This window comes from Anomaloglossus baeobatrachus, chromosome 1, assembly GCF_048569485.1.
Source record: "Anomaloglossus baeobatrachus isolate aAnoBae1 chromosome 1, aAnoBae1.hap1, whole genome shotgun sequence".
NCBI classification, from domain to species: Eukaryota; Metazoa; Chordata; class Amphibia; order Anura; family Aromobatidae; genus Anomaloglossus; species Anomaloglossus baeobatrachus.
Genome location: NC_134353.1, coordinates 496,451,554 through 496,523,642, shown reverse-complemented (window position 1 = coordinate 496,523,642; position 72,089 = coordinate 496,451,554).

The window sequence follows — 72,089 nt, the reverse complement described above, 5'->3', positions numbered from 1 at the left end:
TAGAATGAGTTGTAGTGTGCAACGCAGGCAGACGCGCTCTGCAAATGTCTTTGCACTAGTGGGACTATAGCAAAGTCCAATAGCCACGTATAGGATGCCACTAGGTACACTGAGTGTTTGCTAGTATAATGGCTTGGTTAGAATGAGTTGTAGTGTGCAACGCAGGCAGACGCGCTCTGCAAATGTCTTTGCACTAGTGGGACTATAGCAAAGTCCAATAGCCACGTATAGGATGCCACTAGGTACACTGAGTGTTTGCTAGTATAATGGCTTGGTTAGAATGAGTTGTAGTGTGCAACGCAGGCAGACGCGCTCTGCAAATGTCTTTGCACTAGTGGGACTATAGCAAAGTCCAATAGCCACGTATAGGATGCCACTAGGTACACTGAGTGTTTGCTAGTATAATGGCTTGGTTAGAATGAGTTGTAGTGTGCAACGCAGGCAGACGCGCTCTGCAAATGTCTTTGCACTAGTGGGACTATAGCAAAGTCCAATAGCCACGTATAGGATGCCACTAGGTACACTGAGTGTTTGCTAGTATAATGGCTTGGTTAGAATGAGTTGTAGTGTGCAACGCAGGCAGACGCGCTCTGCAAATGTCTTTGCACTAGTGGGACTATAGCAAAGTCCAATAGCCACGTATAGGATGCCACTAGGTACACTGAGTGTTTGCTAGTATAATGGCTTGGTTAGAATGAGTTGTAGTGTGCAACGCAGGCAGACGCGCTCTGCAAATGTCTTTGCACTAGTGGGACTATAGCAAAGTCCAATAGCCACGTATAGGATGCCACTAGGTACACTGAGTGTTTGCTAGTATAATGGCTTGGTTAGAATGAGTTGTAGTGTGCAACGCAGGCAGACGCGCTCTGCAAATGTCTTTGCACTAGTGGGACTATAGCAAAGTCCAATAGCCACGTATAGGATGCCACTAGGTACACTGAGTGTTTGCTAGTATAATGGCTTGGTTAGAATGAGTTGTAGTGTGCAACGCAGGCAGACGCGCTCTGCAAATGTCTTTGCACTAGTGGGACTATAGCAAAGTCCAATAGCCACGTATAGGATGCCACTAGGTACACTGAGTGTTTGCTAGTATAATGGCTTGGTTAGAATGAGTTGTAGTGTGCAACGCAGGCAGACGCGCTCTGCAAATGTCTTTGCACTAGTGGGACTATAGCAAAGTCCAATAGCCACGTATAGGATGCCACTAGGTACACTGAGTGTTTGCTAGTATAATGGCTTGGTTAGAATGAGTTGTAGTGTGCAACGCAGGCAGACGCGCTCTGCAAATGTCTTTGCACTAGTGGGACTATAGCAAAGTCCAATAGCCACGTATAGGATGCCACTAGGTACACTGAGTGTTTGCTAGTATAATGGCTTGGTTAGAATGAGTTGTAGTGTGCAACGCAGGCAGACGCGCTCTGCAAATGTCTTTGCACTAGTGGGACTATAGCAAAGTCCAATAGCCACGTATAGGATGCCACTAGGTACACTGAGTGTTTGCTAGTATAATGGCTTGGTTAGAATGAGTTGTAGTGTGCAACGCAGGCAGACGCGCTCTGCAAATGTCTTTGCACTAGTGGGACTATAGCAAAGTCCAATAGCCACGTATAGGATGCCACTAGGTACACTGAGTGTTTGCTAGTATAATGGCTTGGTTAGAATGAGTTGTAGTGTGCAACGCAGGCAGACGCGCTCTGCAAATGTCTTTGCACTAGTGGGACTATAGCAAAGTCCAATAGCCACGTATAGGATGCCACTAGGTACACTGAGTGTTTGCTAGTATAATGGCTTGGTTAGAATGAGTTGTAGTGTGCAACGCAGGCAGACGCGCTCTGCAAATGTCTTTGCACTAGTGGGACTATAGCAAAGTCCAATAGCCACGTATAGGATGCCACTAGGTACACTGAGTGTTTGCTAGTATAATGGCTTGGTTAGAATGAGTTGTAGTGTGCAACGCAGGCAGACGCGCTCTGCAAATGTCTTTGCACTAGTGGGACTATAGCAAAGTCCAATAGCCACGTATAGGATGCCACTAGGTACACTGAGTGTTTGCTAGTATAATGGCTTGGTTAGAATGAGTTGTAGTGTGCAACGCAGGCAGACGCGCTCTGCAAATGTCTTTGCACTAGTGGGACTATAGCAAAGTCCAATAGCCACGTATAGGATGCCACTAGGTACACTGAGTGTTTGCTAGTATAATGGCTTGGTTAGAATGAGTTGTAGTGTGCAACGCAGGCAGACGCGCTCTGCAAATGTCTTTGCACTAGTGGGACTATAGCAAAGTCCAATAGCCACGTATAGGATGCCACTAGGTACACTGAGTGTTTGCTAGTATAATGGCTTGGTTAGAATGAGTTGTAGTGTGCAACGCAGGCAGACGCGCTCTGCAAATGTCTTTGCACTAGTGGGACTATAGCAAAGTCCAATAGCCACGTATAGGATGCCACTAGGTACACTGAGTGTTTGCTAGTATAATGGCTTGGTTAGAATGAGTTGTAGTGTGCAACGCAGGCAGACGCGCTCTGCAAATGTCTTTGCACTAGTGGGACTATAGCAAAGTCCAATAGCCACGTATAGGATGCCACTAGGTACACTGAGTGTTTGCTAGTATAATGGCTTGGTTAGAATGAGTTGTAGTGTGCAACGCAGGCAGACGCGCTCTGCAAATGTCTTTGCACTAGTGGGACTATAGCAAAGTCCAATAGCCACGTATAGGATGCCACTAGGTACACTGAGTGTTTGCTAGTATAATGGCTTGGTTAGAATGAGTTGTAGTGTGCAACGCAGGCAGACGCGCTCTGCAAATGTCTTTGCACTAGTGGGACTATAGCAAAGTCCAATAGCCACGTATAGGATGCCACTAGGTACACTGAGTGTTTGCTAGTATAATGGCTTGGTTAGAATGAGTTGTAGTGTGCAACGCAGGCAGACGCGCTCTGCAAATGTCTTTGCACTAGTGGGACTATAGCAAAGTCCAATAGCCACGTATAGGATGCCACTAGGTACACTGAGTGTTTGCTAGTATAATGGCTTGGTTAGAATGAGTTGTAGTGTGCAACGCAGGCAGACGCGCTCTGCAAATGTCTTTGCACTAGTGGGACTATAGCAAAGTCCAATAGCCACGTATAGGATGCCACTAGGTACACTGAGTGTTTGCTAGTATAATGGCTTGGTTAGAATGAGTTGTAGTGTGCAACGCAGGCAGACGCGCTCTGCAAATGTCTTTGCACTAGTGGGACTATAGCAAAGTCCAATAGCCACGTATAGGATGCCACTAGGTACACTGAGTGTTTGCTAGTATAATGGCTTGGTTAGAATGAGTTGTAGTGTGCAACGCAGGCAGACGCGCTCTGCAAATGTCTTTGCACTAGTGGGACTATAGCAAAGTCCAATAGCCACGTATAGGATGCCACTAGGTACACTGAGTGTTTGCTAGTATAATGGCTTGGTTAGAATGAGTTGTAGTGTGCAACGCAGGCAGACGCGCTCTGCAAATGTCTTTGCACTAGTGGGACTATAGCAAAGTCCAATAGCCACGTATAGGATGCCACTAGGTACACTGAGTGTTTGCTAGTATAATGGCTTGGTTAGAATGAGTTGTAGTGTGCAACGCAGGCAGACGCGCTCTGCAAATGTCTTTGCACTAGTGGGACTATAGCAAAGTCCAATAGCCACGTATAGGATGCCACTAGGTACACTGAGTGTTTGCTAGTATAATGGCTTGGTTAGAATGAGTTGTAGTGTGCAACGCAGGCAGACGCGCTCTGCAAATGTCTTTGCACTAGTGGGACTATAGCAAAGTCCAATAGCCACGTATAGGATGCCACTAGGTACACTGAGTGTTTGCTAGTATAATGGCTTGGTTAGAATGAGTTGTAGTGTGCAACGCAGGCAGACGCGCTCTGCAAATGTCTTTGCACTAGTGGGACTATAGCAAAGTCCAATAGCCACGTATAGGATGCCACTAGGTACACTGAGTGTTTGCTAGTATAATGGCTTGGTTAGAATGAGTTGTAGTGTGCAATGCAGGCAGACGCGCTCTGCAAATGTCTTTGCACTAGTGGGACTATAGCAAAGTCCAATAGCCACGTATAGGATGCCACTAGGTACACTGAGTGTTTGCTAGTATAATGGCTTAGTTATCAGTTGGAGTGTGCAGAGGACAAGAGGGTACAGTGGCAGGATTGTGGTGCTCTGGGTAGAGGAATGGAAGACTGCCTTTCTATTCCCTCCTAATGGTGAAATGCAGGTAGGAAATCCCTGACCTGGGCTACACAGACGCTGTTGCTGTTTGCAGGACCTGTCACCTATGGCTCTCTGACCCTGCCGGTTGGAGCCCTTAAAAGGACTGCTATAAAGTGCTCTCCCTAAGCTGTCTAACGCTGTGTATGCAGCGCATACAGCTGTATCGGCTATAGGACTCAGGAAGACGGAGCTGCGACAGTGATGTCTGACACCAAAGACGCAGAAGGCAGATAATGGCGTCCGTGAAGAAAATGTCCGGTTTTATAATGCAGGGACATGTGACATGCAGATCCTATCACACATGCCGTTGCTTCTCTGGCTCAAAGTCCACTTAGCTGTGTGTGTGTCTGGGATTGGCTGACATGCTGGCCCGCCCCACAAGACGCGCGCGCTTAGGGAAGGAAGACAAGAAAAAAAAAAAAAAAAAATGGCGATCGCCATTATAGAAACAGCAGTGATCTGAAGGCGCTGTTCACGCACACTATACACTGAAATGTGATAATAGTTTGATTCACAGAGTGACTTACACTATTACAGCAGAAACCAAGCTATGATTTAGCTGTTTTTTGGCTGCTAGAACCGTTCTCGAACGTTTCTAGAACTACCGAGCTTTTGCAAAAAGCTCGAGTTCTAGTTCGATCTAGAACATGCCCCAAAATCACTCGAGCCGCGAACTGGAGAACCACGAACCACGAACCGCGCTCAACTCTAACAGGGATACCACATTGGTGGTCATAAATGCTTGTTTGGGCACACGGCAGGACTAAAAAGTGAAGGAGCTTTATTTGATTTTTGGAGTGTAAAATTGTTTGGAATTGATGTTGCTAGCGATCGCACCTGCCCCTTCGTTTGTGCGTCACGGGCAAATCGCTGCCCATGGTGAACAATATCGGAGGTATGCGTCACACGAACTTACCTGCCTAACGACGTCGCTGTGGCCGGCGAACAGCCTCTTTTTTTAACCCCTTAACGACCGCGGGCCGTAAAATTACGTCCTTGCGGTCATAATGTTACTGCCCGCAGTCTGCTGGCGGCAGCATGCCGCGATCGGCACACATCTCAGCTGATTTTCACAGCTGAGATGTGTGCCTGCTAGGCACGAGCAGAATCGTTATCTGCTCTTGCCGTTTAACTCCTTATATGGCGCTTTCAATATGTGACAGCGCCATTATAAGCGCGATCGCGGTAAACATTTACTTACCGCCCGATACCGGAAGTCACGTGACGCGATCACGTGACTCCCGATAGTTGTCATGGTAGCACAGGGTCATGTGATGACTCCTGTACTACACCTGACTTGCTTTCACTTTCGCTGTGCCAGCGGCACAGCAAAAGAGAAAGAGAGCGTATCTGCTGTTTACAGCCTTCTAGCTGTGATCAGCAGATACTGCAGAGCGATCGGAATACTGATCGCAATAGCCCCCTAGGGGGACTAGTAAAATAAAAAAAAAAAGTTAAAAAAAGTTTTAAAAAATTAAAAAAAAACAAAAAAACCTAAAAGTTCACATCACCCCCCATTCGCCCTATTGAAAATTAAAGGGTTAAAAAAAGAAAAAATATATACACATTTGGTATCGCCGCGTTCAGAAACGCCCGATCTATCAAAATATAAAATCAATTAATCTGATCAGTATACGGCGTAGCGGCAAAAAAATTCCAAACGCCAAAACGATGTTTTTTTGTCGCCACAACTTTTGCGCAAAATGCAATAAGAGGCGATAAAAACGTAGCATCTGTGCAAAAATGGTACAGTTAAAAACGTCAGCTCGAGACGCAAAAAAAAAGCCATCATTGAGCCATAGATCCTGAAAAATGAGAACGCTACGGGTCACGGAATATGGCGTAAAACGTGCGCCACTTTTTTCGGACAAACTTCCGATTGTTTTTAACCCCTTATATAAAAGTAAACCTACACATGTTTGGTGTCTACGAACTCGCACTGACCTGAGGCATCACACTCATACATCAGTTTTACCATATAGTGAACACAGTGAATAAAATATCTCAAAAACCATAGTGCTATCGCACTTTTTTTGCATTTTTTCTGCATTTGGAATTTTTTTGCCGTTTTCTAGTACACTATATGGTAAAACTGATGGTTTCATTTAAAAGTACAACTCGTTCCGCAAAAAATGAGCCCTCACATAACCATATTGACTGAAAAATAAAACAGTTACGTCTCACAGAAAAAGAATGGCGAAAAAAAAAAAGGAAAGCGAAAAATCGGCCGGTCGTGAAGGGGTTAAGGGGGCGGTTCGTGCGGCATCACAGCGAGTCACACAACAAGCCACCAATAGAAGTGGAGGGGCGGAGAGCAGCCGCATGAAGGTCACTCCCACCTCATTGCCGGAGGACGCAGGAACGCTGTTGTTTGTCGTTCCCGGGGTGTCACACGTAGCGATGTGTGCTGTCTCAGGAACAACGAACAACCCGCGTCCAGAACGAGCAACGATATTTTGAAAATGAACGACGTGTCAACAATCAACGATGTGGTGAGTATTTTGGATCATTAGCGGTCGCTCGTACGTGTCACATGCAACGACGTCGCTAACAAGAACGGATGTGCGTCATGAATTCCGTGACCCCAGCAACATCTCGTCAGCGATGTCATTGCGTGTAACTGGGCCTTTAGTTTCATTAGGAGAGCCACTGAAGATCCATAACAGCAGAACCCCCCAAAAGTGACACCATTTTGAAAACAAGATCCCTCATGGAATTTATCTAGTGGTGTGGTGAGTATCTTGAACCAATTGCTGCTTTATAGAGTTTTAAAGTATTGGGCTGTGGAAATGAAAAAATCTTTTATTTTTTAACAAAAATAATGCTGAAGGCCCAAATTTTTAATTTTCACAAGGGTAAAAGGATAAAATGGACCAGAACATTTTTTACACAATCTCTCCTGAGTTCGCTAATACCCCATATGTGGTTGGAAAATACTTTTCAGGCACAATGTAAAGCTCTGACATTGTGGATTACAAGTAGGAAAGTTGTTATGTGCCCCCCTATAGAAAGTGCATGAACCACAAGATTGCACACCCACTTGCTGACCAGTTATTTAACCTGTTTTTAGGGAGTGTACACACAATAAAGACTTTCCTGCTTGTATTCTGCAGTGTTGGTTGTGAACAAGTCACACAAAGCCAAGAGCAAGGCTTCACAGAAACGCATTGGTTTTAATACTTTTTGTTGCTATCCGATCTGGTCATGTGACTATACGAATTTTTAATGGGACAATAAAATTAATGTTTACTTGAAAGGCACAGAAACACTTTGTCCATTGCTTTAGTTTTGATCTTTATATTACTTGAATGTCTCTGCCCTGCTCGGGAATCTTCATGCTGATTTGGGATCTGATCCCTCCATCTTAGGAGTTGGTGAGTTGACCACATATTTTGTGTTTATCAACTTGGACATTACACCCCTCTGCCAATTTATCTAATGGTGTATTGATTACTGTGACCTTACTTTTTATTATTTTCCAATAACAAGCAGCAATGGATGTTGCAGAGTGAAAAGAAAAATCTTCCACTGTAGTGCTCAGTACATTGTAGTGCCTGTACATTGTGTCCAGCTTGAGCTTCATGAGACCTGCACCCCATAAATTATGTGAGTTCTCCTTGTTACAGAAATGACAAACATGTGGATGCTAACTGTTGTTTAGGCACCCTGTGAGGCTTGGGGGGGGAATTGGATTTGGGATCTCAGAATTTGCTGGTTTTCTTTTGGAAGGATGAGGAGCCATATTGCTTTTCCAGAGCATTTGTGCTACCAGTATTGTTGAAATCCCTTATATTTCTGTTAATAGATGATGAACCTTAATGGGGACTTGTTTTTAATTGGTGACATTTTGGAGCACCGAACATTTTGGATCAGTTTACATTTATCCTGTGTTCTATGCTGAGCACTTACATTGGGGTTTTCATCTAAATCTTTAAAATACGTGATTCAAGTGAAACCGCAGATGGATCCATTCACTAATGAGGCAGCAGCGATAACATGGACGCTGTGTGGCTTCTTTTCTGGGGTATTCGGCTTTTAAGATGTGCACAAAAGAGGTGATCAACCTAACTTTTATGCACGCTTAAAAAGACGAGCACAGTCAGATCATAGACCAGAAAATCAGCTGCAATGACTCCTGTAAGCATATAGCTGTTAAAGTCTCCTCATGACCTGCTATGTACATCATTGGTTGTTAAGGGGTTAAAAGACATAAGAAAAACAACAATCTCAAAGTTTAAGTGCAACTATTTACACCAGAAAGTGTGCATGTTTGAAAAATGTTTAAAATAGTTTTTTGCACACTTGTGCACTGGGTAGCTTTTATTGGCATCTTTTGTTTTCTTTTTTTTTTCGTGATTTTTTTATCTTTTTTTAAAAAAGGACACAATTTTATTTTTTCATACCTGTGTTACTGGTCCAATTTAAAAACTGTTTGCTCCTCAACAATATTGCTGACTCTTGACACGTCTTCCTTTCTTTGAAAATGTAAGGAAGTGGACTTGTGGTCTCATTCCTCCCCTGAAGAAACCAATTGCATTGTTGTAATGTGAATTATGTCTTGCGTCATTATGGAAGTAATGTGAAATGTGATGTAATGTATAATGTGTAGTAAAGCTTTATGTATGAGACTGAGGGCTGGGTCAGAAGTAGCTAATAGTCGAGACTAGCCATACAGGAGTGACTAGGATGTAGGGTAAGTGACGGTTTACTGTGGCAGATCAAACAGAGCCCAACAAGTGACCGATACAGACCTATTGTCTCAATGGTCATTAAGGCCTATTGTGGGAAGGACAAAGGAGACCAGGACAAAGATATCCTGATGGATAAAATTAAGACACAAGAAGAGTGGTAGAGACCCAGCATAAGGGTAGGTTCCACTTGCGTTTTACACAGACGAGTGCAATTCAATAAAACATCGGACTGCTCTAACTCCAGGGTAAAACTATGGGGCAGTGGGGAATGAATTGCAGCATGCTACGTTTGGCAGCAATTCTCGGCTCTCGCACTCCCATACAAGTCTTTGGGAGCATGTGAAATATCACACTGCACTCGCATGTCATCCGTAATGGTGTGACAGTTTGGGTCCAGGGGCTGTAAAGAAAGCACATTATTAAAATACATTATTATTATACTTACCACTCCTGCGACGCGTCCTGCGGGCTCTGTCTACCGGCCACTTCTGCTTCCAGGTCCGATTATTAACTTTCGGGGATATTCACTGCACTGCTTATCACTCGGCAGTCTTCGGCTGTTTTCTGCCGTGTTCGCGGTGACATCAGGGTTCACCTGAGTCCATGAGCCATGAACTCAATTGAACTTTGACTATCACTGTGCGAGTCTTGCATCGGTATCACCCAACACGGCGCACACTCTCCTGACAGGAGCAGGTTGGCTGTATTTATTTCCATGCAGCTGAGTCGCTTCTGTCAGGATAGTGTGCGCTGTGTTGAGTGATAACGATGCGAGACTCGCGGGAGTCATACACAAGTGGAATCATACCCTCACGGTCAACCTGCTTCTTGCTCTGTACAGAGCGATGAAGCAGAGCTAACATAGCTCTCCCTGCTTCTCGCTCTGTATAGACGCTTGTCTGCACAGAGCAATGAAGCAGAGCTGACATGGCTCTCCCTGTGGAAAACGTCGGACTAAGGAGTTTTTTTTATAATAAAGATAGAGTCCCTAAATGTTTTTTGGTTTATTTCTAATAAAAAAAAAATGCTTCTATGAGTTGTGTTTTTTTTTTACTGTTGACTAGAAATTCATGGTGGCCATGTCTAATTTGGTGTGACGCCATGAATTTCAGGCTTAGTACTAGCTGAGAGAACAAAGCTAGTATTAACCCCTTTATTACCCAGTGTGCCACTGCCATCACGGCTGCTGGATGAGCTGGGTAAAGCGACTGGAAATGGTGCTAAGAAACAATGCACCATTTCCAGTAGCAGCTGCGGACTGCGGGAAATCAAAGCCCCCAGCTGTCTGGTTTTACCTGACTGGCGATCAAAATACGGCAGGAGCCCAAGCATTTTTTTAATTATTTTTTTTAAATAATTTAAAAGAACAATAATGGACTTCCCTGTATTTTGATTGCCAGCCATGGTAAAGCCAGGCAGATGGGGGTGGCAGTCCATAGCCGTCCGCTTTATCTGTGCTGAGAATCAAAAATACTGCGGAGTGCTACATCATTTTTTTTAATGATTTATTTATTTTTACAGTACTGGGATGTCAGGCAATCACAGACCCGACAGGGTGATATATCCTGCTGGAAATCACCTTACCTCAAGTTAATTTTGGCTGCACACCCTTTGGAATAAATAACTGCATTTAATAGCTTCCTATAACCATCAACAAGCTTCTTACCCCTCTTAACTAAAATTAGAGACTGTTATTTTGCAAACTGCTCCAGGTCTCTCATTTTTGAAGGGTGCCTTCTCCCAACAGCAATTTGAGATCTCTCCTCAGGTGTGGGATTTAGATCCGGACTCATTGCTGGCCACTTCAGAACTCTCCAGTGCTTTGTTTCCATCCATTTCTGGGTGCTTGTTGAAATATTTTTGGGGTCATTGTCCTGCTGGAAGTCCCATTACCTTGGACGTGTGACACTCCTGGACTGTGGGGTACTCAGTCCCGGGCTTGTGGTGCGCAGTGGGGTCAGTCGTGGTCATGGCCCGGTACCGTGTCCCTTGGGGTGCCGTCCCCAAGAAAAGAAATGGGGTTTTTGGTAAAATAAAAGAAAAGGGAAAAATGAAAGAAAATAATAAAATAGTTCTCGACACTTGCAGTGTGCGACCAGGTTATTTGGGACCGCCACTCAGGTTTCTGCTGGGGCTGGTGGAGTGATGCAGCTTGGATGTTTGGAGCCCTCCGCAAGTAGGAACAGGCACCAGCAGTGAATGATGGGGATAGTAGTGGGGAACCATCTGTGTGAGTGCACGGGATGATCAAGAACACAGTCCACACCAGTGTTGCAGTTTCCACTTGCCTCTACTTTACTGTGGTACTTGAACCCATGGGTGCCGGTTCCAGGTGTACCCGCTCCCCTTGTTCTTCATGCCAGCTGTGACCTGGGTTGGCTGTCCTCCGTGCACACTGGTTGAGATGTGACTCCCATGGCCTGGAGCTGCTTGGAAGTCCCTTTTCTTTAGTCTTGGCCCTAAAGCAGGCAGCCTGGACTATTCAAGGGGTTCAGTCCCCGGTCCCCTCTTTGATGCTTGTGCTTTGGGCTTGTTTGGTTGGTGATGGACCCTGGAAATCTTCTCGCCCGGCAGAGTTAACAGCTGACCATAAAGTGTCCCACTGTCCTAGGGTCTGCACCCGGCCTTGTGCTGAGTCCTGTGAGCCTTGGTTCCAGACCTCCAAAGGCCGCCCATGGTCCCTGGAGTTTTGCACTTCCACAGGTAATCCACAGTGCCTGGAGTCCTGGTTCCATACTCCACAGTCCCTCACTCCTTTTACAGCACTCCGGTGGTTCTTCAGGTCAGTTTCTGTACCTTCCACTTTCAACTACTTCACTCCTCTCCTTCTTGATTGCTTCTCTTCTCCTCTCCAACTCTCAACTCTTTCCCGCCCGCTTCCAACTGACCACTCGCCTCTCCCCCTCGCTGGGTCTCTCCCTACAGGTTGGGTGGCTATCATCCAGTCAGTGCCCTCCCCTTTTACCTGTTACTAGGCAGTCTCCCAGTCTGGTGTTGGAGTTTGTATGTGGCCTGAGGGTGCTGGTGTACTTGCTGGCACAGGTATTCCAGGGTTTGGGTTTTCAATGGTTTACATTTGTGGCACCTGGTACCGCAGGGGTACTACAGACTCAAACTCTGCTTTCTGACACTGGGCACTACATTGAGACCCACAATCCTCTAATAATATTCAGATTTCATAATGCCTTGCACATAGTCAAGCCACCCAGTACCAAAGGCAGCAAAATAACCCTAAGAACATCTTTGAGCCTCCACCATATTTGACTGTAGGTACTATGTTCTTTCCTTTGCAGGCCTTATTCTATTTTCAGTAAAGAGTAGACTGAAGCGCTTTACCAAAAAGCTCTATCTTGGTCTCATCTGTCCACAAGACGCTTTCCCAGAATCATATTAACTTACTCCTGTACATTTTGGCAAGCTTGAATCTAACTTTATGTCTCTGTGTAAGCAGTGGGGTCCTCATGAGTCTCCTGCATTAGAGTTCCATTTCATTCAAATGTTGATGGATAGTTAACACTAACACTGGTGTACCCTCATCCTTCAGATCAGCTTTAACTTCCTTGGAACTTGATTGGGGCTGTTTAGCCACCATCCGGACTCTCCTGCATTGCAACCTTTCATCAAGTTTTCTCTGTCATCCACGTCCAGGGAGATTAGCTACAGTGCCATGGGTTGTAAACCTCTTCATTATGTTGTGCATCGTGGCCAAAGGAACATCAAGATCTTTGGAGATAGACTTGTAGCCTTGAGATTGCTGATATTTTGAAACAATTTTGGTTCACCAGTCCTAAGACAGTTCTCTTCTCCTCTTTCTGTTCTCCATAATTAGTGTGGCATACACAGACATACAATGCAAAGATTAAATCAACTTCTTCCCTTTTTATATGGTTTCAGGTGTGATTTTCATATTGCCAACACTTATTACTTGGCCCCGGTGATTTTCAAAGAGCATCACGTACTTGAAAAAAAAGGTTTTTTACCCACATTTTTGAAAAGGGGCCAGCAATTTTGTCTGGCCCATTTTTGGGGTCATGTGTGAAATTATGTCCAATTTGTCTTTTTTTCTCTGTTTATTTTTGTCTTGTTCCAGTACCCAAAAAAGGAAATAAAACATGTGTATGACAAAATATTTGTAATTACAATAATTTTCTGGGAGAAATATTTCAAGTTCTTGAACAATTTTAAGGGTGCCAACACTTTCGGCCAAGACTGTATGAATATGTTATCCTATTTTTTTATATCTACTTTTACCATGTGTACCTGTACTGTTGCAACTTGTGCATACACTTTGTGCACATGCATATATTTATAGTGTCTCTTCTTTTACTCTAATTATCTGTGAATATATTCTATGACTTGTACATATTTCTTTTTCTACTCCCCCAGCAATGGTTTGAAGAATATTTTGCTAAATCCAAATGTCACAACAGTCGCAACCAAGCAGCACTCATCATTTCTTTATTTTGTTTGTTCAATTTGAACAAACTTTAAACTTCTGCATGAATTGAGTGTGCAGTGAATACAGTCTACTGTACCCTGGGACTCTACCTACTGTGTCACTAGCACCTCATCTACATTAAGTGTGCACTCCAAATTTCACTATATCCTCAAGTAGTACCTGCAGGGGTGGGATTCAGCCGGTTCTGTCCGTTTCTGGAGAAATGGTTGTTAAAATAGCAGCCAGTTCCCAGAACCGGCAAGAAACAGCTACAGCGATCCGGTTCCCTGTATTCATTTGTTTTAGTGTCTCTTTAAGATACTAGCACAAATGAATCTCCGTACCTCCGCGCCGCACTTCCGGGTTCAGTGAAGCCTGTCGGCTCCCTGACCTGTCGTGCAGCAATGTGCTGACGCTACAGAGGTCACATCAGTGTGAGGAGGTAGCTCCTCCTCCTGCCGTCTGTCAGCGTCACTATGACTGCAGAGAGCCGCGGAGGAGGACGGAAGACAGAGAAGCAGCCGCCGGTGTTTGGAGCAAGGTAAGCGCTCATAGAGCCATAGATGCAGGGAGAGGGGCTGCATAAGATGGCAGCTATATGGGGAGACTAGCGGCATAAAGATGGCAGCTATATGGGGAGACAAGCTGCATAAAGATGGCAGCTATATGGGGAGATGAGCTGCATATAGATGGCAGCTATATGGGGAGACGAGCTGCATAAAGATGGCAGCTATATGGGGAGACAAGCTGCATATAGATAGCAGCTATATGGGGAGACGAGCTGCATAAAGATGGCAGCTATATGGGGAGACAAGCTGCATAAAGATCGCCGCTATATGGGGAGAGGGGCTCCAGAAGATGGTAGCTATATGGGGAGACGAGCTGCATAAAGATGGTAGCTATATGGGGAGACTAGCTGCATAAAGATGGCAGCTATATGGGGAGACGAGCTGCATAAAGATGGTAGCTATATGGGGAGACTAGCTGCATAAAGATGGCCGCTATACAGGGAGAGGGGCTGCATAATATGGCAGCTATATGGTGAGACGAGCTACATAAAGATGGCAGCTATATGGGGAGACGAGCTGCATAAAGATGGCAGCTATATGGGGAGACGAGCTGCATAAAGATGGCAGCTATATGGGTAGATGAGCTGCATAAAGATGGCAGCTATATGGGGAGACGAGCTGTATAAAGATGGCAGCTATACAGGGAGAGGGGCTGCATAAGAGGGCAGCTATATGGGGAAAGGAGGCCGAGGGGCTGCATAAGATGGCAGCTATATGGGGAAAGGAGGCCACAAAAGATGGCAGCTGTATGGGGAGAGGGGCCGCAAAAGATGGCAGCTATATGGGGAGAGGAGCCGCATAAAGATGGGAGCTATATGGGCGAGGAGGCTGCATAGATGGGAACTATATGGGGAGAGAAGGCCACATAAGATGGCAGCTATATGGGGAGAGGAGGCTGCATACATGGGAGCTATATGGGGAGAGGCGGCCACATAAGATTGCAGCTATAAGGGGAGAGGAGGATGCATAGATGGGAGCTATATGGGGAGAGGAGGCCACATAAGATGGCAGCTATATGGGGAGAGGAGGCTGCATAGATGGGAGCTATATGGGAAAAGGAGCACATGGGATAATATCTGCTGGGAAAAGAAGCCATGATGGGATGGGATTTGTAGGGGGAAAGGAGCCACATGGGATGGCATCTGTAGGGGGAAAGGAGCCACATAGGATGAAATCTGTAGGGGAAAGGTGCCATAATGGGATGGGATATGCAGAGGGAAAGGGGCCACATGGGATGGGATCTGTATGGGGAAGGTCGTCCGTTCCAATTTTAGCAGGGCTCCTTTAGTAATAATTTTTAAAAATTGTAGAAAAAAAACGTTTAATACAATACGACTGACAGTGACTGGAACAACTGGTGCTGGACAGGAGAGTGAAGGCAGAGGAGGGGAAGAAGGGGAAAGATTTTACTTTAAATTACTTGTATTTTTTGGCTGAGGAAAGTGCATGAAAATGGGTGTGGCTAACAAAATGGGTGTGGTTACAGAATGGGTGTGGTTTTCAACTGGGTGCAGTTTACAGAGAACCTGTTGTTAAAAATTTGAATCGCACCCCTGAGTACCTGGTTAGTGTCATCATCTCCATCATTGACATTCACAACTGCTGCTTGTTGTACTCTAATCACTCTTTCTTCTTCTTTGTCATACTGCCAGATATACATCCGTGATTGTGTGTGGAGGAAACATATTCTATCAGTCATCCACTTGTGTGCCAGCTAAGCTCTCACTTGGTCAAGTTATTGGAGGTGTAGTCACTGCCATGTAAACTTGTGGTGTTTGCTGCCTTTCAACAATTTATGGCATTCAATCAGTCACACTGGAAGATACAGAAAATGGTGCCTGTATTATTCCTTAATGTTCAGGAGAAAATGGCTGCTCTCTCGATAGGCATTAACTTCACATATCTCCCTCTAGCTTTTCTTTTATGTAATGTAAAGTGCTGCCAAGGGTTTACAGCTTAGAAGCATCAGGATTCAGGAACAAAAGCGATGCAGCAGAGGAGTATCCCTTGTGCATCCACTGGCAAGTCTCATGTTGTATGGCTCCCTGTCAACTGAAGCTAGAAATTGTTGTGAGAGACAATGCACTAAATATTCTGGCTGCCTTACAGGTGGGCAAAGTAACTTATGTTCCTATACAGCACACAGCCTGAATTTAATTGTGGAACATTTCCTTAAGAGATATACCCGCTTGAAAAAAGTAGTGGCTATGGACAGAAAAATGTCAGCCTATTTAAACTTAAAATAAATAGTGGTGTACTCTGTATTGTTTTTGAGCAATAATTGACACTCCATCCCCTATTATGAACTATGGCCAATATGCCGTCCAATCCAAAGTGATACTGCATTGTAAGCTATAGCTTCCCTACTTTGCCCACCACTTCACACTGACCCCATTTTTGGAGCCCCACCTACACTGCTCCTTCTCCAGACTGTGCCTCCTTTTCATACTGCCTTCTCACATCCCACACCTCTCTAAACACCACCCTCGCTTTACACTGACACCTCAATGCGCCTCCTCATGACAATGCTCTCCCACTATTTATTCTTCTTTACACTGCCCAGAAATAAATGTCTCTCCTTCTGTATAATGACCTAAATATTCTAACACTGTGCCATCTTCTGTATACTGTCCCCATACTGTGTACTGACACTCTCCCTGCTATTGTATAGTGCCCTCACATTATCCTTCTCTCACTATACCACCTCTTCACATACTAACGATCAAAACCTTGCTCTCAAAGAATGTTAATATAAAGGCATGTGCCAATATTAGAATGTATTCTGCGTCAGCGTAAGATAAGCATAAATCCTAAAACAAAAATGGCGTTCAAGCCATTGAACAAATTTAAAATACAAATTTTATTACAATTATTAAAATATAGGTGGACCTGATAACAGAGAAATGAGAGAGGAAGCACAGAATACTGGGACAGGTAAATAGAACGACAGTTGAGTATATAAAATACGTGATAAATACTGACATCTCCTGAAAATAAATAATCACTGAGTACAAGATCTTTCAATCACTCTACTAGACAAAAATTAGGCTGAATATAACCTTAGAACCGAGGTAAAAAAATAGTACTAACGTATAACCAATAGTAACCTGGAGGTTTAAAGGTTAAATGACAGAACCCAAGAGAAAGATGTAAAAGTGTGGAGCATATAGTATTTAACAAAGACTGATTGAATAAAATAATAGAGGCAATGAACCTAGCATATATAAACATATAGTGTATGATTGCCGAACACAATTCCCTCGTAAAACCCAGGATAGAAAACAATGCTGAACTGGTCCAAAGAGAATGAAATTGATAAAACAGTGGTTAATACCTGACAATGATGTGCCGTGCCCTTCGCTCCCGATGCGCGTTTCGACGTGTCATCTTTTCCCCAGCTTACTACAAGAAATGGGAATCCTGGAAAAATAATTTCCCTTAATCCTGAACTGATTTTACTATTAGGCCCTACTTTCATCCCCCTCCCCTTATATCCTCTTGTTTTTTTTATCCTCTATTTCTTTCTTTCTTTTTTTTCTTTCCTTCTTACTTTCCTTCCTTCTTTTGTCACACCCTGACTTCTAATGTTTTATTTCGCTATATAACTGTTACATTCAATTAATTGTTTGTATGTAACTTTTCCTTTGTATTTTATAAATGTGCAATTTACATTATATTTTAACAGCTATATATTTGCAATTTATATAAATGTTCTGCCTCCTCCTTCCTTTTTCCTCCACTTCTTCCCTTGTTTTCCCAATGTAAGTTTACTTTTCAATTTCTCCCCTCCATTTCCTATACCCATTACCTATGTTGTTTTACTATATATGTTTACAATGTATTCCTGAATTATTGTAATGTATTCACCTTATTCTTCCCATTACCCAGTTGTAATTCCTCTTTTAAAATAAACATTTTGGAAATGAAAGTAGTGAAGGACCTTTGTAATTGCCACACTTAAATAATGCAGTAAAACCACTGATAGGACCTTGACCATGTGATTCTAAGCCACACGTCACTTCCTGTCAGCGCATAGCAACGCCGATGTGTCCACTGTCATTGCCGGTGAGGGTGTCTCTATAGAGCAGAGAGACGTGCCAGAAAAACCCAGCTATGCCATCTCTAGCCATGGTATAGATGTCATCAAAAGCATGAAAAGAGGACACATCAACGCACATGCACACCAGTGTTGTCTGTGAAGTTACCGTATTAAACAGAAAATAAGGGCAGTTCTACCATATACAATAGAGTAAGGGAGAAAGATAGAATAGATGAGCATACTGCTGGTACATAGCAATGTAAACACATTATATACCACTTACAGGTTTTATATAAAGGAGAAATTAATTAAAAAAAATTAAAATCAAATATACAGTATAATATACATATGTGTAACTGTGCCGCCCCTGTGCCGCTCGGATCTGCGATTGCTGTGGCTTGAGGGTCTCCGGACCTGGGGGTTGCGGCAACTCAAATGAAAAGGGGGCTATTTACAGGGGATAATAGTTTGTGACGCCAACCGTGGTGTGCGGTAATGGGGAGTACCGCCACTGCTGTTGGGAGTCCCCGTGGTGATGGATTGGGGGCAGCTAGATGGCGTTTCCCCTCCACGGGTAGGGAAGGCTCCGGGACTCTGGATGGTGGGGTGCAGGGGAGTGCAGGCTTGCTGGAAGCAGGGGATGACCATGTACTTACTCAGGCCAGTTATCGTGGTGCTGGATGATGTTTTGTAAAGTCATTACACACACATGCTGCAGGTGAAAAAAAAGTCCCAGTGCACCACTGCTGCTTGGGAAGGAGAGCACGTCCAGGTATCCGGGCCCAATAGTATTGCTTTTGCTGTGTCCCAATTTAGTCCGACCTCTTGGGAGCTTTGACTCCTCGGCCCCTCACACTATGAGGGCCACTACTTCATATTTCCTGGGGGCTCCAACCCCCGGTTCCCTCTTCCTCTCCCTTTGCTTCCCTAGAGCTCACTGACTTTGCACCTCCCACCAGTCTGCTTAACCCTTCGGTGGGCAGCCCTTTCCTCTCTAGACCTACCCACAGGTTTGTCTGTCCAGTCCTTGTGTGTGTGTGTGGATTGGGATTTGAATGCAGTTGTTAGCAATACCATAGGGTGGAACTTGGAACTAAGGGAGGGTAGACCCTGCATCCCTTGGAGGGGGTGTAGTTCCCTGGGGCACCCTGACATGCTCAGGGGTGCCACATAACACCCAATTAGATATAAAATTACATCTAAGTTTAAACATTCTGTTGTCTGAACAGTGTAAAAAGATAAATATTAAAGTCACATGTGCAAATGTATATGTGCAAAAAAATAAGTGTAAACATTCCATGGCATATGTTATGTGAAAGTATGAAAACTACATTGCAGTATAATATCAAAGGTGAATAATGAAAACAGCAATGCCATAGAGACGTGTAAAGTGCAACAGTGCTAATATTTAAGGTACATATTAATAAATATAAAACACATACAGTATAACATACCGTTAGTGTGGTAATGAAGTAAGGGAAAAAAAATAAAAAACAAAAAAACTTGCATTTATAAATATATACTGTGCATTCACACTATCTCTCATTCTGTATAATTACCCCTACGCCTTGCCCTAATTCTATCCATTAATCTGAATTTTGCACCCCTTCAATGCTGTGTCCTCACATTGTGCCTCCATGTGTATATTATCTTACTACACTGTGCTCTCACACTATCCCATCTTCTGTATACTGACCTGCATAATATGTACTCACAGTATCCCTATTTCTGTATATTGCCTCCTTCCAAAAACATGTGCTTACACTATCCTTCCTATACTGTACTCTCACACTATTATTTCTTCTGCATACTTCCCCTTTGCATACTGTATCCTCACACCATCCCTCCTTCTCTATACTGACCCACATACTGTGCGCTCATACTATCCCTCTTTCTGTTTACTAACACCCCTCACACGGTCCCTCACTCACTTCAACAGCAAAAATATTTTATATCTTCAGTGCCATTATGGAGTGCTAACATTCTATTGCATATTTGTGCCTCTTTGGTGCTGAAATGACATCAGCAGCATGTTGTAGTGACCTCATCATGCTGAAGCCACTTTGGGAATATGATCACGCCACTACATATAGGTGCAAGGAGCTGATTTGTTCCCCTCTGCTTCCGCAGTGCTGGCATGCTTGCATCTTCTTGTACAGTATATTCATGTCTGAAATAAAAATGAATGCAGGGAACCACCAATCTTTCACCCTTCTCCCCTCTGCAAACTGGGGTTTTGCTATTTAGTTGGCACAACTTGGCAGATGGGGAAAGGCAGTCTTTGCTGGCCCTATACTGCAAATCATCTCATTTTCTGCCCAGTCATATATTTGTACGGTGTGGCTTTGCCACTGCCACTGCGCACTCACTTCAGTCACACATCTTCTGGCTACTAGAGATGAGTGGGCCCATGGAAATTCGAGTTTGTCAGGTTTGGCCAGACTTTAGTTAAAAGCTCAATTCGGGACCCAGACTTTACCCCAAACCCCATACAAGTCAAAAGGGACCCAAACCAAATGGCTGTAAATTGGTCATGATAAGGGCTGGGAGGTTTCAAAAAGAAGTAAAATGGGGGCAATTGACCTGCAAAAAATGTGGATAGGGAGAAAATAAAAAAAATATGTTATAGGGTCCTGCTTATTTTAAAAACCAGTACAGGTAAAACAGGCAACTGTGGGCTGCAACTCTAAGCTGTCAGCTTTACAATGGCTGGTTATCAAAAATAAAGAGGATCCCAAGCTGTGTTTTAAACTTATTTCAATAACAATGTGGGTTCCTCCCTATTGTTTGATAACCAGTCAAGATAAAACATACACCTGGGAGTTAATATTATCAGGCTGGTTATTCTCATGGTTATTTGGCCCCTCTCATCCTAAAAATTGCAGCCAGCTGCCACCTCAGAAGTGGCGTTTCCATAATAAGTGCACATTTTGGCACTTTGCCAGGTTCTTTCCATTTGCCATGGTGCAGTGCCAATTGAGGTAATACTTTTGAGGTTGGTGTCAGATGTGTAATGTTAGCTGGCATCAAGCACAGGGGTTATTAATGGAGAGGTGTCTATTAGACACCCCCAATACATAGCAGTGGCACATTTTTAAGATTATCTCAGCACAGGCACATTTTTTTATACAGCCAATTATGGAAATTATGTTTTTTACAAGATCTATTGATTTAAAAGTACTTTGTTGAACAACCCCCTTTAAATAGTCTGTTGGCTACCACTGGTGGTTACTATACATTTTCCTCTTGCTACTGTAGATAGGTTGATGTTACTTTAACTTTATATGGCTGTGTTTGCATTAAAGAGCTAGACAGGAGTTCAATACAGTACTACTAGACCACAGAGGGTTATGTTTCTTTTTTGGGGAAATATAGGCTGAGCAGTACATGAGATTTGCAGTGAATAATATTTTTGGGGAAAAATTTGAAGAATACGGTGAATTTGAATTTTAAAACATTTGCTCACTTTTATTCATGATGCATTAAATTTAGCTACTGTACTTTTATCTTAATGTTTTTAGTGGATATTACCCACACAAAGGTCTGGACAAGGCTTACAACTCTGCTGTCATCAACACATTTATACCTAGAGCCCATGTTATACAAGTGCTGTTGAACCTTTTTCCATGTAGAAGATAATGCTGAACCCATTTGGTCCTCTTTGGGCACCCTAGACAAATGACCTGTAAGAAAAGTACAGAACTCGGTATGGTGGACATAAACACAAAACAAAGGAGAAATACCAGAGGACTCATGTTGGCAATTATTGATAGCAAATTCTGCAAGAGGAAGGAACAAGAACTACTCCTCCTGATTATTTGAGACAAAACATGGCAAATACTTCTCCAATTTCTGATTCATGTGCTTTGTTTGCTCATTAGACTGTGGATGGAATGCCAACAAGTGAGACAGTTTAATTCGTAAGTGAGAGCAGAAATCCAATCCAAAAATTGGCAATATATTGAGTACCTCTATCAAAAACAATATCAGGCAGGACTCCATGGAGTCTGATAATTTCATGTATAAATACCTAAGCTAAAGTTTTAGCATTGGGTAAAGATGGTAAAGCAATAAAATGTGTAATTTTGGAAAACCCATCCACCACAGCAAAAATAACCAGCAGAGGGAGGAAGAGCTGTAATAAAATGCATGGAAATATCCATCCAAAGTTTGTTAGAGACACTCAATGACAGCAGACAACCTGATGGACAAGAGTGCAATGTCTTAGAATGCTCCCAAGTGGCAAAAGCAGACATACAGGACACAACATTGCTTCGAATTTTTCGCTGCTAAAAATAACGCAATAAGAGATTCAGAGTACCATTCATCCCAGGGTGACCAGCAAGGGCAGAATCATGATGCTCCCCCAGAACCTTAAGGTGAAGATTCAGGGGGAAAAAATGACTTGTTAGCTTGGACCACAGATGGTGCCATATCCTGGGCCTCAACAATGTCAGATTCAAACCAACGTACTGTACGCTGACATTACCACTCCTTTTTGCAGGATGAGCACAGATTCCTCACACGGAAAACTCCTGGACAATGCATTAGCCTTCATGTTTTTAGACCCTGGACAATAAGATATGAAAACAATCAAACCTATAAAAAAATAATGACTGCCAAACTTGTCTCAGTATAAGACGTTTTGCCTACACGAGATAAAAAAGATTTTTATTGCTTATAATTACAGTAACCGGATGAAAAAGCTTCCTCCAGAAAATGATGCCACTCCTCAAATACTCCTCAAATAGTAATTTGATAGAGAGTAGTTGCCAATTACCAATTTCGGAATTACGTTTGGCAGGAAACAACTTTTTGGAAAACAAGGCACATGGATGCAGTTTACCACCAGATGGACCCAAACCAATACAGCTCCCATCCACACTTCTGATGCATCAAATTCCACCATGAAGGGAGAAGAAATTAATACAAGTTCTGACAAAGCATTTTTTAAGACAGTCAAAAGCATGTAAAGCACCTTCAGACCAATTAGAAAAGTCCATAACTTTTTTCATCATGTCCTTAAGAGGTTTTGCTATGGCAGAAAGATTTTTAATAAGCTTTCTGTGATAATTTGCAAACCCCAATATGCTTGCAGCACTTTAAAGTTCTCAGAATGGTCCCATTTTAATATAGCTTGTAACTTAGAGGGATGCATCCTAAAACCAGATGCGGAAATTATGTAACCCAGAGACAGAAGTTCCAGAATGGCGAATACACACTTCTCTAATTTTGCATGCAATTTGTTCTCTCTGAGTATCTGTAAACCTGGTTGAAATGTTTCAAATGTGACTCATGTTGATATGTCGCCAACATTGGGTGATTAATGCCTTTCATATTCCACAGTTAAGAACTGGGGTGCCAAATTTAAAACGGGCAACTTTAGCATCAATGATGAGAAACATCCTGGATGACCGAGAGTAGTTGTTGTTCCAGAGATTGCTGATGCTGTGCACAACCTCATACTGGAGAATTGATGAATTTCAGCTAAAGCAATAGCAGACATCATGGGGATTTCCTGTGAACGTGTTTGTGTCATCATTATCTATGAACATTTGGACATGAGGAGGCTATCTGCAAAGTGGGTCCCCAAATGTTTGAGAACAGATCAGAGAAGCATGCGAGTGAACACTTCCGGTTCCATTTGTCAGCGTTTCTGGACTGATAAGAACTTCATCGATCGACTGGTCACTATGGATTAGGCCTGGATTTATTTGTGTGACCCTGAAAATAAGGAGCAGTCAAAAGAGTGGAGGCACAGTGTTTCTCCTTGTCCAAAGAAGCTCATGGTGCAAAAATCAGCCACTAAGGTGATGGCATCTGTGTTCTGGGATAAGGAGGGTGTACTGCTAGTGGACTACCTTCAAAAGGGTTCCACCATCAATGCAAGATATTACATTGCACTTTTGGACCACTTAAAGGCAGCTCTGAAGGCCAAAAGGAGCGGCAAGCTGTCCAAAGAATCTTGTTCCTGCAAGACAACGCCTCTGCTCACACTGCACAAGCAACCACGGTAAAACTGGCAGAGCTGGGTTTCAAGCTAGTTGATCACCCACCTTATTTACCAGATCTAACTCCCTCCGACTATCATCTGTTTCCAAACCTGAAGAAACACCTCAATGGTACCAAATTTCCCACCATTTCTCATACAATGGCTCTTAAGGATGCCTGGTTTGAGGCACAACTGAAATCTTTCTTTTTGCTAGGCTTACATCGGTATTCCAAGTTCTGTAAGAAGTGTGTTGACATCAGTAGAGAAAATGTGGAATAAATGCAAAGTTTCAGCATCCTATCTCATTTCTTTCTGGGTAAAGCCAAAGACTTATCAGCAGTCCCTCATAGGCCACCCTGAAATTGAGTTTTGAGAATCATTTAGCACTAGTAAGCTGGTTGAATAAGTCTGGAATGAGTGGCATTGGATGCAGATCACAATCTGTAATCTGGTTAAGCTCATGGAAATCCAGAAATGTGTCAAACTTTCCATTATTTACTCATTGAGAGCTTGTGTCTCAGGACCTGGCAGATTATAAAGTCTGCAGTTGGGCAACTTGGCCCCTGGTTTTAACCTTATTGTGTGGTCATAAGGTCTGTGTGGCAGCAGCTGCTAACAACCATTTTCAGAGAAAACATCACAAAATTTAGAGAAAGGATCCAGGATACTAGTGGTTATTGCCAAGATACAGGTTCCTAGTCAGGGTTCATTTAGTAGGAGCTCCATTAAATTATGTCCTGGGTCTTCCAGTCAACAACAGGGTTTTGTAATATAAATCAAGGGATGCCTAACACAATTTGTGCCCGAAGGTCTTAGAGCACATAGTATGTAATGTGCTCTTAATAGACTACCCCAATGCAGAGTTCCAACCTCTGTACACACTCCATAAAGACCCCTTGGGGGAGAGGTGATGAGTCAATGGCAAAAATCCGGACAGGGCTAGACAACTCGATCACCATTACCCCGAAGGAGCTGTTCATCGATTATGTTGGCCCCAGAACCACTATCTACAAATTCCTTAATAGGGACATCCTGGCCCCTTAATTCAACCCTGGCAGGTAATTAACACTGAGACACCATGGTGAAGATAATATGTAGACCTAGATTGGAATTCCCCAATCCCTTGGGTCAAATACTTTTCTGACTGCCGATCTCTCATGTGCACCATAGCACAGGTACTAATAAAGTGACCCTTATTTCCACAATAAACGCAAACACCTCCCCTTTTAGGAGTAGAAGGATTTCTCCTCACATGGAATGTGTCTCCAAGCTGCATGGGCTCATGAGAACCCTCAGGAAGCAATGCGGGCAGTGCATCCGTGTCCCAGATAGTCTTGGTATTATGAGATCTCTGATGGAACAGACAATCATTATGGAGTACAAGAGACACTCAAGAGATTCCATCACCAGCAGGACTGGGATACAATAGCACATGGACTGGTTTATCAAAAGCTATAGTCGATCTGGGAAGACAGGCTGCACCATGTTAAAAAGATGGGAGTGACTGTGATAGGTCTCCCACAACATGTGATCCAAGAGGTAATCAACAGGTTAGCAGAAATTAATTCCTGCAAGCCCAATCACTAATGAGAACACAGCTGGTTGATACCCCAGCTTGTCTGTGTAACTCAGAAGTATCAAGCATTACATTGTGAGGGGTATCAAATTTTGCAGTGTGAATCGTGTCATGACATTCAGCAAATTCAGAGCCAAACACCATGTGATAAAATGGTGCTTATTTTGACAAACTACTGACATCGCCACTGGACCAAAGTCCTGTCAACCTTTTTAGATAGATAGATAGATAGATAGATAGATTGAAGGAAATAATTATTTGATCCCTTCTTGATTTTGTAAGTTTGCCCACTGACAAAGACATGTAAAGTCTATAAATTTAAGGGTAGGTTAACTTTAACAGTGAGAGATAGAATATCAAAAATAAAATCACATCACATTGTATAAATTATAAAAATACATTTGTGTGCCAACTCTGCAGCGGTCGAACCGCTCGGATCCGGGGTTGCTGCTGTGGCTCGAGGGTCTCCGGACCCGGGGGCTTGCGGCCACACAAATGTAAAGGGGACTATTTACAGGGGATGAGAGTTTGTGACGCCACCTGTGGTTCGCGGTAAGGGGAGTACCGCCGCTCTATTGTTCAGTACAATGTAAAGGGCACACAAACAAACAAGAAAACATATAAAAGGGTATTATTTATTGAATATTATATCGTTTATTTAAGTTATCCACTCTAAACATTTTTTGAGAACATTTATGTCAGTTTATATGTTTTTAACAGCGAAGTGTTTTGTGGCACAACCCCTAACTTTTATAATATTTCTGTCCTTTGCTAATAATATGTCCTCTGAGATACCCTCATTACCTGTGGTAATTTTAATGAGACATGCCTTGTATTGCGAATTTAAGCTCAGTGATCAGAATGTACAATGTAGCATTTTATGTTTTTAATAATGTGATGTTAAAAACATGTTCATGCCGAGGGTGCAGAGTGAGCAGGTGTCAGCCTTATACTACAGTGAACACCCTTCTATATTTGGCCTATCTTCATTGATGTCCCATCCATTTAGATATGCATAAAAGTGTGGTCAACCATAGTTTTGTGTATGCCAAAAATATAGTACACTGCTTGAACAAAAATAAAAATAAAATAAAATATACGGATGAGATATTTTATTTTTATTATTATTTTTTATTTAATATTTTTTATATTTATTTTTACATTTATTTTATTTTATTTTTATTTATCTTTTTTTGCCGCAATATAACACTTTATCACTGCCCAATTTACCACATCACACGGGCTTCATTAATCTCCCTACATTTACCAAACCTTATGCCAATAATCCAAATAGATCAATGTATCACTATCTAAAAACACTAGAGCCACACAATATCAGTAAAACACCCGTTTGTGTCTTTAAGTACATGCAAAAATCCAACCTTCCCCCAAACATTTAAATCCTGTTACATTTTCCCCATGCCAACAATCAACAATTAATTGATCCTAATAATTCCCCTATGAACAATACTATTTAAACAGCTAAGGCTAAGCATAGGCTATCTCTGATGCCCTTCGAAACGCATCAGAATTGAGCCACAGCACCCCAGTGACTTCACACACCGGCTTCTTCACTTTCACAAGTGGCAATACAGGCGCTCAACTGAGTCAACGCCTCCGGCTGGAGCATCCTCAGCCTCTACAGCATCCAGGCAGAGAACAGACGCAGGATCCCCCCTCCCCCATTCTCCACCGCATCCCACTGGAACCCAGAAAGCACGACCATGAGACGCTTCCACTATGCAGGACCAGGCACTAGCAAGTACTAAACACCCCCTCTACTTCCCAAAGTGCGTTTATTTGCATAAAATTTCCAGAATAGAAAGTCGATGTACAGTTAGGTCCAGAAATATTTGGACAGTGACACAATTTTCGCGAGTTGGGCTCTGCATGCCACCACATTGGATTTGAAAAGAAACCTCTACAACAGAATTCAAGTGCAGATTGTAACATTTAATTTGAAGGTTTGAACAAAAATATCTGATAGAAATTGTAGGAATTGTACACATTTCTTTACTAACACTCCACATTTTAGGAGGTCAAAAGTAATTGGACAAATACACCAAACCCAAACAAAATATTTTTATTTTCAATATTTTGTTGCGAATCCTTTGGAGGCAATCACTGCCTTAAGTCTGGAACCCATGGACATCACCAAACGCTGGGTTTCCTCCTTCTTAATGCTTTGACTTGGCCATTGCAGAATGTTCCACTTTTTTGCACTCATGAACTCTTTGGTAGCTTTGGCTGTATGCTTGGGCTCATTGTCCATCTGTACTATGAAGCGCCGTCCGATCAACTTTGCGGCATTTGGCTGAATCTGGGCTGAAAGTATATCCCGGTACACTTCAGAATTCATCCGGCTACTCTTGTCTGCTGTTATGTCATCAATAAACACAAGTGACCCAGTGCCATTGAAAGCCATGCATGCCCATGCCATCACGTTGCCTCCACCATGTTTTACAGAGGATGTGGTGTGCCTTGGATCATGTGCCGTTCCCTTTCTTCTCCAAACTTTTTTCTTCCCATCATTCTGGTACAGGTTGATCTTTGTCTCATCTGTCCATAGAATACTTTTCCAGAACTGAGCTGGCTTCATGAGGTGTTTTTCAGCAAATTTAACTCTGGCCTGTCTATTTTTGGAATTGATGAATGGTTTGCATCTAGATGTGAACCCTTTGTATTTACTTTCATGGAGTCTTCTCTTTACTGTTGACTTAGAGACAAATACACCTTCTTCACTGAGAGTGTTCTGGACTTCAGTTGATGTTGTGAACGGGTTCTTCTTCACCAAAGAAAGTATGCGGCGATCATCCACCACTGTTATCATCTGTGGATGCCCAGGCCTTTTTGAGTTCCCAAGCTCACTGTTACGGTTGCTGCGAGCACTGGAGACTATGTCCAGATTTCTTGCTACTGCACATGTGCGAGCGCTGGAGACTAAGTCCAGATTTCTTGCTACTGCACATGTGCGAGCGCTGGAGACTAAGTCCAGATTTCTTGCTACTGCACATGTGCGAGCGCCGGAGACTAAGTCCAATCTTGGAGCCATTGCACATGTGCGGGTGACATCATCGCTGACACGAGGTCACATGTGTCTGACACCTTCTATGCCGATTGGTCGCTGGTCATGTGCTTGTGACGTCTCGCTCGGTGATAGGCCAGCATGACGTCACTCCTGTCGTTCTGGCAGCGGATTGGCTCTGGTGTCCTCCATCTTGGATGAGGCACAGAGTCTATATAAGACCCTGACACACGCCGCATGGTGCTCAGTCCTCTTGGTTCATGCATATGAGTAGACGCTCTGTGCGCGTTCCTCTAGGTATTCCTCTGTCTATGCTAGGTGAGCGCTACCGGCAGGGTAGCGTTCTTATACCTTACAGCTTCGGCTGCTGTCCGTATCCTTACCTCTTAGGGGAGCGGACATAGGCAGGTGCCTGAGGCACATGGTCTGGCTGGGCCTTGTGATTCTACTCGTAGGTGGACGTTGCCGCTAGGGTAACGTTCCTTATACTGCGTCTGGCAGTTGTTCGTATCCTCGCACACTAGGGGAGCGAACAGAGGTAGGAGCTTTGTGCGGCTTACGCTGCTGTTCGTCTCTTTTGCACCACTAGAAGAGCGGACCTAGGCAGGTGCCATATCTAGTGGTTCGTGTCCTCGCACACTAGTGGAGCGAACGCAGGTAGGAGCTTTGTGCGGCTTATGCTGCTGTTCGTCTCTTTTGCACCACTAGAAGAGCGGACCTAGGTAGGTGCCATTTCGCACACATTGCCTTTGTCTCTGTGATTATTAACAGAGATCATTCCACACACCCTCCAAGTAAGGGAGGAATTGCTTTACTTACTTATTATATCCTTCTGTGAGTTAACAGAGGTATTGCACTCTGCCATAGTCTGCAGCAAAGTCTTTGCACGGTGGACCCTGACTGTCTGATACTCCTTTCGGTTATTATCAGACAGCCCCCCGTAACACTCACCAGTCAATTCCTTTTTTCTCAGAATGTACCCAACTGTTGATTTTGCTACTCCAAGCATGTCTGCTATCTCTCTGATGGATTTTTTCTTTTTTTCAGCCTCAGGATGTTCTGCTTCACCTCAATTGAGAGTTCCTTAGACCGCATGTTGTCTGGTCACAGCAACAGCTTCAAAATGCAAAACCACACACCTGTAATCAACCCCAGACCTTTTAACTACTTCATTGATTACAGGTTAACGAGGGAGACGCCTTCAGAGTTAATTGCAGCCCTTAGAGTCCCTTGTCCAATTACTTTTGGTCCCTTGAAAAAGAGGAGGCTATGCATTACAGAGCTATGATTCCTAAACCCTTTCTCCGATTTGGATGTGAAAACTCTCATATTGCAGCTGGGAGTGTGCACTTTCAGCCCATATTATATATATAATTGTATTTCTGAACATGTTTTTGTAAACAGCTAAAATAACAAAACTTGTGTCACTGTCCAAATATTTCTGTACCTAACTGTATATTCCAATGAAATACCTTAAAGCTAACAGTACACTGAAAATGAACTATTTGCATTCATGGCTTTTATAGTGGTAGCTTTAATATGGCGTATTACTAGTCCCACAATCATCTGGAGCGGTGCTTATGTATATGTCCATTGGGTCTATTGAAATGACAACTTCTGATGAAGAAGGTTGATATCTTTGAAACATGTTGAATGAATAACTCCTATTTGATCAACTGATCTCATTGTAGCTGATGACTTCACACCATTTGAGCAGTTCACTCATTTTTTATTGCAGTCAGTTTGTTTCAGTGCTTCAAGAGGAACCACAGATGCCTAAGTGTTCACAGACAGAAAAGTGAACACGTGGAGTCCATCTTTACTGACACATTGCTAATCATACTGCATATAAGGATCTATGAGGGCTATCGTAATGCATTTAGGGAGTTTGGGGGCTTTCATTCTGCATTTTAGGGCTGTGGGGGCTATCACACTGCATATAGGGATCTGCGGCTACAATCACACTATACATCAAAAGCTAATTGTCTCCATCAAAGTATATAAGGAGGCTATGTAGACCATACTACTGCACGTAAAGTGCTGTTGTGGCCTCACATTGTTTATAGAGACATACGGAGGCCATCCTACTATATATAGAGGGCTTTGGAAGCTCTGCACGGTACATAGGGAAGCTGTTGGGGCTGTCATATTGAAGAAAAGCTCTGAGGGCCATCATACTGTATATAGGGGAGCTGTGGGGCCATTTTACTATGTATGAGGGCTGTGGGAGCTGTTATACTGTATAAAAGGGGCTTTGGGGCCCATTATACTGTGTTTGCGGGCTATGGGGGATATCATACTGTGTACATTGGATTGTGGTGGAGATCATACAGTGTATTGAGGCTGTTATGCATGTAACTTACTCATACACGGTTAAGAGAATCGTTAAAGCCTACAACACAGTGAAGCACAATTTACTGGTTGCTGTACAGACTAGAAAACCCCTAGCTGAATAACTAAAAACACCACCTCGGACATGGCTCCCTAAAAGGCTGTCAAGAAGTTTTCATACATCATGAGAGACCAGCTATGCACATACGGGGACCCAAGGTGAGAAAACTTAAAGCACATGCACAAAGGGGGAAAAGTAAATTAATAAATGAAACAAGAATTATCTCCCACCAACCTAACTGAGGATAAAAGAAAAATGTTGGGAAGGCAGACAAATAAACACACATCAGGAATAAAAACAATTTTTGACTAGGAGGGAAAATCCCTTTCTTGAAAGGCTGAAGCTCCTCAGTAGAGACGATCGAACCTGTTCGATAAAGGTTTGCCAATTTCAAATTTGGTACGAGCCTTAGCTTGTTCGTTCAGGCTCAGGAACCCCGAGCACTTTCCCCAAATCAATTTGTTTGTAATATTTGTCTTTGTTCGTTTTCTGCCCCTGAATAGTGGCTGCATTTCCAAAAATGCTGTTTTAATAGCATTTTCTGCTTTTGCATAGGCTTACGGTACTGTCTGATGTGGGTATGTATAAAATGAGTGGAGGAGGTGGGGACTCGGAGTGAGAGAAGGCTTTTAGCGCGCAAGGCCATTTGTTTTTTCTTAACCTTATTTGTGGATATTGCGGCAGCCAGTCACAGCGCAGCAAAAATGCAAAGGTTCAGACAGAAGGGCTTCTGTGATTGAATGCCTAAGTCACAGATGCGTGTGCATATAAATTGCGGTGCCATTTGTTTTTTCTTAACCTTATTTGTGAATATTGTGGCAGCCAATTATGGCGCAGCAAAAATCCAAAGGTTCAGACAGAAGGGTTTCTGTCATTGGATGCCTAAGTCACAGGTGCGTGTGCACATAAATTGCGGATATGTTTAATCGGCACCATTTTGTGAATATGAAATGTTAAGGAAGCTTTTGTTGCTGGGGCTGCTTAATTAGGGGTTTAATGCTAGGTAGTTGAGATAGATAGGAGAGCCAAATAGAACAAAGTAGTAAGTCGAGCACATAAAAAAACTCGTTTTTGATTTCAACATTGTAAAAAAATTTTTTTATGTTTTCACATACAGAGATACATTAAAAAATGTCAGGATAGTCCAGATTTACGCATTTTGAGGGTAACCTCTAAAGGCCCTGTCACACACAGAGATAAATCTTTGGCAGATCTGTGGTTGCAGTGAAATCATGGACATATTGTTCCATTTGTACACAGCCACAAACCTGGCACTGATTGTCCACAATTTCACTGCAACCACAGATCTGCCTCAGATTTATCTCTGTGTGTGACAGGGCCTTTAGTCAACGCGTAAATCTGGACTATCCTGCCGTTTTTTAATTTTTTGACATTTTTAACTCTTTTAAAACCCTATGGGAGGGGGCAATTGATGCCACTGTACTCCTGTCTACTTGAAAGGTTTTTAAATGTCAAGGCTACAAGATAGGTGTCAAAGTTGTATCTTGTGGGTAGTGCCAGGCTTCTGAGAGCAAGAGGCCTACACAAGTCACTGTAGCATGTCTGCATTTTTCAAATTCTAATTAGAGTTGAGCGATGTTCGAGGTTTGCCAATTTCATGTTCGAGTGATTTTGGGGGGGTGATCGAACTCGAACTCGAGTTTTTTGCTAAAAGCTCAACAGTTCGAGTTAGGTTCGAGAACGGTTTGATCAACATAAACATGGCTTTTCACAGTAAGGCTATGTGCACATGTTGCTGTCTGCATGCGTTCTGTGTCCCCAGCACAATCCCTCTCCCTTTCCTACTCACCGATGACGGGCATCTTGCTGCACGGCTGTCACAAATCTGCGGTGTCTTTTCCTCTTTAGAAAATGGCTGCTGCTTCACTAGTCAAATAGTTATTCCGTGCTTTCCCCGCCCACCGGTGCCCATGATTGGTTGCAGTCAGACACGTGCCCAAGCTGAGTGACAGCTGTCTCACTGCAACCAATTACAGCCACCGGCGGGTGGGTCTATATCGTGCAGTAAAATAAATAAATAAATTAAAAAAAAAAGTGCGGTTCCCCCATATTTGATACCAGCCAGGATAAAGCCGCACGGCTGGAGGCTGGTATTGTCAGGATGGGGAGCACCACTACCATAACAATATCACCCAGCAGCCGCCCGGAATAGCCACGTCCAATAGGTGCGACAGTCCCGGGGGACTCCACCCAGCTCATCCCGAATTGCCCTGGTGCGGTGGCAATCGGGGTAATAATGAGTTTAATAATGCCAGGCGTCTCCTCGAGACACCTTTCATGATTAAACTGAAAGTGAAAGTAAAGAAAAACACACCGAGAAAAATCCTTTATTTAGAATAAAAGACAAAAAACACCCTGTGTAACCCCTTTATTAATCCCCAAATACCCCTCCAGGTCTGACGTAATCCACACGACACTGTCAGCTCTGCTACAGAACACGAGTGCTCTGTATGAACTCCACGTAGCAATGAAGTGAATTGCTCGCTCAGCAGAGACTTCAGCAATGCAAAAGCCAAGATTACCAAATCTGCCTATCTTTAAAATTAGAGGCAATAGACTGGTGGATAGAGTGCTCGCCTAAGAAGCATAACGTCAGGAGTTCTGGTCCTGTTAAATAATTTAATTTTTTTTTTTAATTTTTTTATTTTTAATTTGAAATTAGAATTATTATCTATTTATAAAGTGAAAGCAAATAAACACACACCGCGAAAAATCCTTTATTTGGAATAAAAGACAACAAAACACACTGTTTCACCATTTTATTAAAATCCTCCAATACCCCTCCACGTTCGATGGAATCCACACGAGACTGTCAGCTCTGCTACAGAACATGAGTGCTCTGTATGAGCTCCACGTACCAATGAAGTGAATTGCGTGGTCAGCTGAGACTTCAGCAATCCAGTTATCAAGATTACCAAATCTGCCTATCTTTATTATTAGAGGCAGTAGCTGAGTGCATAGAGCCCTTGCGTAAGAATGTGAGTTCTAGACCCTGTGAAGTATTTTTTTTTTTTTTATATATATATTTTTAATTTTAAATTATACTTATAATATATTTATAAATATAATTTAATTATGCACTGAGGGGAGGAGCCGGACATCAGCTATGAGCTCTCGCTCTCTCTCCTTTCTCTCTCTCCTTTCTCTCTCTCTCCTTTCTCTCTCTCTCCTTTCTCTCTCTCCTTTCTTTCTCTCTCTCTTTCTCTCTCTCTTTCTCTCCTTTCTTTCTCTCCTTTCTCTCTCTCCTTTCTTTCTCTTCTTTTTCTCTCTCCTTTCTCTCCCTCCTTTCTTTCTCTCCTTTCTCTCTCTCTCTCTTCTTTCTACTCTTCTTTCTCTTCTTTCTCTCCTTTCTCTTCTTTCTCGATCTCTCTCTTCCTTCTCTCTCTTCTTTCTCTATTTCTCTCTTTCTCTATCTCTTCTTTCTCTTTCTCTCTCTCTTCTTTCTCTCTCTCTTCTTTCTCTCTTTCTCTCTCTCTCTTCTATCTCTCTTTCTCTCTCTCTTCTTTCTCTCTCTCTCTCTTCTTTCTCTCTTTCTCTTTCTCGCTCTTCTTTCTCTCTCTCTCTTTCTCAGACCAGGCGATGATCAGCTGATGCGGTCAGCTGACTGAATCAGCTGACACTATAAGTTGAGCAGTGTGGCCGGCTTTTTACCGCCCTAAACTATCAGCTGATGCTGTCAGACAGGAGTCTCTACTGAAGTGTGTAGTTTGTTTTGGTTTTTTTTTTTGCACTGATGCATCAGCTGATTGTATAAAAGCCGTTTATACAATCAGCTGATGTGTCATGTGAACCTGACACATCATCTGATCGCTTTGCCTCCCAGCAAACCGATCAGATGATATTGGATCCGGATTGGACGGCGCGGGACCCTTGACCAAGGATTACTGTGGAGGGGGGTTCTTTATTTCAATAAAGATGGAGTCACTAATTGTGTTGTGTTTTATTTATAATAAAAATATTTTTCTGTGTCTTGTGGTTCTTTTTATCGGTACTAAAAATTCATGGTGGCCATGTCTAATATTGGCATGACCCCATGAATTTCGGGCTTAAGGCCAGTTGATAATATACAGCTAGCCCTAACCCCATTATTACCCAGCGAGCCACCCGTCACCAGGGCAGCTGGAAGAGTTGGGTACAGCGTCAGAAGATGGCGCTTCTATGAAAGCGCCATTTTCTGGGGCAGCTGCGGACTGCAATTCGCAGCATGGGTGCCCAGAAAGCTTGGGCACCCTGAGCTGCGGATTCCAATCCCCAGCTGCCTAGTTGTACCTGGCTGGACACAAAAATTGGGCAAAGCCCACGTCATTTTTTTAAAAATTGTTTCATGAAATTCATGATATCATTAATAAAAAAGGGCTTCCCTATATTTTTGGTTCCCAGCTGGGTACAAATAGGCAGCTGGGGGTTGGGGGCAGCCCGTAGCTGCCTGCTGTGCCTGGCTAGCATACAAAAACATGGCAAAGCCCACATAATTTTTTTGGGGGGGCAAAAAACTTCTGCATACAGTCCTGGATGGAGTATGCTGAGCCTTGTAGTTCTGCAGCTGCTGTCTGTCTGTATGGAGGAGAGCAGACAGCAGCTGCAGAACGACAAGCCTCAGCATGCTCCATTCACTAGTGTATGCAGGAGAGCAGACAGCAGCTGCAGAACTACAAGGCTCAGCATACTCCATCCAGGACTGTATGCAGGAGTTTTTTGCCCACCAAAAAATGATGTGGCTTTGCCATATTTTTGTATGCTAGCCAGGTACAGCAGGCAGGTACGGCTTCCCCCAACCCCCAGCTGCCTTTTTGCACCCGGCTGGGAACCAAAAATATAGGGAAGCCCGTTTTTTTTTAATTATTTCATGAATTTCATGAAATAATTAAAAAAAAAATCGACATGAGCTTCGCCCCATTTTTGTGTCCAGCCAGGTACAACTAGGCAGCTGGGGAATGGAATCCGCAGCACAGGTTGGCCTGAGCTTTCTGGCCCCCTCTGCTGCGAATTGCAATCCACAGCTTCTTTCTCCTTCAACCCATGCAGCTCTGTTACATCAGACAGCGCTGCATGGGAGGAAGAACGCTGCTGTTTCCATGCAGTCTATTCACTCAGTGAGAGAGAAGCAGCTGCGTGCTATAACCGGTGACGTCACCGCTGACAGGCACGTTGCTATAGCAATGGTGATCTCCGCTATTGACCGACTGTTGCAGCCGGTGAATAACAGAACGGGGAAGCAGAACGGGGAGCCGACCGTGTGCCAGAGCATTTCGCCGGTACACGGAGATACACAAACGATCACCGCGTACTGGAGAGATGCACTGACAGGACCTAGCATGACGTCAAAGCCATGTGACCAGTCTGTAGCCAATGAGATAATAGACACGTGATTGGTCACATGGCTATTTTGACGTCACGATAGGTCCTATGCTGGTGCTGGTTACCGGGAGGACGCAGCGATTATCGGAAGGAAAAGCGGCGGGAGACAGAGTGCAGGACGCATCGTGGGGACAGGTAAGTGTTATGGCAATGTTTATTAACTATATGTGTAGATTTATAATGTGTTTTATGTGTTTGTGTTTGCCTCCCATTGGTTTCAATGGGGTTCGAAAGGTTCGTCGAACGGCTTGCCGAACCGAACTCGAACGCGGCCTCCGTTCGACGAACCGAAACCGAACTCGAGCGTCTAGAGCTCACTCATCTCTAATTCTAATGCTGGGCCAAAGCCAGTGTGTTGCATGTACCGTACTTCCCTGCTCTTTTAAAGCCCTATGGAGAGGGGGAAATTGATGCTACTGTACTGGTGTCTGGCTGAAAGGTTTATAAACATTTCTGTTGCATTTTAAATTTATATAATGGTTCATACAAGCCTTTCTTGCCAGACATGACAGGACAGTCTGGGGGATTGATAGTATCTTTATGTATTTTGTGGAGTAAACACAGAGTGGGCACCCTGAGGTATTTGACCAATAGTCCCTCCAGCATTTGCCTCTCATTAATGTCCTTGTCAAGTGACCTACCAAAATGGTCTGAAGTTGCCCTGAGAATTAGGCCATAGGATTAAAATCAAGTTTAGTGTACATCTTCCTATTCCTAAGTTGATGAAAGGCTTCCTTCTCATATTGGGCAGTGGGCCAGATCACAACGTTTCCCCTCTTGTCTGTTGGTTTAAACACTACATGGTCCATTTTTTTCAGATCTCTAAGTGCTATTCTTTATTGACTTAAATTATCAAAGTTGTGTTTGGTGGACACCATAGCGAAGTCCTCCAGCACAAGGCTTGTAAATATCTCTACTGCTGGACACAAGGACAAAGGGGGAAACTTTATTTATCTGGGTATAACAGAGGGTGGGAACCTTCCTGGAGATTTGATCAAATAAAAGTTCTTTTAAAGTTTGGAAGGCCTACCTCTCAGCACTCAGGATTACAAAACTTATATCTAATATATTGCACGACTCAATGTAGAAATCATATACGCTAACATGATGTACTCTACACAATTCACATATGCCAACCTGATGTACTCTATACAACTCAAATATGGAAACCTGAAGTACATTACACAACTCACATATGCCAACCTGATGCACTCTACACAACTCACATATGCCACCTGATGTACTCTACACAACTCACATATGCAACCAAAAGCACTCCATACAACTTACATATGCCACCACATTATACGATTCACATACCAAGAAAAAACTATATCGACTTCAATATAGAGTCACTTTGTGAGGGATTGCTACTGTTTTGGCACATAAAGGGTACTGCAAATGTGACATGACACCATCACAAATTCCATCAAAGTCTGAGCTTCAAAATATCACACTCCTTTTGGAGCTCATATATTCCAAGAGAGAAGGGGTTAATGCTGTGCTCCCACAAGAAATCCAGTTTTTAATGTTAGCCACTTCTCTTCTGGAACATTGGCACAATTTATCTGTGGGGCTGAGACAGTCGTTCTCTTCTACATGTGACACAGTGGTTGTGACTTTTCACAACCCAATAAGTTGAACCTAAGGGGTACTTTGCACGCTGCTACATCGCAAGTCGATGCTGCGATGCCGAGCGCAATAGTCTCCGTCCCCGTCGCAGCTGTGATATCCTTGTGATAGCTGCCGTAGCGAACATTATCGCTACGGAAGCTTCACATGGACTCACCTGTCCTGGGACGTCGCTCTGGCCGGTGACCCGCCTCCTTATTAAGGGGGCGGGTCGTATGGCGTCACTGCAACATCACACGGCAAGCGGCCAATAGGAGTGGAGGGGTGGAGATGAGCGGGATGTAAACATCCCGCCCACCTTCTCCCTTCCGCATATCCTACGGGAGCCGCGGTGACGCCGGTAGGAGATGTTCCTCGCTCTTGCGGCTTCACACACAGCGATGTGTGCTGCTGCTGGAGTGAGGAACAACATCGGACCATCGCGTCAGCGTAATTATGAATTACGCCGATGCTACACAGATTATACGATTACGACGCTTTTGCGCTCGTTAATCGTATCATCTAGGCTTTACACACTATGATGTCGCCTGCGATGCCGGATGTGCGTCACTTTCAATTTGCCCCACCGACATCACACCTGTGATGTCGTAGCGTGCAAAGTACCCCTTATTCCATTGTAATCCTGCTGCATTTACCATATAAGACCCTATTGCGCTTTCTCTTCTCCAGCCCTTTCTTATCCTTTTGGAGCTCGGCAGTGTGCCAAAACAGTAGTTTTCCACCACATATGGGGTATTGGCATACTCAGGAAAAATTTTGAAAGGAATTTTGTGATCCATTTCACCTGTTATCCTTGTGAAAATAAAAAAGGGGCGTAAAGCAACATTTATTTGTTTAAAAGCGTGATTTTTATTTTCAAGGTTCAACATTACAAAACTGTGTGAAGTACCTGGTGTTTCAGACTGCTCACTAGTAGGGCTGAGCAGATCCGAACTGTAAAAATTCGGATCCGCGTAGCTGCGGGCTGGAATACCAGCCCCCAGCCAGCTTTATCTTGGCTGGGTATCAAAATTGGGGGACCGCATGTTGTTTTTTTTTTTTTAAATTTATTGAAATAAAAAAAAATAAACCCGCGTCACAGGCACAGCCGCGCACACTTCTGACAGGAGTGTGCATGTGTTTCCAGGTAGATGCACGCTTATTTTCAGAGAGCGCAGGTTGTGCCAGCTGATGTCATGCCAGACTCGCACGAGTCTGACAGCGCATAACCGGCACAGCCTCACACTTCTGACAGGAGCGTGCATGTGTTTCTGTGTACATGCACGCTCATGTTCAGAGAGCGGCAGGCAGTGCCAGCTGATGTCATGTCAAACTTGTATGAGTTTGACAGCGCATCACCGGCACAGCCGCACACTTCTGACAGGAACATGCATGTATTTCTGAAAGACATGCACATTCACCATACTTAAATATAACACTGCACTCTCAATGGGCAAGAATGAATAAAGATATAACTCTTTTTCTCAATGCTAATAGATTTTTAATACAGAAGGCAAGATAGCAACAATTGAAAGACATGTGACATGCAAAATTTGGGGCTGAAGCAACATTTTTGTGGGAACATTAAAAAATGAATTTTTTTCTTTACACATTGGCTTCACTTATGTGAAGCACCTAAAGGGTTAAAAAACTGCTTGAATGGGATTTTGAGCAGTTTTGGGAGTTAGGTTTTTAGAATGGTGTCACTTTTGGGTATTTTCTGTCATATAGGCCCCTTTAAATCACTTCAAATGTGATGTGGTAACTAAAGAATTGGTTTTGTATATTTTATTTGAAAAATGAGAAATTGCTGATAAACTTTTAACCCTTCTAAACTGCTAACGAAAAAAATATGTTTAAAACATGATGCTGATGTAAAGTAGACATCTGGTTCAAGTTATTTATTAATTTTTTTTGGGAGGTGACATAACTCTGGTTTAAAGGCAGTAGAATTCAAATTTTGAAAATTGCAAAATTTTCAAAATTTTCAACAAATTCCCAATATTTTATATAAACATAAAAATATAATCCTAACTTTACCACTTACATAAGGAACACTATGTAAAAAAAACCCAAAGTCTTCAAATCACCTGGATTTGTTGAACTGTTCCAGAGTAATTACCTCATAAAGTGACACTGGTCAGAATTAAACAATTTGGCCTGGTCATGAAGGTGAAAACACACTGGGTGGTGAAGTGGTTGGTAGTGTAATGTCACTCATGGAGTAGAGTGAGAAACTAGTCACTATGTGCGTGGGGCAGAGTAGCTACTAGATGGCGCTGTGAGCAAGCGTGCTGCAATTGCAGAGGGGAAGACAAGCCGAGATCAGTGCTGAGAGGACGCAACTACACAGAGGGAGAAGACAAAAGTGGGGACAAAAGATAGGCCGAGGTACGGTAACCAGGAGAGCACATAAGGGACAGGCAAGGACGTAGTCAGGAGGAAGTCAGAGGTCAGGAGCCAGACAGTAGGCAGTATCAGAGGATGAAGCAAAGCAGAGTCAGAAAACATGCCAGGGTCGAGTAACAAGATCAATCCACCAAACAGCCAGGAGCCAAGCACTTACTGACACTAACCAGGTAATACGACTGGCGACGACCTGGCTGACATCTCTCCCTCATGAAGCCAAGCAATTACCCAGAATGCGGAACAGGAGAACGAACTCCTCCTGCCAAGCAGAAAGCGAAATCGCCCATCCCAGTGTCACAGAAGAGATAATGGTCTGGTAACAGTGGCCGGATGTTCAATGTGGCGCACAGGCAGACATCGAGTTCACAGGAAGATGAAACAGAAAACTGCAATACGGGCACCGCACTACCAGTCAGGTCTGTGACAGGTAGATAGGCAAATATACACCACTCTATCTAAGGGTTTATAAAATGATAGAATTCCCATACAAGGTTTATTATCCCTTTTTTTTGTTCCAGTGTTTATTTTAGTCCATTTGATATTTTGAAGAAATATTTTTTTTTTCATAAACATTTCATTTTAGTGAAGGAAAGAACTTTCATTCAAAGGATGAACAACACTGATAGATTCAGCCATGTCATGATGACCCAATCAGCTGTATTAGGATTGCACAATACCTCGGTGAAATTGCTTTTGGTGTCATTTTTCTTCTATCAACTTCTAGTCAAACCTCAACTTGCTCATGTTGAAGAGAAAGACATCTCAGTTTTTCTGCTCAATTGCATGTCTGTGACCTTACAAAAGCTTTCAGCATATAATTGTAAATTATCTCACAAGCAGAACTATGCAGTTAAATTTCACTCTAGACTGCAGAGATGGAGAAATTGTCTTTTTCTAGTCAGTTTATTATTTCTAGAAATATACATTAGCAGTAATGACCCAATTTCAGTGGAAAAAAAATCAAAGGGTTCTTACAAAAAAAGAGTCAGTGCATCAAATGTAGAGAATTTTGTCGAAAGCCAGAGACTACATTATGTAGATTATCTTAAGACAGTTCAGGTTCTACAATTATAATATTTATAGCTTTTCTGTTCTCTGCTATATTTTAAGAAAGCTGTATTATTAGCAAGCTAGCTGATTAACAGGTCATGAAATATTCCATTTTTTTTTATTAAGAGTTAAACATAGAGAAACTGTTGTCATGTGATAAAGAGAAACATTACATTTCGCCATTTAATAAGCCCATAGAGTGATTCCGCAATTCTGCTACACCAATTCATATTGAATATGCCATCAATGTTCACAAAGGGATCTAACCACTGTACATCATACAGTTAAATTCCAGTTACATATGCACATTCTAGTTAGTGTGGCTATTATGCTACAATTGATTAGTCTCGTCAATGGAGGAAGCATGGGTTTATCTCGTTTTATGTGGGGTAAAAGCTTACATGAGATTTTCATAATGTTTACATAACAGTCGTTTTACTTTTTAGTTAATAAATGTACAGTGGAACCTTGCTTAATGAGAACAATCCATTCTGGGAGTGTGCTTGTTAACCAAGTTAGTTGTTCAGCAGAGCAAGATTTCCCATAGGAAATCATTGCAATGCAGACAATTCGTCACAACTTAATAAATGTCCCATCCTGGTCCCCTAGTGTGCTATTCTACACACGTACAAACACATACAAACATGGATGCCTATTGGCCGCCATTTAGCTGAATCATGGTGGTCTGACAAAAAAATGTTAAAAAAAGCAAAAAAATGAATATGTACCTTATCGCTCACCTTTTTTTGCCACCTCCACTGCTCCCTTTCCTATTTACAGTACTCAGCGGATGGATCTTCTTACCTCTGCTGCACACTGTATCATCACCCTAGAATGGGACTTCCAGCCTCAAGTACACGTCGTAGGCTTACATTAACACCTCGACCTTACAATGCACATGCACAAATATGTCCTAGGCCTAGTCATGGCCAGAAGTCTGGGTCCTAGAGCATGCAACTAGGCCCAGGACATCTCTGGGAAGGCATGTTGTCTATCTTAAGATGTGCACTCTAGACCTCAGACTTTTGGCAACAACTAGCCTCAAGACATATATTTGCATATGCTTTGTAAAGTTGAGTTGATGTTGTGCCCTTATGATGTGCACTCTAGGCTGAAAGTCTGGCTTAGGCCCCTTTCACACATCATTTTTTTGCCATCAGTCACAATCCATCGAATTTTGGAAAAAATGGATCCAGCGACTGATGCCACTGGATCCATTTTTTTCTCATTGACTTGTATTGGCGACGGATGACGTTTCATCCGTCATTCAAAAAATGTTTGTCCGTTGGACGGAGATGACATTCTCAATAACGATTTTTGTGTATGTTGATAAAACGGACAGCGACGGATTCGTTTTTTTTAACTGAGCATGCTCCAAGTATTATTTAGCCCCTAGCTAGTCAGATCTGCCAAAAAACAGATCCTTCGCATCAGTTTTGCCACAATATGTGACGTATCTGTCGAAAAAACGGATTGTGACTGATGGCAAAAAACTGATGTTTGAAAGGGGCCATAGCATGATAATGCAGTGTACAGCTGCGGGTTTTGTTTTTTTTACATATATTTAATTTGTTATGCTCTGGGGTAACTCCAGATCCAAAAGCATAATAAGGGACATTGAGTTTATACAAAATAAATTGGCTGTAAATTAAATTTTCCATTAAAATACACAATATTTGTCGAATTCAATTCTTTTATGATCCACTCATCTCTACAGTCTGATGTCTTGCCTAATTGTGCATTTTATTTTTAAATCTCATTAATTGAAAATATTCTATTTTATTAAATTACATCTTATGCTATTTCTGTATATTAAACACCTAAATAAAAATAAATAAAATTAAGTCAAAACAATAAAGAAGACAATTTGTTCAGCCTTGAATCCACTATTCCATGATGTGGCTCGTTTCCTCTAAGATCATTTCAAAGGCGTAAAAGAAAAAAGCTGTGATATTGCTGCTGCAAAGAATATATGTCAAGAAATAGACAATTATATTATTGTAACTGGATCTATGTGTGAAGATGAGAACCTTAACCCCTGTACTGACTGTAGTAATGGGTAAATATGGATTTTTGTAAATTAATGCTCATAAAATATACAGCTATCCATTCCTAACTCAGACAACTGGGCCCTTTTCCAATCTTATAATGGAAGGCCTGAGAGAGAAGTAGACCCTGAATTGTCAGTTCCAGTTATCAGTATTTCCTCTAATTGTGTGATTTATGAGACTCCAGTGCTTTATTTTTCTTTTTGCTGTAAATAACCACTTTTCTTAAAACCAGGATCTTTATCACAACCTGTTTTTCAAGAGAACATGTGATTTTTTTTCAGATGTAAAATGTAATAACATAATTAAATTGCTATGATTTGAATATCTACTTATATAAATTTAAATTGAGAACTTTTGCAATGTATTAAAGTCATTTGTGCTGTTGCTGTATTTTATTTCCTACAGAATACTGATTGTTTATTCACAACTTATCAAATTGCCATCACTGCTCCCATAGTCTTTGTCTCTATGATACAACAAGTACACTTTAAACCACTGCAGACAATCTCATTCCTCAGCTGTCACAAATCACAAAGTATTCGACCACGGTTGGAAAATATTTAGCAATTGTCATTTTTTTCAAACTGAAAATCAGTAAATGTATATCCACTCTGATTCATACTTATGAGAACAGACACACATCACAACACAGAGTAAATGCCTTCCAGAATTATTATTTTATGGGAAATGTGAGGATATACTACAAAAGATATGTAAGGAGAGGTGACTGCTTCTCTATACATCCATTGACTCATAGTTCCCATCTTTTTTGATTGTATAAGCTGAAAAATAAGGAGCGCTGATAGTGTAATACCAACAGATCAGTGAGGTAGATCAGGAAAAATACACTCACCTGAAATGGTTGTGATAGTCACAACCACTGATAGAGCATAGGATGAAGGCATCTGCTGCAGCCCCACGTGGATGTGCATACAAATCAGAGTGAAGAGGGGGTAATGCCGCGCATCAGCCAAAATGAAGATGTAGCACGTTGATGTTATAAACGTATTCTTTTATTCCATCGGTCTACACGTTTCGAGGATATACCTCTTCTTCAGGACCAGTGCATCAACATAGTCCTACATAGTGACTATGTTGATGCACTGGTCCTGAAGAAGAGGTATATCCTCGAAACGTGTAGACCGATGGAATAAAAGAATACGTTTATAACATCAACGTGCTACATCTTCATTTTGGCTGATGCGCGGCATTAACCCCCTCTTCACTTTGATTTGTATGCGCATCTTTTTTGATTGAATACTTTCTTTTCCTTTTCTATCTGGCTCTTACCACCATGATGAATTCTTATGACAACTACATACTTTCCTCCCAAGATATCCTTGATTACTTGGTTCTGCAGCAACGTCCAGCCTTCTTTGTAACTCAAGTACATTCAGACACCAGACCATACATCTAATTGTATTCACAATATAGACTCCTATTCAGAGAGTATTATCACACTATATTGGTACTGAAGTAAGCACAACATATAAATGAATGCTCCGCTTGCCTTCAACTTGGGTGAAGAGGGCCTAAAATGTCTCTGAATGTAGTACACATTGTTATCAGTGTTAAAGAGGTTGTCCAGCTTTTTTTTTACTAAAGTCTGCAGTCAGTCTATGTGACTGTAGACTTATGAATCCTCACACTGTCTGGATTTTCCAGCGCCAATGGAGACAAAGCGGTCATATGACGACAAGTATGCACTATGCATACATTTAGCCACATTCCATTTAGGAGTGCATGTCTTTGCTCAATTCACTTGTGTTGATATTGCATACTTGTAGTCACGTAGCTGCTCTGTCTAGCCACAGGCACTAAAGAATCCTCACAGTGCATGTGTCGCGGGCGGGGAGGAGGGTGTCGGCACACTACGCTCACCCCTTCTGCTCGGGTCCGGCAGCTGCTCAGTGGTGGCTCGAGCTGTGGGCCGGATCCCGGGGTTTCTCGAGCGACACTCCTCGCCCGTGAGTGAAAGGGGTTTGTGGTTGGGTGTGGGGGATTGTTATAGTTCGTGATGCCACCCACGGTTGTGGTGATTTCACCACCGCTGCTCAATTCGGGGATCCCGGGGATGGTGATGCGGAGCAGCCAGGTGTTGTGTTGCCCCTCCGTGGGTAGGGGTTGGTGATCCCGGGGCCCGGTGGTGGAGAAGGAGGTGCGGGGCCTGGTGGGCGCAGGGACGCGGGGGCAGCGCTGTGCCTTGCGGCACTGTGGTACTCACTCAGCCTGAGACATGGACACAGTTTGTACGGTAAACCAAACGGCTGGTAGGACGGTCCCACAGACGGCTGCACCTGCACTCCCGGTAGGTGACGGTGATGTCCCTCTTCCTTGCACCTATGTTTGACTTGTGGTAGCGGTGGATTCCCTCCGGTTACCTGCTCCCCGACTGCAATCTGGGCCGGAGGAGCTCTACACTTTGCCCGCAGGCGCTGGCCCTGAGAAACTGGTGCCTTGGCGGTGGCGGTGTCTCTCGGCTTCGGGTTGGGCTGTTGCCTTCAATCGGGACTTGGTTGTTGGGGGTTCTACGTCCCCTTCACTGACGGATTTGGCAAATTTGGCGACTCCTAGCCTTGCCGGGGTCCGAGAGGCCCCTGCCCTGGTGCTGACTGTCCTTCGGAACACTGCTCCAGACCACCGGGCACACAGCCAACGGGGTCCTTCCAGGAACTTCCAAACGGTCCCCCTCCAGACGGTCACCGCCGTCGCTGACCTTGCTGATCTGGCCCTACACAAAGCTGGACCTTCCAGGCTTTCCTTCCTTTACTACTTTCTTACTTTCTCTTAGCTGTTCACTTTCTCACTCAGCTCCTCACTCCTACTCCTCCCTGAGCTTTCTCCTAAACTCCACTGCCTGGTTTTCCCGCCTCCAGAGTTGTGAGCTCCTCGGTGGGCGGAGCCAACCGCCTGGCCCACCCCCTGGTGTGCATCATCAGACTCCTGGAAGAAGGCAACAAGGATTTCTGGTTAGCATTGATGTGCCTACCTGGAGTGTGGGGTGTGGTGGTGTTGTGACCTGTGACCCCTGGCTTGCCCAGGGCGACACATTCCCCCTTAGCAAAATGCAGACCGTCCGCGGGCTGCCGTCCTACACCGGTTTTATTTTTCTGAAAAAGGGGTAACAAGGTTAAGCAAACATGAATAACATTTTTAATAACTCTTCCCAAAACGGGAGGCACATTTACTTTTAACGTTGCAACGGTTTACGGTTACGGTTTCCGCTCTCTCCCACCCAAGCAACCTGGCCCTGATGCTGCCCCTAAAGCCCAGGCAGCACCCCTTGACCCACAGTCCAGCACAAGTTACCCGAGCGGGATCTGTCCTTCCCTCCAGAGGGTAGCCACCGGTTCCTTTGGTGGCTGGGCCCTAGCCTGCTCCGCTCAGGGCCCTCCCTCCAACCTGCCTCTCCGGAGACGGCATTGCGGAAACGGTAACGGTAACCAACATATTTACAAGCCACTTAACGGTTGTGGTGCCCTGCAAGTTCACGGGCTTGCCCATGGATAGTTCCCATGCAAAACTTTAAATGGTCCCCACAGGGACAACGGTGCCGGCTCCTGCCGGTTCAATCACAAGCAAATCAGGTAACTGTTCGGTATCATTTTCCTTATCATTCTTTCCAAAACTTTTAAACAAACAACAACTAACAACCTCTCCTGCACTTTACGGACCCCTTTTACTCATAGAACGGTCTCCCTGTACCTAAGCGGGGGTCTACCTAGGTTGGAACGGGTGGACCTTCGGGGCCCAGTGTCAGTGTTGCTAGACAGTGGGGTAGAGGGAACAATCGGTTCCTCCTCCCTGCTATAGTGTGGAGCAGGCGGAGGTGTAGGGGGACTGGGTACAGGTTCGTCCCTGGGCACTGGTTCTGGCTCACGGTTAACCGCTTCCACTACTTCTTCATCCACGGGTTGTGGGAACAGTATCACTGGAAGTATCACCGCGCCGTTCTGTGTAGGCCAGTTTGCTGGGAAGTCACCCATCACAGTGTGGATTACCTCTGCCGCCTTTTCCACTGGTGGAAGAACCGGTACTGCAGCCTCTGCTTTCAATGCTGGGGGGCATTTTTTTAGATGGTCCCGAGAAACGGTGGCCAGGGTGCCCCCTTGGTCACGACTGATCTGGTAGGTCTTCCCATCGTCCCACTCTGTGGGTTGTATGACGTAAGGGACTTGCTCCCACTGGTCATCCAGTTTGTGGGCTTTTCTCTTCCGTTTCAGCACCACATCTCCTGGCTGGAAAGGACCTGCGGGCGCCTTCTGATTGAACCGGTGCTCTTGCTGTTCTCGACTCCGACTGAGGTTTTTCTCCACATGCTCCTGGATTTGCCGGTACTGGGCCCTCCTCCGACTTTCCCACTCTGCCGTTGAAGGGAGTGCTTCCGGGGCCTCCAACCCCATTTCCAGATCCACCGGCAGGCGGCCAGGGCGAGCCCTCATCAGATACGCTGGGGTGCACTTCGTCGAGCTGGACGGGATATTATTGTACATGTCGACCAAGTCGGGTAACTTTTCTGGCCACATGTTCCGTTCTTCCAGCGGTAGTGTCTTGAGGAGCCCCAGGACCAAGTGGTTCATTTTCTCGCACATGCCGTTGGTTTGGGCGTGGTACGGAGTGGTCCGGATCTTCTTGCAGCCGTACAACTGGCAGAATTCGTGAAACACTTCTGCTTCAAAAGCCGGGCCTTGGTCAGTCAGCACCTTCTCGGGGTACCGATGGGGTCGGCAAAAATAGGCCTGGAACGCTCGAGCAGCGGTTCGACCAGTCAGGTCCTTAACGGGGACTACCACCATAAATCTTGAGTAGTGGTCTACCATGGTCAATGCGTAGGTGTACCCACTTCGGCTAGGGGTGAGTTTGACATGGTCTAGGGCGACCAGCTCCAGCGGCTGATGGGTGACTATGGGGTGTAACGGTGCCCTCTGGCTATTCTCGTCCTTTCTTCTCAGCGTACAAGGACCGCACTCTCAGCACCAGGCTTCCACCGATTCACGCATCCCACTCCAATAGAATCGCTCCCTCAACAGCATCTCCAGCTTCTTCCACCCGAAGTGGCCAGCACCATCATGGTATGCCTGTAGGACAGTAGCGACATCAGCTTGAGGAACAATTAACTGGCATATTTTCTCATGGGTCTTCGGGTTGATCAGCTCACGGTACAGCCTCCCTTGGTGTAGGTAAAGCCGTTTCCGTTCTTTCCACAAGCGTTGGGCTTCGGCTGGGGCGGCAGGGTCTATTCCCATAGCACCTTGTTCCACCAGGGTCTTGACAAGGCGGACAGCCGGCGCTTGGTCCTGGTCGTCTTGCCACTCTTGACTGGGCCGCGGGTCCAGATCCACCCTTTGCTGACATACTTGTACCCTCTCAGTAGGCGGCTGGTGAAACGCAGGCAACTCAATCTCCTCGAGGTCGTCATCCTCGCACCCCTCTTCTGACAAATGGGGCATCCGGGAGAGTGCATCTGCATTGATGTTGACACGACCAGCTCGGTACTTTATGGTGAAATCATAGTTGGCTAACCGGGCTACCCACCGCTGCTCCAGCGCGCCCAACTTGGCCGTGTTCAGGTGAGTCAGCGGATTGTTGTCCGTGAATGCGGTGAATTTTGCTGCCGCCAAATAGTGACGGAACCGCTCCGTGATAGCCCACACCAACGCCAGTAGCTCGAGCTTGAAGGAGCTATAGTTCTCAGGGTTCCTTTCGGTCGGCCGGAGTTTTCGGCTGGCGTAGGCAATCACCTTCTCCTTTCCCTCCTGGACCTGGGATAGGACCGCTCCTAGCCCCACGTTACTGGCGTCCGTGTGGAGGATGAATGGGCGCCCATAGTCAGGGTACGCCAAGACCTCTTCTCCGGTCAGGGCCGCCTTCAACTGGCAAAAGGACTCCTCATGCTTGTCCTCCCACGACAGTGGGGCTCCGATGGGTCTACCACCTTTGGTCTGTCCCACGAGGAGATCTTGCATGGGGGCAGCCATCTTCGTGTACCCCTTTATAAAGTGCCGATAGTACCCCACCAGACCCAGAAACTGCCTTACCTCCCTCACTGTAGTTGGTCTCGGCCAGCTTTGGATGGCAGTGATCTTCTCAGGGTCGGGGGCGACACCATCCGCACTCACCACATGCCCTAGATACTGCACCTTGGGTTTCAGCAGGTGGCATTTTGAGGGCTTCAACTTCATCCCGTACTTGGCAAGGGACGCGAACACCTCGGCCAGGTGCTCCAGATGGGCTTCATACGTCTGGGAATAAACAATCACATCATCCAAATACATCAGGACGGTCTCGAAGTTTAAATGTCCCAGACAGCACTCCATCAACCGTTGGAAGGTCCCAGGGGCATTGCACAGCCCAAACGGCATGCTATTGAATTCGCAGAGCCCCATCGGGGTGGTGAAGGCGGTCTTCTCCCGGTCCTCTGGAGCCACGGCCACTTGCCAGCACCCGCTGGTGAGGTCAAGGGTCGAGAAGTAGTTTGCAGTCCTCAGTGCGGCCAAAGACTCTTCAATACGCGGTAATGGATAGGCATCTTTATGGGTTATCTGGTTGATCTTCCGGTAGTCCACACACATCCGCATGGTACCATCCTTCTTCTTGACCAGTACCAACGGAGCGGCCCAGGGACTACAGCTGTCCCGAATAACCCCCGCCTCCTTCATATTCCTCAACATATCCTTGGCACACTGGTAATGTGCAGGGGGAATAGGTCTGTACCTCTCTTTGACAGGGGGATGTTCACCTGTGGGAATATGGTGTTGGACCCCCTTGATCTGCCCGAAGTCTAGGGGGTGCTTACTGAAAACCTGTTCGTACTCCTGAAGCACCCTGTATACCCCTGCCCTGTGATGTGTAGGGGTATCATCAGTGCCTACATGTAGCTGTTGGTGCCACTCCCTTATGTCCCCCTGGGGTGGGGGAGTGTTGGTGGCAGGTTGGAGTGTGGATGGACTGGCTTCATGGATAGTGTGAGGGTCCAGGGTAAGCAGCTTGGCAATGGTGGCATACCGGGGAAGCCTGACTTCTTCCTCCCCACAGTTCAACACTCTCACAGGCACTCTCCCTTTCTTCACATCCACCACCCCTCGGGCGGCCATTACAGTGGGCCAGTGCTCGGAAGGCATGGGCTCCATCATCGTGGGGTAGTCACGCCCCTGAGGCCCTACTGCTGCCCTACACCAGATCATCATCTCACTCCTAGGGGGCACAGTCAATGGAGCAACATACATCACTCTCACTCCACCAATCTCCCCTTCTGTTGAGCTTACATGCTGGCGGTACATCAGGGCACGGATTTCACGCTGCACAGCCCTCTGCCGGCTTCCCGCCGCTGTGGCGGCCAGCTGTTGCAATAGGGTCAACACATCAGCCATGCAGTGTTCCATCACATTGGTTCCCAGCACTATCTTTGGGTTATGATCACTGGGTTCATTCATGATCACAATCATACCCTGGTGTTGTAGTTCAGCTTGCCCCACTGTCATAGCCACTTGTTTATACCCCACCTGGGTCAATGGAAGTCCATTAGCGGCTATCAACGTTATGCTATTGTCTGGGGGCGCCAGCTCGTCTACGGCCCAATACTACTGGTACAACTTGTACGGTATAGTAGTTACCTGTGATCCAGTGTCCAAGAGAGCCATCACTGGTATGCCGTCCACAGCCACGGGGATGATAGGGCGGGCCCCGATATATCGGTCTCGCCAGTCCGGGGGGCCACGATGTTCTACTCCTGAGGATTGGCCCGGGGCCCCAGGGGTTGCTCGTTTAACGGGCACTGTCGGTAGTAATGGCCCGGCTTACGGCACTTGTAGCAGATTGGGGGTCTGCTCCGCGGGTTGTTAGCACTTCTCCGCTGCATCCAGGGAACATCCTCGGGACTGTCAGCAAGCTGTATCTGCGCTGGAGGCTGAGATCTGGTCAAAGGTTGCAGCGCAGCAAGGATTTTGGCAAGGTCTCCGTCCATGCGACGGACCTGGGCTGCCAACTCTTCGACTGTGCTGCTTGGGGCTGCAGGCATTACAGAGGTTGGTTTGGCTGAGGCCGCCACAACAGGAGCTGTCTCGACGGGCCACGGGACGGGTTCCAGAACTTCAGCAGCTGGGGGCTGGAGTGCTTTGATAGCCCGCTCCTTTAACACAGCAAAGTCCACATCAGGGTGTTCCAGGGCCCACAGCCGGAGTTGTTTACGATCCTCAGGGGACCTCATCCCCTGCGCAAATTGCTCCACCAACATCTTGTTGCTATCCGCCTCATTAATAGAGTTCACCCGCTTCAGCGTGCGGAGGGCGGTCTGCAGACGTAGAGCATAGTCCCGAATGCTATCCCCGGCTCGTTGCCGGCACTGGTAAAACTGCATCCTCAGCTCAGCTTCAGTCCGGGTCTCGAAGGCAGTCTGTAGCTTCTCAAAGATGGTGGCTACAGAGAGCCGGTCCCCCTCGGCCCAGGTCTCCGCTTCCTGCTCCGCCGCACCGGTTAGCTGGCCTAGCACTATCGCCGCTCGTTGCTTATCAGTCAGGGGGTACAGCTCCAGCAACGGGTTAAGCTTTTTCCGGAAGGCCTGTAGGGCATCCGGTTTCCCATCATACTGCGGTAGCCAGGCAGCTCCGGGCGCATAGGGCAAGGAGAACGGCATGACCTGAGCGAGCGCGGGGGCCGCGGCACCTCCCGCCGGTACAACCGGGACTTGGGCAGGCCCATTCCCATCCGCGGGTGCCGCTGCGGCTGCGACCACCGCTCCTCCAGCGGCTCCGTCGGGCGCAGACATCTTGTTTTCGTCCCCCTTAGCTCTTTCCGGCCCCTCCTCTCTCGGGGCGGGGTTTTGGCCTTCGCGCCTCTACTGCTCGAGAAGACGCTCGAGCGGGAACTCTTCGCGCCAAAGATGGCGGCTTCTGAAATTTTTCTGCCGGATACCTCCGGCGGTAACAAGGCGCACCTCTACCAGACGGCAGAGCGGTAAGATCCTGTTCGTGACGCCAAGTTGTTGCGGGCGGGGAGGAGGGTGTCGGCACACTACGCTCACCCCTTCTGCTCGGGTCCGGCAGCTGCTCAGTGGTGGCTCGAGCTGTGGGCCGGATCCCGGGGTTTCTCGAGCGACACTCCTCGCCCGTGAGTGAAAGGGGTTTGTGGTTGGGTGTGGGGGATTGTTATAGTTCGTGACGCCACCCACGGTTGTGGTTTCACCACCGCTGCTCAATTCGGGGATCCCGGGGATGGTGATGCGGAGCAGCCAGGTGTTGTGTTGCCCCTCCGTGGGTAGGGGTTGGTGATCCCGGGGCCCGGTGGTGGAGAAGGAGGTGCGGGGCCTGGTGGGCGCAGGGACGCGGGGGCAGCGCTGTGCCTTGCGGCACTGTGGTACTCACTCAGCCTGAGACATGGACACAGTTTGTACGGTAAACCAAACGGCTGGTAGGACGGTCCCACAGACGGCTGCACCTGCACTCCCGGTAGGTGACGGTGATGTCCCTCTTCCTTGCACCTATGTTTGACTTGTGGTAGCGGTGGATTCCCTCCGGTTACCCGCTCCCCGACTGCAATCTGGGCCGGAGGAGCTCTACACTTTGCCCGCAGGCGCTGGCCCTGAGAAACTGGTGCCTTGGCGGTGGCGGTGTCTCTTGGCTTCGGGTTGGGCTGTTGCCTTCAATCGGGACTTGGTTGTTGGGGGTTCTACGTCCCCTTCACTGACGGATTTGGCAAATTTGGCGACTCCTAGCCTTGCCGGGGTCCGAGAGGCCCCTGCCCTGGTGCTGACTGTCCTTCGGAACACTACTCCAGACCACCGGGCACACAGCCAACGGGGTCCTTCCAGGAACTTCCAAACGGTCCCCCTCCAGACGGTCACCGCCGTCGCTGACCTTGCTGATCTGGCCCTACACAAAGCTGGACCTTCCAGGCTTTCCTTCCTTTACTACTTTCTTACTTTCTCTTAGCTGTTCACTTTCTCACTCAGCTCCTCACTCCTACTCCTCCCTGAGCTTTCTCCTAAACTCCACTGCCTGGTTTTCCCGCCTCCAGAGTTGTGAGCTCCTCGGTGGGCGGAGCCAACCGCCTGGCCCACCCCCTGGTGTGCATCATCAGACTCCTGGAGGAAGGCAACAAGGATTTCTGGTTAGCATTGATGTGCCTACCTGGAGTGTGGGGTGTGGTGGTGTTGTGACCTGTGACCCCTGGCTTGCCCAGGGCGACACATTGTGTTCACATTATGAGGATTCACAATTCTGAAGTCGTTCACAAGTCCACCACACATTTTATTAGACTGGTATGGGATGAAAGCCAAACAAGATGTCAACATTTATCTTTACTGCAGTTAATGGAGGGCATGGAGTTAAGACAAAAAACACGGGACTGAGAGCAGTACAGAGCAACTTTGCGGGAGTAAACTATTACCTCCTCTTTGTATAAGAAAAACAATACGGGAATAGTGAACAAGGAAATAAAGTTTTAATCCTCTTACATAGAAAGATAAGAAGATATGAGGAGCTGAGTCCATTGTCATAGTCAAGGGATGCATAGAAATGAGGAATTAAGCACTCTAGCCATGAAGATGACAGGATACAAATGGAGACTTCAAATCTTGAATAGCTGCATGTAAGAAGCTTCATATTTGGGCTAATTGTTTATCAAGTTTATGTAGACAAAAGTTCTATATCGCTCTAGTTTTCTGAGTTGACAGGAGTAGATGCAAGGAGAAGCAGCATTTACTAATTAGCGGCTTTCTTTGTCCTTAAACAGACCTCCCTTTTAAGCTGTGCTCTAGCTTTTAGGGTGGTAAAGGGGTATTCCGATCTCCAAGGTCCTATAAAAAATATGTAGTAGTGATAATCATTGTAGCAAATACCTCTAATTAGAAATGTAGTGTAGTTCTCCTATTATAGTCATGTATGTTCCTCATGTATCCATGGTTATGACCACTGATATAGTGATATTTAGTTGCGTGTGGCTGCAACCATGGATACCTAAGGTTCTGCAATGCCCTTCACATGAGGTAAGAGACAGGGCTATATCAGGGGAACTATTCTACATTTCTAGTTGGAGGTATTTCCTAATATTCTTCTTATTATACCTAGTACATATTGGGATAGATTCTTGGAGATGGGAATACACCTTGTCCTAGGAGGGAATGTTTGTACAGTTTTCACAACATATCACAGACTCCACTTTTTTGGCTTAATTTACTTCAATTAATTGCCCACTTACAAGCTGGCAGCTATCGGGTTCTGTTCAGCCTCTTGGTACAAACAGGTTCTAAGTAATGCTCACCTCACAAAGGTCTCCACTGAAGTCTGGGCTCTTCGTCCCAATCAAGTAGCTCAGCAGTTCCCCTTCCACACCATTGCTGATGCAGGGTTATCAATCATTTTCTTTACTAATTCTACTGAAAAATGTATCCTGTCTTGGCAAACATGAAATGTATTGTGATATAAGTAAATTGTAGGGAAAATGAATAAATAATAATATTTATTAATTTATATAGCTCCATTAATTCCACAGCGCTTTACATACATTGGCAACATGAAAAAAATGAATGAATGTTTGATATAAACATTTCTTGGTTGCAAAAAAAAACTTGTCAATTGGGACCAAAGTTGGAGAGTCCCAAAGTGACAATGATATCATTATTGCCACTCCTAATTATGTTCAACTTACGTATCTTTATAAAAGGCTAAGTGTAAATTAAATTAGACACCAAACATTATAAATTTTCCCTAGTCTCATTATTCACAATAAAGTAGTAAATCAATTGGCAAAGGTAATTGGATCACAGCTGGAAATAATGTTATTTTAATAACACAAACTACTAGATAATGATGAAATAAAATTCAAGACATTGGACAACAGAATGAAGCCTGATAAATGAAGATTAAAGCTTTCCCTGTGAAGGTGTAAATGATTTTTAAATGATCATTTAAAAATTATGTTCTAATACCCACAAATATTACCTACCATACAATACAATACTAAAATATTTTGTTCTACCCTGAGCAGGGCAGATCAAAGTGCGCCAGGACGTCAGTGCCGGCGAGTGTGCATGACGTAAGACGCGTCCTGCACCCCGGTTTCAAAAGAAGCAAGACCAAGATGGCCAAAAGAGGAGGCGCCGGAACCGGTTAACGGCGCCACCCATCCAACAGTTGTGCACTGGACCTTCTAGGTGAGTATTATAAAGGGATTTTTATGTTCTACACAGCGGCCTGGGCTTTTATATGCAGTATGTTAGAATGCTGTATATAAGAGCCCAGTGGTAATGGCCGCAAAAACAGGTGACAGGTTCCCTTTAACTGCTCAGTTTAAAAGGGAAAGCTTAAAAAGCTGCAGGTTATTATTAATTATGGTAATTTAAAAAAAAAAGGGGGGCAAAAGTTTGGCTGCATTATAACATTTTTACCCCTTTACGATCTTGCAATTTTCCATTTTTGTTCTTTAATTCTTTCTGCCCCTTCTTCCAAGACACATAACTTTTTTATTTTCCCATTAACATAACTGGATAAGGGCTTGTTTTTTTGTGGGACAAGTTGTACTTTTGACACCATTAAATGTAATAAATATTGTACTAGAAAAAGGGAAAAAATTCAAGCGAGGAAAAATTGCAAAAAAAAAAAAAGAAGTGCAATTCTGTAATTTTTTTGGGGGGTTAGGATTATTTATCATTTTCGCAGTTCACAAAAAACTTTGACATCTATGCGGTTCTTCAAAACTTTGAGGAAACAACCATGATGGTGAGCGACGATGACACCATAATCAGCGTAACCATCCCACTTCTGTGTCTACTCAAAGACTAGCTGCTGACAATTAAAGAGGAAGCATTTCCTGCAGACTAAATGGTGATGAAGTAAGAAAGTACACAGGGTAATGCTAAAGAGGGTACTATCAATACCAGCTTCTCGTCTGTTCAGCATGAATGGCCTAGATAAGAGAAACAGGAGGAGTAAATGGAGGAGGAGGAGTTGGAAAGTAGTTTCTCTTGTTGGGACAGTGAAGTCTTGTATTTAGAGAAAAAAGGGTTAATGTGGGGTACCAAAACAACTAGGAAGTATAGTAAATACCCAAAGACTCAAATATAAAACAAATACTGAATTTGCCAATCCATATACATGACAAAAACACTTAAACATAGAACTTTAAACATACGTACCAAAGCCCAGACAAAAAATAGGAGGATACAATAGGATGTAAAAAAATCCCGGCTCAACCCTACCTATGCACACAGTATAAAATACTCTATTGTAAACAGTGCCCTCATTTCTTGTACGCTCTCCCTGAGAATTTATAATATTAACCAAAACACCACACCATTAGGAAAATTCAACAATACAAAACTCCACATGTATCATCAGATGAATGCATCCAGTAATTATGTCCAATTGGGTTCAAAGAACATTGCTATGCCATTTATGACATAAGTCATGTATAGACAAAATACTCAACGCGTTTCCCCCTTATATTTGCAACAAAGGGTTCATCAAGAGTAGTAGACTTATCTCATTAATCCTCCATGGTGTTGGATCCCTTTAAGGTACAGATTTTCACTTGTAATGATGGATCTTTTTCTTCAGTGTCAGGTTTCACTCTTGCGGGTGACGCCATGTGTCTGTACTGCTTACCCCAACATCTAGTCAGAGAACTATTTGTATATCATTACTGTTATGGGGGGACTGGAAGATCAAGATAAGGTGGTAAATATTCCAATCGCCAGTCGGAGCTCACCGTGCTCCAGATGACAAAGGAGCTGCTGGCAACTTGAAGGTTAGGGGGAGAATATAGAGCTGGGTGTTTCTGAGATAACCCAGGAGACTTGGGAACCAGTAACGTGTGTAGGGACATGTCAGACCAGATGACAACCCAGTTAGCGTTTCAGTGTACCTGGCACTACACCGACCACGTGCAGAAAACACGTCAGGCCGGATGGTGACCAGGTAGCGTTGACTGGAAGACCGCCGCGAAAGCGCCCTGTCTGCCATGTGTGTAGGACACGTCAGACCGAGCGGTCCTCGATTAGCGTTTCTGGTCACCTCTCAACTGGCCACGTGTGTGAAGGACACGTCAGGCCAGGTGGTCACACTGGTAGTGTTGACTGGGAAGCCAAAGAGGATAACAGGTTCCACACACCCATCCCAGGAACTCCCTGTTAACGCCACAGAGGTACTGGGGTAAGCTTTCCGTGTGCATAGGGGGCACAATTGGACAGGTGGTGCAGCAGCTGCAGCCCAGTTGCCTCCACTGGGCTGCACTGCCAGGACTGGACAGTAGAATAGAAGCACGGCACCTGACCCTATCGTGCCGAGCCACGGGTGTCTTGACATGGCTGGCACCGGATGCTTATCCCTACCTACTGCTTCCAATCCAAAGGCTTATGCCGCAATAAGGCTCTAAACATAGAGGTGTTCTCTGTCTGAGCATATGAGAAGACTGCGCACCTCCATGTTGTCTCCAGCCCCTTTTATAACCTGAGTCCGCCCCAACCCCAGGGTGGACCACAATGGCACCTCCATGGTCAAATAGCGGGGTGCCACATCATCAGCGACATCACCGGCCTATCTGGAACCGCCACATCACTAATGACCTCTTGGCTGCCACGCCCCAAACACCTCACCAGTCATCGTCTGACGACCAATGATGAGGTGCCGTGTCATAGGGGTGGGTCTCCGCGAGCCAGTCCGGAGTGGCCACATCATCAGGACACCTGATGTGTGTCGGCCTATCAGAGCCTGCCATCTCATAGACATGCCCAGTGAGGTCCTTACTGGACCCAGCCTCTGATGCACTAAGTGCCTGAACATGCTAAGTAGCCTAAACAAGTCTCAGAAATCAGACTATCTGCCCGAGCATGCTCAGTAGCATAACACAGGACTTAGACATTCCACAATTTCCAAGTACCTGTGCAAAGAGGCTTTTCGCACTAAGTGAAGGAGCATGAGTCCTCAGTATTATTAAACCAAAAAAGGAACCAAAGATCCATATCTGTCTAGACATTAAACAAAGCAGATCCCACCATATTAATCATATATAGAACCGAAAAAGGTGTTTCTGCAAATAGAGGTTTTTCAATAATTCATAAAGCATCCATCATGATTAGAAAACGTGTCAAATTTTATTCCATCATATTTAAAATACAATATTTCTTTATTAAATGCTGGTGTACACAGAAATTTAAAAGAACCCTACCCCATAAAACCATACAATGAAAAAACTGGTGCATTGTGGAACAGCCATAATATCAATAGTTAATATATCATGTATACATATAAATTCCTGGGTATAAATAAACATAGACACATCCGATGATCTCACACAGCTATAATAAGGTGCCAATGTAGCTCAAAGGGTTGAATATTCAACCTGCAACTTGCATTTCATATTGCAACCAAATCTATAATCCAAACCGTATGGATGGAAGCAATAATAAGGTTAAACTATTTTCCAAGTTACATGATAATGCATTATTCAAAGAAAGCAAATCACAGCATTCAAAGACAATATATATAACAGTCCAATATCAGGAGCACAAAGCTTCCGTTAGAGGTTAAACTGTTTTCCAATATTTATGAAATTGCATTAGTCAAGAAAGCAAATCCCAAGATTCAGAGACATTATATATCAACCTGGTAGTCAGGGAGCCACAATTTGTAAACCCAGATGGCAGACCACAACGCCCAGCACCTCGACGCGCGTTTCGCCTCTCGCTTCGTCAGGAGATGCTGGGGTAGCTGTGGGGCCACTTATATATAATAGGAGCCCACCTGATATCTAATTTTCGGCTCGCGCCGCACAGGGGAGGCCGCGTCATCCACTTCCGCCGGCGTCCCGGAAGGCGTCCTGCGCATGCGCAAGGAACATCCCACAATTGGGCGCCAGCAGAAGGGGAGAGGCAGGCTCCGATATGCAGAGCGCACTCTGACATCAGTATGACCAAATCGCCATATTGAAAGAGGGCACAAGTACTGGCAACATTCAGAAAGAGTATATAGCTTTCAGGACGGGATTATAGTGAATTTATTAAGCAAGATTGCATACCAAGCAAGCTAATAGTATATGGGTAAGAGCACACACACTTTTTGGGATATAATTAGCTAACTATAAATTGTTAGAATAAAGCAGTCAGAAATATTTATGAGAATCTGACATCTAGTGGACAAGCCCCTATATAGCATTGGGGTATACCCAATGCGCATGCGCAGGACGCCTTCCGGGACGCCGGCGGAAGTGGATGACGCGGCCTCCGCTGTGCGGCGCGCGCCGAAAATTAGACATCAGGTGGGCTCCTATTATATATAAGTGGCCCCGCAGCTACCCCAACACCTCCTGACGAAGCGAGAGGCGAAACGCGCGTCGAGGTGCTGGGCGTTGTGGTCCGCCATCTGGGTTTACAAATTGTGGCTCCCTGACTTCTCCCAGCTTTAACGGAAGCTCCTTGCTCCTTGCTCCTGATACTAGGTTGATACCAGGTTGATATATAATGTCTCTGAATCTTGGGATTTGCTTTCTTGAATAATGCAATTTCATAAATATTGGAAAACAGTTTAACCTCTAACGGAAGCTTTGTGCTCCTGATATTGGACTGTTATATATATTGTCTTTGAATGCTGTGATCTGCTTTCTTTGAATAATGCATTATCATGTAACTTGAAAAATAGTTTAACCTTATTATTGCTTCCATCCATACGGTTTGGATTATAGATTTGGTTGCAATATGAAATGCAAGTTGCAGGTTGAATATTCAACCCTTTGAGCTACATTGGCACCTTATTATAGCTGTGTGAGATCATCGGATGTGTCTATGTTTATTTATACCCAGGAATCTATATGTAGACATGATATATTAACTATTGATATTATGGCTGTTCCACAACGCACCAGTTTTTTCATTGTATGGTTTTATGGGGTAGGGTTCTTTTAAATTTCTGTGTACACCAGCATTTAATAAAGAAATATTGTATTTTAAATATGATGGAATAAAATTTGACACGTTTTCTAATCATGATGGATGCTTTATGAATTATTGAAAAACCTCTATTTGCAGAAACACCTTTTTCGGTTCTATATGAGTCCTCAGTAGCCTGAACTGAGGACTCAGCCTCAGGAATGAAACAGTCAGGCTGAGCATGCTCACTAGGCGAAACACTGGACTTTGGCTCTGGCTGGGCTAAATCGACACCCACATGCGCACTAGCCGCATCTCCACACTTAGACGTGGAGGAGGAAGCAGCTAGCTGGACGACCCGAGACATGGCCAAAAATGGCGGCCGGCGCTTGGGCGCAACTGGAACCGCAGCAGGCTGCTTGCGGCTATGGCAGCGCTGATTCGTAACAATTACTCATCATGTATTCACAATATCACAAGCAGGGGTTGATCTCCATCCATATACATAGTCCCAATAATAGATTTTTGTCATTCATGGTAACCCTTCACTCCATCAGATAAAGTATGGTTCCATTTGAGCGGAGACCTAATTCAAACTATGTATCAAGAGGAAGATCTACCACTGCTGGTGACATTGTGAATACATGATGAGTAATAATTAGGGATGATCGAATATCACAATATTCGGCAATATTCGGCTTCGCGAATATTTGACGAATAGGTCTCCGCTATGCGAATATTCGATGCGCAATGTAAGTCTATGGGAGGCCTGAATAGTTGCTATTCGGCAAGTATTCGGGTTTCCCATAGACTTACATTGCGCATCGAATATTCGCAAATAGTTGAATAGCGGCGACCTATTCATCAAATATGGGCGTAGCCAAATATTTGAGGTATTTGTTCATCCCTAGTAATAATATATACATAGTCCTCCGACTAGGTGTTTGTTTGGGTGAACAGTACAGATACATGGTGTCACCCGCAAGATATCCTTTTTAGGGTGAAACCTGACAATGAAGAAGATGAAGATCCATCATTACAAGTGAAAAGCTGTACTTTAACACTAGAACTACTGGACTCGTGACACCTATATAGAAATACATGGTGCAAAGTAGTCAAAATCACTACCTCAGTAGTTCTAGTGTTAAAGGAATTCAATACCAGTTTTATGGATGATTAATTAGATGTCTACTACTCCTGACCCTTTGTGTCAAAAAGGGGGAAACGGGTTGAGTATCTTGCCTATACATGAATTATGTCATAAATTGTATAGCAATGTTATTTGAATCAAATTGGACGTATTTACAGCATGCATTTATTCATCTGATGATACATGTGGGTTTTTGTATAGTTGAATTTTTCCTAGTGGTGTGGTGTTTTGGTTATTGCTAGGGATTCTCAGGGAGAGCCTACAAGGAACAGGGGCACTGTTTACATTAGAGTGTTTATACCCTGTGGATATTCTTATCTGGGCTTTGGTAGGTGTGTTTCCAGTTCTATCCTTAAGTGTTATTGTCAGGTATATGGATATTTACTCCCAACAGTGAAGTCTTACCTATTGGGAGTCTGGCACACATGGCAGACTTTATGTCCTACTGCTTTTCCCATGAGCCTCACGTTATATGCCTTTGGCCAACACTAATTACTGGTTCTACACCGTTCTCGAGAAACGCTACAAGGAGAACCTTCCATTTCTCCTTCGAGCGACAGAGAGAGTTAAAAAAATAATGCAATACCATAAAGCCATAGTTGAAGAATATGAAAAAAAAATCCCATCTGACATCAGTGGCGGCAGAGATCAGAATTTATTAGACAACCAGAGAGTCAGAGAGTAGAGCAGAGGGAGACACACAGCAGCACCAACAGAGGCAGGGGAACACTATCAAAGGTCAGGGACAGTTTCATTAGACCCTCCCAGTGCCAAGGCCCTGATGTGCAGAGTACTGTGACATGAAGGGAAAAGTTTATGAGCTTGGTGAAGGATTACCTACCGGGTTGTATCACAATCCTCTTTGATTCCTCTGTGATGTAGAACTATTGGATATCCAAGCTGGACGCATAGCATGAACTGTCCCTCTATGCCTTGGAGGTGCTGGCTTGTCCTGCCACTAGCATTTTGTCTCAGCAAGTTGTTAGTGTTGCAGGTGGCGTAATAACTGAAAATACTGACAAACTGACTCTTATCAAAATGAACAAAAGGTCATGATACAACCCATGGTCTTAATTTTTTCAGGGTGTGTATGATGACCCAATACATAATTATTAAAGGCCAACCTCAAATAATCTCTTACATACATACACATGTATATCCCCAGGGGTAAATGTTTTTCAACCCTTGCATTTAGTACATTGGCTTTACCTGTGCAGGAGTCCCATTGCTTCCAAATGGTAAAAAAATGGTTTCTGAGGCCCTTCTCTACGTCTCTTCCAGGTTGTATCAGAGTGCTTCCTTCTAATTGTTTGATACACCACAGCAGCTCAAGTGTGGGATATGCTAGTAGACCCTGCATGGCACAAGAGCACACCTGTTTTGTATGCGGTAAAAGATGGCTTCTCCAGGGCCCTACCAAGGTTTGCTATATAATCCTGTGCACTATACTCCACATTGACTCTGTGAACAAGAAAAGTTTTCATGTTGTATGCTCACATGTATAAATGTGGCACATTCACCATTAAAAACTTTATTTTTGCATGAAATAAAAAATGTAATGATCTTCATTAGACTATGTAATTTAATATGTACAATCATGCGATAAGGGACTAGAAAGTGGATGTGCTGCTGATGAAACTGTGCCTGCTGCGTGAGCACATCAAACACACTCGTTCAAGAGACCTAGCTTCCTGTCCCACATTACAGGGGCATGAGACACCTCTCCTGAAGGCAGAATAGTGTAAACAGGTTGTAAGTTAGATGGCAGATAATACCCAGTCTCAAAGTCAGAATGTTTTTAAGGCTATGTGCGCACGTTGCGAACTGGCCCTGCAAAAATTTCTGCAGCGATTTAAAGAGCACACGTGCGCTGTAAATCGCTGCAGAAACAAAAGCTGATTTCATGCGCTCTGCATGTAGCCCCTCCCAGCCCGTCCCATAGACAGAGCAGGGACTTCATGCAAAGCGCACGAAAGAAGTGACATGTCACTTCTTAGAACGCGCGCTTCTGGCAGCAGCTGAAGCGCTGCGCTCTAATACGCCACGTGCGCACGGCTCCTGCACAATCCCCATAGATTGTGCAGGGGAAGCAGGACGCATGCAATTACGCAACGTGTGCACATAACCTAAAATTGTACCAAAGTCGAATCTCTTCCTCAGTGCTACGTCTCTTCCAGGGTGTACTACAATGCTTCCTTGTCATTTCAGCTTGGCCTCTCTCTGAGTGCATAAGCTTTCCCAGTTTTTGAGTCATAAGGGTTTTAATATTGTAATAGAATTGAATCACAGTTCCCACTCTATGTCTCTGCGTGAATAGGCTTTCCCAGTTTGGGAGTCAGAATATTTTAATTACTGTACCAGAATTTTATCACAGTCCCCATATATGTCTCTTCCAGGATGTACTGCAACACCTCTTTGTAATTTTAGCTAGACCTCTCTCTGTGTGCATAAGCTTTCCCAGTTTCTGAGTCTGAAATGTTTTTAATATTTTAATTAGATTGAATCACGGTTCCCAATCTGTCTCTTGATGACTGTATTGCAATGCCTACTAGTTATTTTATCAAGGCGTCGCACTGAGTGCATAGCCTTTCCCAGTTTGGGGGTGAGAATATATTTAATATTGTACCAGAATTGAATAAGAGTTTCTGCGCTAAATACCTTCCAAAGTGTCTGCAATGCCTCTTTGTAATTTTAGTTAGGTCTCGCGATAAGTATGTTGGCTTTCCCAGTTTCGGAGGCAGAATTTTTTTAATCCCTTCACCACCGGCCAATTTTCCAATTTTCGTTTTGTTTTTTTGCTCCCCTTCTTCTGAGAGCCGTAACTTCAATCTTGCCATTTGAAGGCTTGTTTTTGTGGGACAAGTTGTACTTTTAAATACTTTAAATTAAAACATAAGTTTTACCATATAGTGTACTGGAAAACAGCAAAAAAAATTCCAACTGCGGAATAAATTGCAAAAAAAGTGCGAGTGCATGATTAATACTGGTATATTTTATTCACTTTATGGTAAAACTAATGTGCCGATGATGCCTCAGGTCGGTATGAGTTCGTAGACACCAAACATGTATAGGATTACTCTTATCGAAGGGGTTAAAAAAAATCAGAACTTTGTCCAAAAAAGTAGTGCACTTTTTACGCCATTTTCTGCAACCCATAGCGTTCTCATTTTTCGGGGTCTGTAAATCAGTGACCGCTTATTTTTTGTGTCTCGAGCTGACGTTTTTAAAGTTATCATTTTTGCGCAGATGCTATGTTTTGATCGCCTGTTATTTCATTTTGCGCAAAACGTAATTTTGGCATTTAGAATTTTTTATTGCCGTTAAGCCATTTATTGATCAGATTAATTGATTTTATATTTTGATAGATCGGGCATTTCTGAACACGGCAGTACCAAATGTGTGTATATTTTTTTTATTTTTTTAACCCTTCAATTTTAAAGGGGGGGAGATTTAAACGTTTAGGTTTCTTTTAATTTTTTAAATTTTTTAAAACTTTTTTTGTCATATTTTGCTAGGCCATAAGATGTAATTAAAATGTCTTATCTATTGTCGTATCATTATATTCATTGTATAACATAAACACAAAAAATAGTTAATGAACTGTTATTTTTACCACAATTTAATAATACTTATTTACTGTATTTTTCGTTTTATAAGACGTACCGGATTATAAGACGCACCCCAAATTTGGAGGGAAAAAAAGGTAAAAAAAAAATATCGGGTCCGTTTATAATCTGGTGGTGTCTTACCAGGAAGGGGGGTTGCAGAGGAGCGGAGGTCACAGGAGGCAGGGGCGGTACTGGAGTACTCTGCAAGTAGTATAGAGGGGGGCCCAGATACTCACTGCGGGTGCTGCTCAGTGCGGGGTCGGCGACGCCGGTCTGCTCTGTGCGGTGCTGCTTTGCTCTGTGCGGGGCCGGTGTCGCTCGGCTCTGTGCGGGGTTGGCAATGACGCTATGCTCTTTGCGGGTCCGGCACCGCCGCTCTGCTCTGTATGGGGCTGGCGACGTCACTCTGCTCTGTGCGTGGCCGGTGTCGCTCTGCTCTGTGCGGGGTGGGCGACGCCGCTCTGCTCTGTGCGGGGCTGGTGATGGAGCAGCTGAGCAGACACGCCCCCAAGCTGAGTGACAGCTGTCTCACTGCAACCAATCACAGCCGCCGGCAGGCGGGTCTATATCGTGCAGTAAAATAAATAAATTAATTAAAAAGAAAAAAAAAATGCGGTTTCCCCCATATTTGATACCAGCCAGGATAAAGCCACATGGTTGGAGGCTGGTATTTTCAGGATGGAGAGCTCCACGTTATCGGGAGCTTACTACCCTAACAATATCACCCAGCAGCCGCCAGGAATAGCCACATCCATTAGGTGCGACAGTGCCGGGGGACTCCACCCAGCTCATCCCGAATTGCCCTGGTGTAGTGGCAGTCAGGGTAATAATGAGTTTAATCATGCCAGGCGTCTGCCCAAGATACCTTTCATGATTAAACTGAAAGTTAAAGTAAAGAAACACACACCATGAAAAATCCTTTATTTGGAATAAAAGACAAAAAACACCCTGGTTCATCCCTTTATTAATCCCAAAAATACCCCTCCAGGTCCGAAGTAATCCACACGACACTGTCAGCTCTGCTCCCTGAAGATGTAGTGGCACCGTAGCAATGAAGGGACTCACGCGGTTAGCAGAGACTTCAGTCAGCACTGCAGACTTCAAGATTATCAAATCTGCCTATCTATATCATTACAGGCACTAGACTAGTGGATAAAGCGCCTGCCTAAGAAGCATAATGTCGGGAGTGCTGGTCCCGGTAAAGAATTCACTTTTTTTTTTATTTTTAATTTGAAATTATAATTATTATCTATTTATTAAGTGAAAGTAAATAAACACACAACGCAAAAAATCCTTTATTTGGAATAAAAGACAAAAAAACACAGTTTCACCATTTTATTAAAGTTCTCCAATACCCCTCCAGGTCCGACGTAATCCACACGACACTGTCATCTCTGCTACAGAACAGAAGTGCTCTGTATGAGCTCTACGTAGCAATTATTATTTATTATTATTGTTTATTTATAGAGCACCATTGATTCCATGGTGCTGTACATGAGGGGGTTACATACAGAATACATATACAAGTTACAATAGACAGACTGGTACAGAGGGAAGAGGGCCCTGCCCTTGCGGGCTTACATCCTAAAGGATTTTGGGGAGGAGACAGTAGGTGGGGTGTAGGTGGGGCGGCAGCTCCGCACGGTGGTGGGGCGGCAGCTCCGCACGGTGGTGGGGCGGCGGCGTCATTGTAGATTATAGGCATTTCTGAACAGATGAGTTTTCAGAGTCCGTTTGAAGTTTGCAAGTGTAGTAGATAGTCTGATGTGTTGAGGCAGTGAGTTCCAGGAGACTGGGGATGCTCGGGAGAAGTCTTGGATCAAGTGAATCACATCGTCAGCTGAGACTTCAGCAATCTGCCTATCTTTCACATTAGAGGCAATAGCTAAGTGGATAGAGCGCTCACCTAAGAAGCATAAGCTTGTGAGTTCTAGACCTGTTAAAGAGGTTTTTTTATTTTTAATTTTAAATTTTATTTATAATATATTTATAATTATAATTTAATTATGTACTGAGGGGAGGAGCCGGACATCAGCTGTGAGCTCTCTCTATCTCTCTTCTTTCTCTCTCCTTTCTCTATCTCTCCTTTCTTTCTATCTCTCCATTCTATCTCCTTTCGCTCTCTCCTTTCTTTCTCTATCTCTCTCTTTTTCTCTCCTTTCCCTGTCTCCTTTCTCTCTCTCCTTTCTTTCTCTCTCTCTTTCTCTCCTTTCTCTCTCTCCTTTCTTTCTCTCCTTTCTCTCTCTCCTTTCTTTCTTTCTCTCTCTCTCCTTACTCTCTCTCCTTTCTTTCTCTCCTTTCTCTCTCTCCCCTTTCTCTCTCTCCTTTCTTTCTCTTCTTTCTCTCTCTTTTCTTTCTCTTCTTTCTCCTCTTTCGCTTCTTTCTCCTCTTTCGCTTCTTTCTCTCTCTTCTTTCTCTTTCTCTCTCTTCTTTCTCTCTCTCTTCTTTCTCTCTTTCTCTCTCTCATCTTTCTTTCTTTCTCTCTCTCTTCTTTCTCTCTCTTCTTGCTCTCTTTCTCGCTCTTCTTTCTCTCTCTCTCTCTCTCTTCTTTCTTTCTCTCTCTTTCTCAGACCTGGCGATGATCAGCTGATGCGGTCACCTGACGGAATCAGCTGACACTATAAGTCGAGCGGTGAGGCCGCATTTTTACCGCCTGGTCGGCTAAACAATCAGCTGATGCTCTCGGACAGGAGTCTGCAGTAAAGTGTGTAGTTTGTTTTGGTTTTTTTTCACTGATGCATCAGCTGGTTGTATAAAAGCCATTTATACAATCAGCTTCTGTGTCATGTGATTCAGGCCCTTGAACCTGACACATCATCTGATTACTTTGCCTTCCAGCAGACCGATCAGATGATATTGGATCCGGATTACTGCGGAGGGGGGCTCTTTATTTCAATAAAGATAGAGTCACTAATTGTGTTGTGTTTTATTTATATTAAAAATATTTTTCTGTGTGTTGTGGTTCTTTTTATCGGTACTAGAAATTCATTGTGGCCATGTCAAATATTGGCGTGATACCATGAATGTCAGTTGATAATATATAGCTAGCCCTAACCCCATTATTACCCAGTGAGCAACCCGTCACCAGGGCAGCTGGAAGAGTTGGATACAGCGCCATTTGATGGCACTTCTATGAAAGCCATTTTTTGGGGCGGCTGCGGACTGCAATTCGCAGCAGAGGGGTGCAGAAAGCTCAGGCCAACATGTGCTGCGGATTCCAATCCCCAGCTGCCTATTTGTACCTGGCTGGACGCAAAAATATGGGGAAGCCCACGTCATTTGTTTTTTAATTATTTCATGAAATTTATGAAATAATAAAAAAAAGGGCTTCCCTAAATTTTTGGTTCCCAGCCGGGTACAAATAGGCAGCTAGGGGTTGGGGGCAGCCCGTAGCTGCCTGCTATACCTGGCTAGCATACAAAAATATTTCGAAGCCCACATAATTTTTTTGGGGGGCAAAAAACTCCTGCATACAGTCCTGGATGGAGTATGCTGAGCCTTGTAGTTCTGCAGCTGCTGTCTGTCTGTATGGCGGAGAGCGGACAGCAGCTGCAGAACGACAAGGCTCAGCATGCTCCATTCACTAGTGTATGCAGGAGAGCAGACAGCAGCTGCAGAACTACAAGGCTCAGCATACTCCATCCAGGACTAGGTAGAAAGAGGTTTTTTGCCCAGCTCACCTGTGTGATGGAAGCCAGTAATCCTGGGCTGTGCACGGAGAAGAGGTTGGAGAGCCAGTCCATGTGCATTGAAATTGGTTAAGGGATTTCACCAGCACAAAACTCCAGGCATTTTGTTCTTTAAAATAAAACTTCCTTTATTTTCTTATCATTAAAAAGTCCATGCTATGGTGGTCAAGCCCATGTCAGAGAGGACGCGTTTCGAACATCCAGTTCTTATTCAGTCTCTAAACCATCTAGTCACAGAACTGTTTAAAAAGGGGCTGAACCCAAACATGTGATCAAATGCAAGGAGAGAGCAAGACAATTACAAAAACATTAACCCCTTGAGTTATATCACTCCATATAATGCTTATAACACTTATATATATACAAAGTATTTTTTTAGCCAGATTAATATGCAAACATCAATTCATTTCTTTTATTTAAACCTTTCGGAAATCTTGTGCCCATTAAAAACATCCATTTTATTTCTCTCTGAAAGAGGATATCTTTCAAATTTCCACCCCTTCTAGGTAGTTGAATTTTTTCAATGGCATTGACTTTCATGCCTGTTAAATTACCTGCATGTGCGTCGCGAAAATGTTGAGACGCTCCTGATAATTTTCTGGTGGTGGCATTATTAACATCATAAATGTGTTCAGATATCCTCTTTCTGAGAGAACGACAAGTGCTGCCTATATATTGTAACTGGCAAATAGTACACGATATTAAATAAACCACATGGTCTGAACTGCAGTTTATAAGTGACATTATTTTATACGTTTTTTTATCTGTAAATGAAGAAAATTCCTTCACATTTGACATATAACCGCATAGTCCACACGATCTGTGGCCACATTTGAAAGAGCCTATGCTGGGTAACCAATTGCCAGTGTTTTTTTCTTTTTTAGTGGAACCGCACCTAATCATATGATCACTAGGTGATAACATGAATCCCAATGTAGTGTTCCTTTTTGAAACAAATTTAACTCCATTTTTTAAGATTTTGTGTAATGTGTCATCTGTAGATAAAATGGGTAAATATTTTTTAATAATTTTGATTACATCATAATAATTTTTACTGTATGTTGTTGAAAAAACAACTGACAATTCTTTCTGGGGATTATCTCTGGTTTTATTCATGTCCAAATATTGTGACCTACTCACTTTAGTTGCCTTGGTTTTGGCTTTCTGGAGATTTGTCATTTTATACCCTCTTGCCAAAAACCTTTTTTCAATAGTGCTGCATTCTACCTCAAAACCATTTTGGGTGTTGCAACATCTCCTAGCACGGACATATTCACCTGTAGGGATGTTATTTATAACATGCTTTGGATGGCAACTTCCCGCATGTAACAGTGAGTTGCCTGATATGGGTTTTCTGTAAAGACTACAATTAATTTCTCCATTGTCACCCTTCCCATGGAATTGTATATCCAAAAAATTAATTTTTGATACATCATGAAAAAAAGTGAAAAAAAGATTATGGGCATTATTATTAATGTATGATATGAAATCCTCAATTTTTTTATTTGGATTTTGCCATACAATAAGTACATCATCTATAAATCTCAGATATAATGCTATATCCGAGAAAAAAGGATTGCACTGATTAAAAATATATTGTTCTTCCCACCAAAACATAAATATGCCTGCTAGAGAGGGGGAAAACCGTGCGCCCATTGAACATCCCTGTAACTGAATATATCCTTTATTTAAAAAGGTAAAATAGTTGTTTTTGAGTAAAAACTCAGTTACGTCAATCAAATAGTCCTGTAATTCAAGTGAGTAGTCAGAATATTTTTTGAGCAAATCTTTCAACGCTAAAATGGCAAGAGAATGTGGAATGGATGTATACAATGATTGCACATCACAAGTTAACCAACTAAAATTATCCTGCCATTTCATCTGAGAAATAATATTCAACACATGTTTGCTATCCAGGACATAGCCAGGAGACATTTTAGGAAGAAATTGAAGGTGGTTATCCAACCACTCTGCTAGATGTTCAGTATAAGAATCTATACCTGAGACAATCGGTCTCATTTTTGGGGGAAATTGGTTTTTATGTGACTTGGGTAAGGCATGCAATAATGGTATTAAACAATAAGATGGATTAAGATAATCTCTCAATTTTTCATCAATTAAACCCAAATGTAAGCCTTCTTCTAGAATTTTTTCCAAGGATTTTTTTATATCTGCAGAGGGGTCATGGTCGACTCTCCTGTAGGTATCACAATCCTGTAACATAGTCACTACCTCCCTTTCATAAAGTCCAGTATCCAAAACTACGACTGCCCTCCCCTTGCCAGAATTTTTTATTATGATGTTAGAGTTTTTTTGCAAGGAAATAATCGCATCCTTCTCAGTCTTAGACAAATTTTGAACCATAGGTTCTTGTAAATGAGAAAGAGCAGTTAACTCCTTTTCTACTATGTTCTGGAAATCAGTCATCTGATCACACCTCGAAGGTATGGGATAAAAACTGGGATTAGGAACATTAAAGTGGGAAACCGCACAGTGTGGATTGGGTCCGGCACCACTATCACTTGACAAATCATGCAAATCTTGTAAAGCCATTTGTTCTTTAAATGACATAGGAGAGAAAAAAAAAAAAAAAAAATGTCAGCTGATGCATTTGAAACATTAGGAACATTAACCTCATTTTCATCGTGAAAGAAGTGTTTTTTTACTGTTAATTTTCGGATAAACTTATTAACATCTAGTATTGTTTTAAAAAGATCAAACCTCTTGTTGGGAACAAAATTTAAACCCCTTTTCAAAACACTAATTTCACTGCTGTTTAAAATGCATGCCGACATATTTATAACAGAAAAATTATTATTATCAATATTCATTTCCTTTTCCCCCTCGTGAAATGATTGTGTTGGTACACATGACTTTCTATGTTTGCGGCCGCTCCTCCTTGTTTTTTTCGATTTTTTTGAAAAAACGGCTGGTTTTTCAAGTTTTTTGACACACTTGAAGAAGTGGATGGAGTGTCAAAATTATTATCGGACGTGTCAGTATTATAGTCTGTAGATGGCCATTTGATGGCACTTCTATGAAAGCCATTTTTTGGGGCGGCTGCGGACTGCAATTCGCAGCAGAGGGGTGCAGAAAGCTCAGGCCAACATGTGCTGCGGATTCCAATCCCCAGCTGCCTATTTGTACCTGGCTGGACGCAAAAATATGGGGAAGCCCACGTCATTTGTTTTTTAATTATTTCATGAAATTTATGAAATAATAAAAAAAGGGCTTCCCTAAATTTTTGGTTCCCAGCCGGGTACAAATAGGCAGCTAGGGGTTGGGGGCAGCCCGTAGCTGCCTGCTATACCTGGCTAGCA